Genomic DNA, 72,089 nt, shown 5'->3' with positions numbered 1-72,089 from the left:
TTGCGGTTTCTTCAGATTTACCTGGCATATGGTCCACATTAAATCTATGTTCCCTGTTATTCTTCCATGCCACTATAAATCTATGATAGTCTATTTCTCTCAATCTTTCAAGGACCTCAAGCTCTCCTGCCTTCTTTAGATATTGTTGCAAAATATAAAAGTTTATCGGAGTGAATGCACGGGCAACAACTAACTCTATCTTCCAACAGCCAGTGACTGGTACTGGGTCAATTTGTGAGGCCGTGCAGTCGTGGTGCGCCTAATTTTCACGTAGGGAAACAATGTAGTTCTCATAGTGCATGACCATGTCAACAACGGTCATACCTAAGTTGAGATGAGGACGAAGGCACGAGTTCAGACAAACGCTCCTCTTGTTACTTCGCATACCAAGAAAAAAACCACCAGAAAGATATGATGCAACCCAAAGCCTCTTCTTCATTTACATCCTATGTAGTCATGTTTTGGTTTTCTCAGACTGCCATTTACGCACAAACGCGGCCCATGTCTCCTCAAAGACATAGTAGTGTAGTACAATAATGACATGAACTTCTTCAGTGACTTGTGGTAAAGGTGTTTATGTATATTCTTTTCAATACGACATGCACAAAAGATGATGCTACATGTGAGGAAGAACCTTCTTGATGGCCCTTATCATCATTGAGTCTCCATTAGTAATTATGGACTTGGGCTTCATCTCACAGTGAGTTTTCATGAACGCCTCAAGCAGCCAAACACACGTACCTTTCGTCTCTTCTGACACCATAGCACAGTCGAATACCATAGTGAAATGGTGGTTGCTTAGGCCGACAAAAGGGATGAATGACATTCCATACCTATTCATCTTGTACGTACTATCGAAGACGTTCACATCGCCGTAGTCCAAATAGTCATGATGTGACTGTGAATCACACCAGAACAGGTTTTTGAACCTTCCTTCAGCATCAACAGCTTCCTCAAATAAAAAATTGGGATCCCTGTCCTTCCTGGCAATCATAATTCCAACGGTTGTGTCAGCATCGCCCTCTACAAGCAGTTTGAGCTTCACCCTGTAGCACATATTATACAACTTCCTCCTCCCAACCCTGCCTTAGCATACGACCCATACCTATTGATGAGGTTGTTTACAATCAAGTGTTTTTTGATCCCATCTTCTGCCATAGCTAAGATCTTGGCTCTCTGAAATTTCTTGATATGATTATGAGACTAGAGACACGGGACTTCATCTGTTCTAGCAAGAACGTGGCTGTGATCATTGATGAAACTGCTGACATACCAAACTGCACACTTTTTATCAAGCTTCATTATTAAATGGGCTTCGCAGAAACATCAACTCTACGGTCTAAGCCTGCGGGTTCGGCCTTCCATGGTACAAAACTTGCGTTGTGCTTTTCTAGTCCTGGAATAGAGATACCTCCTTAAGGGGATATTTCATGTAGGACATTTTCCGCGTTTCAACATGTCCCTCCTAATGCTGAACCCATGTACCTTCACGTACTGGTTGTAAAGCATGTACGTCTCCCCTTATGTTGAACATCTTGGCCCTGATCTGCAAATGTCTATCCAAAGACTCTTGCTGATATTCATCATACATAATTAATGTCCAGTTCAAACTCAGCATCCTCATCATTCCCACTAGGACCACCAACATCCCAGTACAAAATAAGACAAAGCACCATGTAAGTCACTCAGTTGTTATATCAATTACTTTCCCTACATAAATTCTGAAACTTACTTGGTTCGCGCTCTTAGCATAAGATGAATCGACGTCGTTCTGCTCACTGTCATCATAGACATTATTCCACTGATTGTCACCATCGACATCTATCTATGCAGATTTAAAATAAGACATGTAAGTGGTATTGACGTTGTTATATCATTTCTTGCCCTACATATTTTTAAACATAACTGATTCACGCTTTTAGCATATGATTCATCTATATCGTGGTCCTCATTGTCATCATTAACATTTATCTGTACAGATTCAAAGTAAGACATGTAAGTGTCAATGCAACTGTTTGTGTTCTATATTTTTGTCAATGTTCACATCACTTATATTACTACTGTACGATTCATCTTGACTCCGATAGTTTTCCTTTGGAGGTCGGTTCACATTCAATGACTAGGATCCATTATCGCTACCGAATCATCAGGCAAAGAATGAATTTTTCCATCCCACTTTAATGTGTAACAAATTGCGATGTAAAAATGCAAAATAACTAGGTCGACGCCGTTGTCTGGTGCCTTCCACGTCGCCAACAGCGTGCGGGAGGGAGCGTCGACGATGAAGTGTTGCTGCCTTCCACCAGAGGTCACGACAGGTTGGTGTGTTGGGGGGAGGAGGGGGGGGGGGGCGACCACGACCCGCTGGTTTCGGGGAGAGCGGCACAACCATGGTGGCGGCGGGTCATGTGCATAACTAGGTTAGGTTTTTGGCTCGGGGGTCGGGGCACGCATGGCGGGTTTTTTTTTTTTTGCCTGATGTACCGGCGCGATGTACAACATACACGGGTCAGCGGGTATACCTACGGAAGTGGGTAAAGATGATACTACCCTTTATGTGTTTAGTTGGGGGGAGGTTGTACCAAAGCGGGACTAGTAATTGTATATTAGCTACCAAACTGATTTCTCACAATTTTTCCTTTGCTGTAAAAACGAGCCCTCCCATCTCGTCATGTACACCTTCCCTTTGTTATATATTGATTTCAGATTTCTTTTGTAAGGTTCCGTTCATTATTGCTTTTGACATGATTTAACATCTGCTTAACTAATTTTCACAACGATCATGTTCGATAGGTCCATCGTTTACCAGTCATGTACTCTTGGAAGGTTTTGGAGAGTCATGTATAAATGATGTTTTAAGCAGGCATACATGCATGATCCAGAGTGATCATGCACGAGTCACTACTTCATCTTTGATGTGATGGATCAACTCATGCATGCATGGAGCGTCTGCCTCAAGTGCCTCAGCATTCTTTTTGCACGCTAAAAGGGTGTTCATTCATATTTTCTATAACAAATTGAATTTTGGCTTTGCTAATTCTCAGTTGAGCAAAGCCCCAAGGCCGAGATGGTGGTGCCGCGGCGAGCGACCACGAAGCGCGGGGACACTGGTGAGGCCAAGTTGGAGCTGGTGACGATGAGCCTCGCCACAACGTCTCAGACGGAGGCTTGACAGGTGCAGGTGGGGGAGCCTTTTTTGCTTTGACCCACGATTGGATTAGACGGAGCTCGAGCCGGAGATAGGGACACCGCGGTGAGGCTTGGACATAAGCATGCCAGAGGAGATGTAGGGCAGAGGTGGGATGCCACGTCTTGAGTGAGTGTTGTAGTTTCTACCCGCTTTCTAAAAATTAACGAAAAATTAACCGGACATCTCTGTTCTATTTTGTTTAATGAATAAATTTCTAAGGCCCGACTTAAGGAAAGGATATATAAATAATAAGCCGACTCTATTTTTTGAATTTTTTTTCCATTCGTTTTATTTTATATTCTGCCTGTAAAGCACAATAGAAAACCTCCACTAGACAGAAATCGGGCAGAAGTAAATCGAAGAACAACATGATATTTTATTTCTCAAACCCAGAAGATTACAGAATCCAAGATACACACAGAGATAGCTGAAGACAGACTCCAGCACGCTGCACGGTACTACAACAAAATAGTAAAAGTAAGTTAAAAAAAAAAGTAAAAGACGCCTAATGTATTCTCGCGGAGACGAAAGTAAAGAGGAGCTCCATTTCCAATGTCCACTAACTGGGCATGCAACCAGCACTGAGCACCGTGAAGCTACATCTGAGAAACAATTAAGCAAAGGTCAGTAGCTTACATTTGCGTTCTGAAATATGAACCAATGGATGAGATAGGGAGGGGCAAAAATGTGCGTTACCTTGGATAGAGAGGCCTGCGGATCTCCTACCTTCTCCAGAGCCGAGACAAGGTTTTTCACTGCGAAAACGATGCTGCAGATCGATCGCAAGCTTAGCTAAAAATTTATAAAACCAAGCAAAACCGCACGGCTCGGTCGAGTGTGTGCTCTGCTTTGTGAGGATGAGTTGGAGAGAGGGAGAGAGAGACTCAGAGACGTACGGCTCGTAGTCGTCGCTGTCGAGATGGAAGTGGCTGTCGCCGACCCCGCCCTCGCCGACGAGGTGCGCCGAGATCGTGATCTTCTCCCCCGAGTCTTCAGCCGGGTACCGCACGGTCATGGTCACCTTCTTCCCGACCTTCTTCCCAACCTTCTTCCCTCCGGACAGATCAGCAGCCACGAGGCCGGTGAGGAGCAGGAAGAAGAAGACGGAGAGAGGGTGAGGTGGCAGAGCCGAGCCATGGCAGACTTCGGGATGAGGAGTGCACGGAACCTACTGCTTGCCACTTCAACTGCATGAACGAAATGTGGCCGGCCAAGCAAAGGAGAGAAGCATATATGGACCGGATAGGTAAGAGCAGAGCTGCGTGAACAGCTGCAGATGTACTGTTGGCCGTTGCCACCATAGTGTCAGGGAGAGGCAATACTAACTGGTGTTCTACCGTGAATTCAAATTGCAATTTTACCTCGCTTATCTAACATGATGATTTTGCCTTCTCAATTGAAGATACCATTTGCCCCTTGCTTGCGCTCCGTTATTTGGCATCGGATTAAACAAATTTTTAGATATGGGAACACAGCATATTCCAGAAAGTAATAAAGACCAAACTACCCCCAATCTTGCTTATCCACAGAAAGTCCCCTCCCCATAATGGCGTAGCCCCCTCCCATACGCTCGAGGCCGCTCTTCGTGGCTATTTGCTCTTGGCGAGAACAGCAGTGGGTGGCAATGCCGCAGTGTCGAGGGTGGTGCGGCATGCCGGAGTCCGGACGGAGGCTAGGTGAGCGCGGGCGTGCGGCCCAGTTGCGACAGGGGGCACGGAAGAGGCACAATATTTTTTTTGTCAAAACTTGAATATGCAAATAATGTGATGTTTTATTGTCAAATATCTTTTGAAATAGGCCAAAGTGTTGTCCAAATACTTGATGAATGAGCGTAAAAACACAAATTTCCAGAGAAAGTCTACACGGGCAAACTTGTACAATACTTGATGGCAAGCCATCGTAGTGCGCGCCACTCAACCGTCAAACAAATACCAGCAGTGCATGTGCCCAAAAAGTAGTAGCAGCGGCAGCTTCATCAGTGCGTTGTGTGCGCCGATCTACTGAGCCGTAGTGTTGCAGGCCGTAGGGTGTGATCATGCATGTAGTACCAGCTGCTACTACTCCCTCCGTCCGGAAATACTTGTCATCAAAATGGATAGAAGGGGATGTATCTAGATGCATTTTAGTTCTAGATACATATCTTTTTATCCATTTTGATGACAACTATTTTCGGACGGAGGGAGTACTTTCTCAACGGTCGCCTCAACTGTCCCAAGACCGGCGCCGAGCTGATAGTTTGACTCACAGAGTGTGATCAATGCATGTGCTTTCTGTTTGCTTGCTCGTCAATGGAGTAGTTGAAAGTCAAAACAGACGTCTTGTACTCTTGCTTCAGAGTAGAAAGCTCTCCTTCGGGGGAAATTGCTGTACGAGGTTATTTGTGCATATTTGTAGTATACAGCTTAATTGGTACCTACCAAAACGATTTTTCATTTGATCTAAACCAGCCCTCTCCTACTTTTTTTTGAAAAGGAGGATATACCCCGGCCTCTGCATCTGAACGATGCATGCAAATATTTTATTAATTATTCACAAAGACCATACAAAGTAATACCTTAGTACGTCTGAAGCCACCATCTAGGCAACACTTGTTGCTACTCCTATCCCCTTGATAAAGGTGTGATGACTGTCCGAGCCTAATACCAAACAGACATCGCACCAAAGCCTAATATCTAAAGCCGGATTCCCCGGTCCCCTCCTACCTGTATTTTACCCTTTTTGTTTTTTCCTATACACATTATTTCCTTCACTAGTAGATCAATAGATCGGAACGGCGGCACTCTTGTGTCGATTCCCCCCTTGGGAGCGTCATTTTTTGGAGGTGTCCACGGGCTAGAGGGACCAGTGGATGACATCTTTGGTGGAGCGGTGCTTCATCCTCCTTTTCTTAAAAAAATAATTATTTCCTTTATTGTGTATGCATTTCATTTTCTTTGTCGGTTTTACTATTGCTTTTGATGTCTATGATGTAATATCTGCTTAACAAAAATTTACAACAATGTTGTTCGATGTTCCTAACCAAAAAATGATTTTATGGGTACATCGTTTACGAGTCACTGCTGCTAGCTACTTCAACTTTTTTAAGACGGTACGATGTAAAAGTTCACATACGCGCAAATGCACTACCCCGTATGAACGCACACACCAACACCCAATCCCCATGAGCACCTTCAAGATGTTGTGATGACTTAACAATTTGAGATTGGCCAAGTCACCATAGACGCCTCATAGTCGATGAGAAGGTCTACTCCCACTGAATGAACATCACCAAAAATTCTGAAATAAATTCAGAAAAATGCAAGCACCGATGCCAAATCTACGACTTGAACCCTGGTGGGTTCCATCACTTGATTCAAATTTTGACCTCTCTTCGTCCTCTTCCATCACTTGATTCAAATCAGTGACATTTATCCCTGGATTCAGTCCCTTTTCCATCCGTTGAGGTAACCTCTCACATCTCTCACGATGTAGTTGGCTGAAATTCATTTATTTGGTGGCACTGGGCATGTGTGCCCAAATTCTAGTTTTGGGGATTTCTCCCAAATCCATTCTTGAAGTGGTGACACAATGGTCAATATATTTTTTGTGATGTGTAGTAAGCACTAGGATTAGTCATATATTTACGATTTGGGACATCATTGAACCGGGGTTAGGGTTAGGGTTTGTGTTAGAGGGGGGATAGATGTAATGGCATGGCATATTGTAGATTGTTTATTCCTTGATGCTATATTCTTGCAATGTGCTTTAAGTATTATGCGGTAGATTTTTCGTTGATGCATTATGTTTCTTGCCATTGCTTTTAGATAGCGACACTCGTTAATGGTCATTACGATGACAAGGCGACTTTTTTGTGTAACAATGCCAACATTTTTTACAACGAGGAGAAAGTCATGGCATTTGTGGCATGTCTTTATTCTTGATGAGGTTGTGGAAACAGTAAAGAGTATTGAATTGGATGGACCCGAGTCTGCAAGTTCTAGTTATGACGAGGTTCAAGCAAATATTTGTAATACTTCCTATTTATTCTTCCGTGGCTGCATGTGAGTGTCAACACATTGACCATGGTGTTGTGTAGTTCAAAAGAAAAACTATGCCTTTTGTTGCATTTTGGAAAAGGGTTAGATTTGGTTAAACATTTCGAACAGGGTCATTTTGTGCTAGACTTTCCCAAAAAGGTCAAATTTCTGATTTTGGCCTGGCATGGTGAACTTCATGCTTAACTATGTTGAGGAATTCTTTCGATTTGAGCATGGTTATTATTCCTTTATATATGTTTGCAGTTTTGGGTAGTGTTCTCCTAGTGCATTGAACTTAACTATTCTTTGGATTGCTTGTTGAAGTCGGGTATTGGATAACTCATACAGAGATTGTAGCGCTGGTGCTAATTAATTGATTTTTTGTTGCATTCTTATTTTTCTTCTCTCTTACAGTCATAGGTGCTATTTAACTGGTTGCTTATGGCATCTTGTGTGATGTTTTTCTAAAGCACAATTAATTTCCACCACTTGACAGAAAATGAGCAGAAAATGCATAAAATAGAAGACACAAGAATACGAATTTCTTTCACGAACGAACTCGGAAGAGATTCACACGATCGCCTCTTATGTTAGGCGACACACACAATCCAAGAGATACTACAGAGATACCTGAAGATCGACATACTCCAGCACCCTGCACGCTACTACCACGCTATTACGGTACTACCTCGCCGGATGGGCACCAGTTGCAGATAGTACAACACAAAATTTGAGCTCCTTCTCCAATCTCCACTGGGCAGTGGGCACTGGGCATACCTACCACGCTACTAGAGCTGAGAAACAACAAGGCAAAGGTCAAGGTCAGCACTTCACATTGCGTTCTTAAATCAGCAACAACACGAAACAGGATGGTGTCAAACTCTATGTTAGTTACCTCGGATCGCGACTCCCGCGCATCTCGTATCTTCCCCTCCAAGGTTGAGACAAGGTACTTCATGCCGAAACATAGGCTGCAGATCAATTGCAATCTTAGCTAGAAATTCATTGTACCATGAAAAATCACACGAATAGACGGAGAGAGAGAAGTACGGCTCGTCGTTGTCACAGTCGAGATCCAAATGGCGGTCGCCGCCCCCGTTCTCTTTGGCGTAGTGCATTGAGATCTTGGTCTTCTCCCCCGGTGGCGAGTCCACAGCCGGGTACTAGACGGTCAGGGACTCAGGGTCACTATCTTCCCGACCTTCTTCCCTCCTGACAGATCAGCAGCCACAAGGCCGGTGAGGAGCAGGAAGGAGAAGACGGAGAGGAGTGTCAGGTGGTAGGGGCGAGCCATCTCTCTTCTCTCTTGGCAGACTAGGGACTGGGGAGTGAGCGAGCCAAGCAAGCGAGAGAAGCATATATATGGGGATAGGTAAGAGCAGGGCTGAGGAGTTGCCACTTGCCAGTATGGTTTTAGGGGCTAAATCACCATTAATGATCTTCAAAGTACAGGCATGAACGCAAAAGCCCCCATCACGGTGCGTACCGTGTGCATCTCTTACAAAATACATGAGCAGCAGCAGTACATCATATCCGTTGGAGTTAACCTTGTTGATTAGCTATTCATCATGTTTAAGTTTTTTGTCTATGCATTTAGTTGGGTCGTCCAAGCTAGTAGGGTGTTAGCTGATTCAAAATAAGTCATGCAGATTAGAGAGTAGTGTGCATGGCGAGATTTGTCATGCCAAGTTGTGAGTGTCGCATGCATGGTTTAAAAGAGGTCCTGCCCTAAGAGTCTTTATTCCAAACACATGACCAAACAATTTAAATAGCTCTATAGTATCGCTATAGCACACTATACTCCCTCCGTTTCATAATGTAGTGCCTACAGATTTTTGCAAAAGTTAAACATTACAAACTTTGACCATATCTATAGAGAAAAGTTGGTACATCTAGAATAGCAATTGCACATCATGGGATACATCATGAGTTATATTTTTAGAATGTACATGTTTGATATTGTAGATGTAGACACTTTTCTCTATACACTTGGTCAAAGTTGGCAAAGTTTAACTTTCACAAAAATCTATAGGCACCACATTGTGGAATGGATGGAGTAGCATTTAGAAGAGGTCCGCCGCTAAAAAAATTAGCGCACTATTTAAAACTTTGGTCGCATGACACCATGCATGTGTAGCAATGGCATTAGTGTGTGTGCGCCGTTGGGTTGATCTAATCAGGATGGATGTGGTAACGGCATGAACCAAACCAGTGATGCGTGAAGTCCAAGCGGCCAAGTCAGAGAGGACATAGACGTAGAGATATAAGCAGGCGCAGTTAGTTGCGGCATGCGCCAAATGACTTGATCTCAACGACTTGGAAGTGACTCAAGTTGTGCATGCTAGTGCGGTTAGTGGAGCAGTATTAGTGGATCAGGCTGTTAGGCTTGGGCGTCCGTGTGTATGAGCTGTGATATAAAGCTCTGTAATCATGTTGTTTATTTTGTCAAGAGAGAACAAGAGAAAAGCACAAGTGCGTGTGCACCAGACTCTGTGTATTCTTCTTCCGTGCGTGTGTTGTGTGCGTGAGTCTTCCTCTACCTTGAGCGTGAGAGCATCTCCAGCCCGCCCCCCACAGCCCCCCCCCCCCGCCCTCCCCCAGGCGACTTTTTCGGCGCCGACGCCAAAAAACGCCCTAGTCGCGTCCCCAGAACGACGGAAAGCGCCGGTTCGGCCCTTTTTCCGCCCGGCGGCCGCAAGCCGAACCTAGCGCTGGAGGCGCTTGGGGCCTCCGGCGCAAGGGAAAAGCGCGGCTGGCCCACGCCGTCAGGTGAAAAGTCAAGATTTTCTTTCCCGACTCGCCTTCCACCCCCCGCGCTCTCGGCCACCGCTAGCTATATCCCGGCGCCGCCCGCCGCCCTTCACCGATAGATAGCCATCCCCCGCCGGAAAAATAGCAGAGGTTCGCCGGGGCAGCCCCTCCGACAGCAGCTGGGTGTTTCCGGCCGGGGAGGGGCAGTTTAGCGGCGGGTGCACGCCCACTAGGCGCAAGGTGTTCGGCGATTTGCCTGCCTCGGCGATGGACTCGGATGACGAGGAAGTGCTCGCCGCGCTGCTGGAGGAGGAAGCCGAGGCCGACATCCAGGAAGAAGAGCATCTCATGGTGCTCGCCGCCCTCGCCCAGCTCCTGGCGAGCAATGAAAAGTCGCGGTGAGGTGGCTCAGCACCGGGGCGGGTGAAAGCAAAGAACCGGCATCGTCTCGAAGGCTACTGCATGCTCTACTCCGACTACTTCGGCGATGCTCCACTTCACTGTGACAGAACATTTCGGCGCCGTTACCGGATGAGCAGAAAGCTTTTCCTCAGGATTGTGAATTCCATCCGGGAGTTCGGCAACTACTTCAAATGCAAGATGGATTGCACCGGCAAACATGGATTCACCTCGATCCAGAAATGCACGACAGCGATGAGGATGCTTGCATATGGAGCTCCCGGTGACTCACAGGACGACTATGGGCGCATGGCCGAGTCCAGCAGCATAGAGTGTTTCTACAAGTTCTGTCGGGCAGTGGTGGCAGTGTCTGGACCGCAATACTTGAGAACACCCAATGTGGAAGACACTGCTCGGATCCTAGCACAGAATGCAGCAAGAGGATTTCCTGGGATGCTTGTAAGCATCGACTGTATGCATCCGTTTCCGGCCGCGGAGGGGTAGTTCAGCGGCGGGTGCACGCCCACTGGCCGCAAGGTGTTCGGCGATTTACCTGCCTCGGCGATGGACTCGGATGACGAGGAAGTGCTCACCGCGCTGCTGGAGGAGGAAGCCATGGCCGACGTCCAGGAAGAAGAGCATCTCATGGTGCTCGCCGCCCTCTGTTGGAAATATGCCCTAGAGGCAATAATAAATATGTTATTATTATATTTCTTTGTTCATGATAATAGTCTTTTATTCATGCTATAACTGTATTATCCGGAAATCGTAATACACGTGTGAATACATAGACAACGCCAAGTCCCTAGTAAGCCTCTAGTTGACTAGCTCGTTGATCAATAGATGGTTACGGTTTCCTGACCATGGACATTGGATGTCATTGATAACGGGATCACATCATTAGGGGAATGATGTGATGGACAAGACCCAATCCTAAGCCTAGCATAGAGATCGTGTAGTTCGCATGCTGAAGCTTTTCTAATGTCAAGTATCTTTTCCTTAGACCATGAGATTGTGCAACTCCCGGATACCGTAGGAATGCTTTGGGTGTACCAAACGTCACAACGTAACTGGGTGGCTATAAAGGTGCATTACAGGTATCTCCGAAAGTGTCTGTTGGGTTGGCACGAATCGAGACTGGGATTTGTCACTCCGTGTAAACGGAGAGGTATCTCTGGGCCCACTCGGTAGGACATCATCATAATGTGCGCAATGTGACCAAGGGGTTGATCACGGGATGATGTGTTACGGAACGAGTAAAGAGACTTGCCGGTAACGAGATTGAACAAGGTATCGGGATACCGACGATCGAATCTCGGGCAAGTATCGTACCGATAGACAAAGGGAATTGTATACGGGATTGATTAAGTCCTTGACATCGTGGTTCATCCGATGAGATCATCGTGGAACATGTGGGATCCAACATGGGTATCCAGATCCCGCTGTTGGTTATTGACCGGAGAACGTCCCGGTCATGTCTGCATGTCTCCCGAACCCGTAGGGTCTACACACTTAAGGTTCGATGACGCTAGGGTTATAAAGGAAGCTTGTATGTGGTTACCGAATGTTGTTCGGAGTCCCGGATGAGATCCCAGACGTCACGAGGAGTTCCGGAATGGTCCGGAGGTAAAGATTTATATATAGGAAGTCCTGTTTCGGCCATCGGGACAAGTTTCGGGGTCATCGGTATTGTACCGGGACCACCGGAAGGGTCCCGGGGGTCCACCGGGTGGGGCCACCTATCCCGGAGGGTCCCATGGGCTGAAGTGGGAAGGGATCCAGCCCAAAGTGGGCTGGGGCGCCACTTCCCTCATGGCCCATGTGCCTAGGGCGAAGGGGGAACCCTAAGGAAGAGTCCTAGGAGGGGAAGGCACCTCCTAGGTGCCTTGGGGGGGAGGGAATCCTCCCTTGGCCGCCGCCCCTTTCCCATCTAGGGCTGCCGCACCCCCTAGGGTGGGAACCCTAGAGGGGGCGCACCCTCCTCCCTCTTCCCTATATATAGTGAGGCCTGGGGCTGCACATAACACGCGATTCGATCTCTCGTTGGTGCAGCCCTGCGTCTCTTCTTCCTCCTCTTCTAGCCACGCTCCTCCACCACCACCACGCCGTTGTGCTGCTGCTGGATGGAGTCTTCCTCAAGCTCTCCCTCTCTCCTTGCTGGATCAAGGCGTGGGAGACGTCACTGGGCTGTACGTGTGTTGAACGCGGAGGTGCCGTCCGTTCGGCACTAGGATCTCCGGTGATTTGAATCACGACGAGTACGACTCCATCAACCCCGTTCACTTGAACGCTTCCGCTTAGCGATCTACAAGGGTATGTAGATGCACTCTCCTTCCTCTCGTTGCTGGTCTCTCCATAGATAGATCTTGGTGACACGTAGGAAAATTTTGAATTTCTGCTACGTTCCCCAACAGTGGCATCATGAGCTAGGTCTATTGCGTAGATTCTTTGCACGAGTAGAACACAAAGTAGTTGTGGGCGTTGATTTTGTTCAATATGCTTACCGTTACTAGTCCAATCTTGTTTCGACGGTATTGTGGGATGAAGCGGCCCGGACCGACCTTACACGTACTCTTACGTGAGACAGGTTCCACCGACTGACATGCACTTGGTGCATAAGGTGGCTAGCGGGTGCCAGTCTCTCCCACTTTAGTCGGAACGGATTCGATGAAAAGGGTCCTTATGAAGGGTAAATAGCAATTGGCATATCACGTTGTGGTTTTTCGTAGGTAAGAAACATTCTTGCTAAAAACCCATAGTAGCCACGTAAAACATGCAAACAACAATTAGAGGACGTCTAACTTGTTTTTGCAGGGTATGCTATGTGATGTGATATGGCCAAAAGGATGTGATGAATGATATATGTGATGTATGAGATTGATCATGTTCTTGTAATAGATGATCATGAAGCCCCAAGATGGAGATCAAAGGAGCTATATGATATTGTCCATATCATGTCCCTATTATTTGATTGCATGTGATGTTTATCATGTTTATGCATCTTATTTGCTTAGAACGACGGTAGTAAATAAGATGATCCCTTACAACAATTTCAAGAAGTGTTCTCCCCTAACTGTGCACCGTTGCTACAGTTCGTCGTTTCGAAGCACCACGTGATGATCGGGTGTGATAGATCCTTACGTTCACATACAATGGGTGTAAGACAGATTTACACATGCAATACACTTAGGGTTAACTTGACGAGCCTAGCATGTACGGACATGGCCTCGGAACACGGAGACCGAAAGGTCGAGCATGAGTCGTATAGAAGATACGATCAACATGAAGATGTTCACCGATGATGACTAGTCCGTCTCATGTGATAATCGGACACGGCCTAGTTTGACTCGGATCATGTGATCACTTAGATGACCAGAGGGATGTCTATCTGAGTGGGAGTTCATAAGATGAACTTAATTATCTTGAACATAGTCAAAAGATCTTTGCAAATTATGTCGTAAGCTCGCGCTTTAGTTCCACTGTTTAGATATGTTCCTAGAGAAAATATAGTTGAAAGTTGATAGTAGCGATAATGCGATCAGTAGAAAGCTTATGTCCTTAATACACCGCTAAGTGTGCTGAGCCCCAAACGTCGTCTGTGGATGTTGCGAACATCGGACATACACATTTTGATAACTACGTGATAGTTCAGTTAAACGGTTTAGAATTGAGGCACCGAAGACGTTTTTGAAACGTCGCGGAACATATGAGATGTTTCGAGGGCTGAAATTGGGATTTCAGGATCGTGCCCACGTCAAGAGGTATGAGACCTCCGACGATTTTCTTAGCCTGCAAACTAAGGGAGAAAAGCTCAATCGTTGAGCTTGTGCTCAGATTGTCTGAGTGCGACAATCACTTGAATCGAGTGGGAGTTGATCTTCCAGATGAGATAGTGATGTTTCTCAAAAGTCATTGCCACCAAGCTGCTAGAGCTTTGTGATGAACTATAACATATCAGGGATAGATATGATGATCCTTGAGGTATTCGCGATGTTTGACACCGCGGAAGTAGAAATCAAGAAGGAGCATCAATTGTTGATGGTTGGTGAAACCACTAGTTTCAAGAAGGGCAAGGGCAAGAAGGGATACTTCATGAAACGGCAAATCAGCTCCTGCTCCAGTGAAGAAACCCAAGGTTGAACCCAAACCCGAGACTAAGTGCTTCTGTGATAAGGGGAATAATCACTAGAGCGGAATTACCCTAGATACTTGTTAGATGAGAAGGCTGGCAAGGTCGATAGAAGTATATTGGATATACATTATGTTAGTGTGTACTTTACTAGTACTCCTAGTAGCACCAGGGTATTAGATACCGGTTCGGTTGCTAAGTGTTAGTAACTCGAAATAAAAGCTACGGAATAAATGGAGACTAGCTAAAGGTGAGCTGACGATATGTGTTGGAAGTGTTTCCAAGTTTGATGTGATCAAACATCGCACACTCCCTCTACCATCAAGATTATTATTAAACCTGAATAACTGTCATTGTGTGTTTGCGTTGAGCATAGACATGATTGGATTATGTCTATCGCAATACGGTTATTCATTTAAAGAGAATAATGGTTACTCTATTTATTTGAATAATACCTTCAACGGTCTTGCACCTAAAGGAATGGTTTATTGAATCTCGATCGTAGTGATACACATTTTCATGCCAAAAGATATAAGATAGTAATGATAGTACCACTTACTTGTGGCACTGCCATGTAAGTCATATTGGTATAAAACGCGTGAAGAAGCTCCATGTTGATGGATCTTTGGACTCACTCATTTTGAAAAGTTTGAGACATGCGAACCATGTCTAGTGGTGCATACGCATGAAGAAACTCCATGCAGATGGATCGTTTAGACTCACTTGATTTTGAATCACTTGAGATATGCAAATCATACCACATGGGCAAGATGACTGAAAAGCCTCGTTTTCAGTAAGATGGAACAAGATAGCAACTTGTTGGAAGTAACACATTTTGATGTGTGCAGTCCAATGAGTGCTGAGGCATGCAGTGAATATCGTTATGTTCTTACTTCACAGATGATTCGAGTAGATGTTGAGTATATTTACTTAATGAAACACAAGTCTGAATTATTGAATGGTTCAAGTAATTTCAGAGTGAAGTTTAAGATCTTCGTGACAAGAGGATAGAATGTCTATGATATGATCATAGAGATGAATATCTGATTTATGAGTTTTGGCACACAATTAAGACATTGTGGAAATTGTTTCACAATTAATACCGCCTGGAACACCATAGTGTGATGGTGTGTCCGAACATCATAGTTGCACCCTATTGGATATGGTGCGTACCATGATGTCTCTTATCGAATTACCACTATTGTTCATGGGTTAGGCATTAGAGACAACCACATTCACTTTAATAGGGTACCACGTAATTCCGATGAGATGACACCGTGTGAACTATGGTTTAGGGAAACCTAAGCAGTCATTTCTTAAAGGTTTGGGGCTGCGACGCTTATGTGAAAAAGTTTCAGGATTGATAAGCTCGAACCCAAAGCGGATAAAATGCATCTTCATAGGACACCCAAAACAGTTGGGTATACCTCCTAATTCAGATCCGAAAGCAATATGAATTGTTTCTTGAATCGGGTCCTTTCTCGAGGAAAAGTTTGTCTCGAAAAATTGAGTGGGAGGATGGTGGAGACTTGATGAGGTTATTGAACCGTCACTTCAACTAGTGTGTAGCAGGGCACAGGAAGTTGTTCCTATGGCACCTACACCAATTGAAGTAGAAGCTTATGATAGTGATCATGAAACTTCGGATCAAGTCACTACCGTACCTCGTAGGGTGACAAGGATGCGTACTACTTCAGAGTGGTACGGTGATCCTGTCTTGAAGGTCATGTTGCTAGACAACAATGAACCTACGAGCTATGGAGAAGCGATGGTGGGCCCAAATTCCGACAAATGGTTAGAAGCCATGAAATCCGAGATAGGATCCATGTATCATAACAAAGCATGGACTTTGGTGGACTTGCCCGATGATCGGCAAGCCATTGAAATAAATGGATCTTTAAGAAGAAGACGGACGTGGACGGTAATGTCACCGTCTATGAAGCTCGACTTGTGGCAAAGAGTTTTTCATAAGTTCAAGGAGTTGACTACGATGAGATTTTCTCATATGTAGTGATGCTTAAGTCCGTCGGAATCATGTTAGCATTAGCTGCATTAATGAAATCTGGCAGATGGATGTCAAAACAAGTTTCCTTACAAGTTTTTTGTAAGGAAAGATTGTATGTGATACAATCAGAAAGGTTTTGTCGATCCTAAGGATGCTAAAAGGTATGCTAGCTCTAGCGATCCTTCCATGGACTGGAGTAAGCATCTCGGAGTTGGAATGTGCACTTTGATGAGATGATCAAAGATTTTGGGTTTGTACAAAGTTTATGAGAAACTTGTATTTCCAAAGAAGTGAGTGGGAGCACTATAGAATTTCTGATGAGTATATGTTGTTGACATATTGATTATCAGAAATGACGTAGAATTTTTGGAAAGCATATAGGGTTATTTGGAAAGTGTTTTTCAATGGAAAGCCTGGATTAAGCTACTTGAGCATTGAGCATCAAGATCTATAAGGATAGATCAAAACGCTTAATGGTACTTTCAAATGAGCACATTCCTTGACATGATCTTGAAGGTGTTCAAGATGGATCAGTCAAAAAAGGAGTTCTTGCCTGAGTTGTAAGGTATGAAGTTAAGACTTAAAGCTTGACTACGGCAGAAGAAAGAGGAAGGACGAAGGTCGTCCCCTATGCTTTTATCATAGGCTCTCTACAGTATGCTATGTTGTGTACCACACCTGAAGTGTGCCTTGCCATGAGTCAGTCAAGGGGTACAAGAGTGATCCAAGAATGGATCACTGTACAGCGGTCAAAGTTATCCTTAGTAACTAGTGGACTAAGGAATTTTCTCGGTTATCGAGGTGATAAAGAGTTCGACGTAAAGAGTTACGACGATGCAAGCTTAACACCTATCCGGATAGCTCTGAGTAGAGATACCGGATACGTATAATGGAGCAACAATTTAGAATAACTCCAAGTAGAACAGTTATTTGAAATGGCTCCAAATAGAGCGTGGTAGCTGCATCTAGGAGATGACATAAAGATTTGTAAAGCACACACGGATCTGAAAGGTTCAGACCCGTTGACTAAAACCTCTCTCACAAGCAACATGATCAAACCCAGGACCTTGAGTGTTAATCACATATCGATGTGAACTGGATTATTGACTCTAGTGCAAGTGGGAGACTGTTGGAAATATGCCCTAGAGGCAATAATAAATATGTTATTATTATATTTCTTTGTTCATGATAATAGTCTTTTATTCATGCTATAACTGTATTATCCGGAAATCGTAATACACGTGTGAATACATAGACAACACCATGTCCCTAGTAAGCCTCTAGTTGACTAGCTCGTTGATCAATAGATGGTTACGGTTTCCTGACCATGGACATTGGATGTCATTGATAACAGGATCACATCATTAGGAGAATGATGTGATGGACAAGACCCAATCCTAAGCCTAGCATAGAGATCGTGTAGTTCGTATGCTGAAGCTTTTCTAATGTCAAGTATCTTTTCCTTAGACCATGAGATTGTGCAACTCCCGGATACCGTAGGAATGCTTTGGGTGTACCAAACGTCACAACGTAACTGGGTGGCTATAAAGGTGCATTACAGGTATCTCCGAAAGTGTCTGTTGGGTTGGCACGAATCGAGACTGGGATTTGTCACTCCGTGTAAACGGAGAGGTATCTCTAGGCCCACTCGGTAGGACATCATCATAATGTGCGCAATGTGACCAAGGGGTTGATCACGGGATGATGTGTTACGGAACGAGTAAAGAGACTTGCCGGTAACGAGATTGAACAAGGTATCGGGATACCGACGATCGAATCTCGGGCAAGTATCGTACCGATAGACAAAGGGAATTGTATACGGGATTGATTAAGTCCTTGAGATCGTGGTTCATCCGATGAGATCATCGTGGAACATGTGAGATCCAACATGGGTATCCAGATCCCGCTGTTGGTTATTGACCGGAGAACGTCCCGGTCATGTCTGCATGTCTCCCGAACCCGTAGGGTCTACACACTTAAGGTTCGATGACACTAGGGTTATAAAGGAAGCTTGTATGTGGTTACCGAATGTTGTTCGGAGTCCCGGATGAGATCCCGGACGTCATGAGGAGTTCCGGAATGGTCCGTAGGTAAAGATTTATATATAGGAAGTCCTGTTTCGGCCATCGGGACAAGTTTCGGGGTCATCGGTATTGTACCGGGACCACCGGAAGGGTCCCGGGGGTCCACCGGGTGGGGCCACCTATCCCGGAGGGTCCCATGGGCTGAAGTGGGAAGGGATCCAGCCCAAAGTGGGCTGGGGCGCCACTTCCCTCATGGCCCATGCGCCTAGGGTGAAGGGGGAACCCTAAGGAAGAGTCCTAGGAGGGGAAGGCACCTCCTAGGTGCCTTGGGGGGAGGGAATCCTCCCTTGGCCGCCGCCCCTTTCCCATCTAGGGCTGCCGCACCCCCTAGGGTGGGAACCCTAGAGGGGGCGCACCCTCCTCCCTCTTCCCTATATATAGTGAGGCCTGGGGCTGCCCATAACACGCGATTCGATCTCTCGTTGGTGCAGCCCTGCGTCTCTTCTTCCTCCTCTTCTAGCCACGCTCCTCCACCACCACCACGCCGTTGTGCTGCTGCTGGATGGAGTCTTCCTCAACCTCTCCCTCTCTCCTTGCTGGATCAAGGCGTGGGAGACGTCACCGGGCTGTACGTGTCTTGAACGCGGAGGTGCCGTCCGTTCGGCACTAGGATCTCTGGTGATTTGAATCACGACGAGTACGACTCCATCAACCCCGTTCACTTGAACGCTTCCGCTTAGCAATCTACAAGGGTATGTAGATGCACTCTCCTTCCCCTCGTTGCTGGTCTCTCCATAGATAGATCTTGGTGACACGTAGGAAAATTTTGAATTTCTGCTACGTTCCCCAACACCCTCACCCAGCTGCTGGCGAGCAATGAAAAGCCGCGGCGAGGTGGCTCGGCACCGGGGCGGGTGAAAGCAAATAACCGGCATCGTCTCGAAGGCTACTGCAGGATCTACTCCGACTACTTCGCCAATGCTCCTCTTCACGGCGACAGAACATTTCGGCGCCGTTATCGGATGAGATGAGCCGAAAGCTTTTCCTCAGGATTGTGAATTCCATCCGGGAGTTCGACAACTACTTCAAATGCAATATGGATTGCACCGGCAAACTTGGATTCACCTTGATCCAGAAATGCACGACAGCGATGAGGATGCTTGCATACGGAACTCCCGGTGACTCACAGGACGACTATGGGCGCATGGCCGAGTCCACCAGCATAGAGTGTTTCTACAAGTTCTATCAGGCAGTGGTGGCAGTGTTTGGACCGCAATACTTGAGAACACCCAATTTGGAAGACACTGCTCGGATCCTAGCACAGAATGCAGCAAGAGGATTTCCTGGGATGCTTGGAAGCATCGACTGTATGCATCCGTTTTCGGCCGCGGAGGGGCAGTTTAGAGGCGGGTGCACGCCCACTGGGCGCAAGGTGTTCGGCAATTTTCCTGCCTCGGTGATGGACTCGGATGACGAGGAAGTGCTTACCGCACTGTTGGAGGAGGAAGCCGAGGCCGACGTCCAGGAAGAAGAGCATCTCATGGTGCTCGCTGCCCTCGCCCAGATGCTGGCGAGCAATGAAAAGCCGCGGCGAGGTGGCTCGGCACCGGGGCGGGTGAAAGCAAAGAACCGGCATCGTCTCGAAGGCTACTGCATGCTCTACTCTGACTACTTCACCGATGCTCCACTTCACGACGACAGAACATTTCGGCGCCGTTATCGGATGAGAAGAAAGCTTTTCCTCAGGATTGTGAATTCCATCCGGGAGTTCGACAACTACTTCAAATGCAAGATGGATTGCACCGGCAAACTTGGATTCACCTCGATCCAGAAATGCACGACAGCGATGAGGATGCTTGCATACGGAGCTCCCGATGACTCACAGGACGACTATGGGCGCATGGACGAGTCCACCAGCATAGAGTGTTTCTACAAGTTCTGTCGGGCAGTGGTGGCAGTGTTTGGACCGCAATACTTGAGAACTCCCAATGTGGAAGACACTGGTCGGATCCTAGCACAGAATGCAGCAAGAGGATTTCCTGGGATGCTTCGAAGCATCGACTATATGCATTGGAAATTACTACTAGGGAAAACCTTATACACAGAAATTTAGCAACAGTGCGGGTCAAAAAAGAGCGTTGGTGCTAAATAGCAGTAGCGATTGGCGGAAAATCGTGCTACAGATACAACTTTAGCAGTAGCGCGTGTAGTGACAAAAGCGCTACTACTAATATTCTCATTGCTAGAATGACAGGGTATGCATAGTAGTAGCGGGCTTGGAGGAAACGCGCTGCCGCTACGTCATAAGTAGCAGCGTGTTTCCTTAGAAGAGCGCTACTACTAACGGAAATAAAATAAGATGAAAAACAAATAGAAAAGTAAATGAAAATGAAAGAAATAGAAAAAGGAGAAAGGAAAAAATTAAATGTAAAGCAAAATAAATGAAAAAACGAAAAAACGGAGGAAGGCATAGCAGCAGCGTGTGTTTGTAAGAGGCGCTATAGCTAATGTAGCTGAAGCGCGTGTCCTAGACCCCTCTATAGAAACAGAAAAGGAAATTAAAAAATGAAAGAAAATTACATAGATATAGCAGCAGCGTGTTTTTCTAAAACCGCTATAGCTATCTTAGCTATAGCGCGTTTTGCCAAACGCGCTACCGCTAAGTTTGACTTAACCAAAAAAAGGTTTCCCCCAGGCCACCATTTCTCCCCCAAATCCCTCAACCCACCCCGCGCGCCGCCGTCTCCCCGATTCGCCGTCGCCCCACTTCGCCGCCATCTCCTCCCGACGTCGACGCCACCAGAGTCGTGCGCCGTCGACGCCACCGGAGCCGCCCCCAACGCCACGGAGCCGCACGGCCTCGTCAACGCCATCGGAGCCGCCGTCGACGCCACCGGATCCTTCCTCGCCACAACTGCCTCCCTCGCCGTCACCGGAGACGCCCCTGCCTCCCTCGCCGTCACCGGAGACGCCCCTGCCTCCCTCGCCACCACTGCCTCCGTCGCCACCATCGGAGCCATCCTCTGTAAGCCCCCACCCCTCCTCTCTCTCTCTAATGCATAGGTTAGCTAGTTTAATTAGGTTAATTATCTAGGTTAGGGCAAAAATTTAGTTAGGGCTTTGACAGAGAAGTAGCTAGGTTAACTAGTTTAATTAGGTTAATTATCTGGGTTAGTGCAAAAATTTAGTTAGGGCTTTGACAGAGAACTAGTCAGGTTAACTAGTTTAATTAGGTTAATTATCTAGGTTAATTAGTGCAAAAATTTATTTTGGGCTTTGCCAGAGAACTAGCTGCGTTAACTAGGTTAATTAGTGCAAAAATTTAAGTGGCCATGTTATATCTTTTCATTGAAGTTGTTCGATTGTGCCCAAGTGGCTTTGTTGTTTCCAGGGAATGATGCTGAGTAACCTATGTTTTGCCGGAATGTTGATTCATTTCTGTTCCGGCAAATTTCAGGTTCTCGATTTGTCCACTTTTTAGCAAAGGTCATGCCGAAATTTTCCGTGAATTTCGGCATGACTTGTGATACAAACTAGGACATATCGAGTGCCCGGGATTTGCCGCACCAAGAAGGAGTCAACATTCCTGCAAAACAATAGTGTTTTTATGTCATTATTCATTTTATTAGGTCTAGAATTAATTGACTAGATTTAATCATAGGAAACATGGCTAGCAACGATGAAGGACAGGGTTCTGGTGATTGCGACGACGTCTACCGGGCGGCAGACGAATTTTTTAGCCTTACCGACGATCAACCGATGTTGTTGCTGGGCCCACCGGTGGCATCGGGGACTGAGACCGACACGCAGACCGGTGCTGAGACTGAGACCGGCGCTGAGATTCAGACCGGCATCGAGACCGGCACTGAGACCGGCGCTGAGACCGGTGCTGCCTCGGGGAGCGGAGCCGGTGTAGAACCGAAAGCAAAGAGGCAACGGGTTCCTAACAAACTCAGGACTACTAGACTGGTGGTCACGGAGGTGGACGACGGCAATTTTGAGCCAAAGGCGCCCGAGGAAGCGCGCGCGTGCTACGGCAATCAAATAGGCTGCATCGTACGGACAACCGCCACCATCAACGATGAGAAACTAAAGAAGATAGAAAATATGAGGAGCTCCCTCCTAAAGAAGTTTCACCAGATATTCTTGTTCCCGGGCCGGAATGAGAAGGATTATGAAGATCCAGACGAGGACCCGGCAATGAAGAAGATAAACAAACACGCCATGACCAAGTTTAGCGACGCGTTGGCCGCCTGGAAAAATCGAGTGAAAGCAAAGATCAACGACGGGGAACCCTACTCCGAGATTGTAAAGGATAATCCGACAATCACGGAAGAGCAGTTTCAAATATTCAAGGAGGCTTGCGAGGCCGAAGCTGCCAAAAAAAGTCTAAGTACATGAAGGGGCTTCAAAAGAGGAACATTGGGAGCCACCACCTCGGAAGCCGTGGTTACGGCGGAAAGAGGTCCAAATGGGCCAAGGAGGACGCGGAAGCCGCGAGTCTGGGCATCCCAGACCCCTTGGCGGATTTCACCGTCCCGCAGGAGCGTGACGTCCTGAGGGCCCGGCACCGTTGGGACCCAGTGAAGAAGGTTTACGAGACAACACCGGTCATTACGGAGTTCATGAGACTGCTGGTAATTTTAGTTTCTGGTCAATTCGACTGCACACGTTAGTCATATTTGTAAACAATCCTTGTGCCTTTTGCAGAAAGAGCAGCACCGGATTGCGGCCGAAAGCGACTCGCCGTCTGAGGCATTGGCGAGGCCCAAGTGGGACACTCCATTCAACCGGGCGTTGAACATATTGAAACAACAACCGTTGGATACTCGACCGTCGAACCGCGTGCACGGTGTCGGAGACGGCGCCACGTGGAAGAAGTACTACCGTGAGACCACAGAGGAGAGAAAGGAAAGATGGAGGTTAACTGAAGAAAACATCGATAAGAAGGTTCAGATTGCGGTTGAGAAGAAATCATCTCAGACAGTCGCAACAGCGGTAGCTGCCGCACAATAGGCGATTGCAGATATATCTACTTCCTTGGTGACGGGTGTTTTCACTTGGACAAGGCAAAATCCAGAAAAAAATGCAGAGGACTTTCCCCTTGCTGACTTCTTGGGAGCACCTGCTCCCGCACCGGCTCCCACACCTGCTCCCGCACCGGCTCCCGCACCGGACGTGCTTGGTGGTGCCTCCTCTTTGGCTGAGCTCGACGCCCTCATGGTATCTGTCGCACTGGCCCCCTTCAGTATAAATGTATAATCTCCGATTTTTGTTGCCTTTCGGATGTCTCACGTCGCAGACTTTTCTTTGCAGGCCGGCGAAACCCCGTGCACCATATTGTACACCATCGGCGAACAGAAGGTGGACGCGGGGAAGGCGACGATAATGGAGCCAAAGGAACCATTGTTCCACAGCCGGCCGATCCTCCCGAACGTCTTCAAGGTTTCCGTGGCCAGTGTCAAACCGGGCCACGAGAATTTGCCTCCTCTAGTACTAGTGGGGGATGACGATGAGTCCCCGCGGCGGCTTGGTGATTGTTGCAATGGGTGGGTCCTATTGTGGCCAAAGAGTCTGCTTCGTCTGGAGGCGGCCGGGAGCACACCCACCACGAGCACGCAACCTTAGCAAGGTATGAACATCAACACCCCACCTACCCAATTAGCGTCGGGTGTCGGGTTGGGTGATAGCGGACGGGGTAAGAAGGTGGCTCCATTAGTCGCTGATGACGTCGCCATGGATGATGATGAGGATGACGATGGCGCTGAATAGTATGTCTATACTGGCGCCTCCTCAGGGTTTGAGCGTCATGAGTCGGTGCCTGAATTACCGTCTCAACGTATTATTGACGACCTTCCGGTAGTAAAGAAGTCTAGGAAGAGAGCGAGGAAAGGCAAAAAAGCTGATTCTATGATCCAGCCGCCTCAATAGCCTCGGCTTCAGGACCGTGTAGATATCCCCGATGCGGATAAATGGCATATCCCCGGTCAACCAATCCTACCTGAAACAGCGCTACGGGCCAGATTCGGCGATCTAAGGAGACTTCATGACGATGTGCTGCGGGTAGAGAAAGGCCTCATCGCCTCGAAAGATCCAGGATACCCACTCTACGTGGTTAACGTTCCGCGGCAAATGTCGTACGTCGACAGCTTCCCCGCGGATAAGTTCTTCCTCCGATTCGATTACATATTCGACATGTTTCACGTGAAGAAGCTGGATTTTACGTTTGTCCGCCTTTATGCCTTGCACATGAACTACATCATTGGGGTTGAGCAGATACGTCATATCTGTGTCGCTGACCCGTACTACATGCACGAGGGCTTCTTGGGAGTCTGTGCAGAGCAGCGTGAATACGCGAGGGATTACATCGTCAGTTTCATGCTCGCCAATAAGGACAAGGAGGCGATTCTCGTGCCTTATCATCCCGTGTAAGTCATCCGCGCTGCTATCCTTCCTTCGATTTCAATAATTCATTTGCACGGTGTAGGCTAATTAATTTGAGGTGTACTTATTTTGCGCAGCGGCGGGCGCGCCGTCCTCATCATCCTCTACCCCCGATTCTCCCACGCTCTTTACTTGGACTCGTCGAAGAACATTCACAAAAAGGATTACACCCACATCAAAGATGTTCTCGACAGTGCTATGTTTTACTACCAAGCAAGGGGTGGAGAGGTTAGGGACAAGAAGAGAAGGGGCGGCAGGGCCGCCTTCAGCCATAAGACCGACTTCTGCTGCATCCAGCAACCGAACGATTCTCTTAATGATGGATTCTATGTCCTACACCACATGCTGGAGTACAGACGGGATCACCAGAACCTTCACATGTCACCTAGATCTGGCGATGCCCATATTCTGCAATGGGCAAAGGACATAGGAGATATCGAGGATCATCGACTTCGAGCTGAGTTCTATAACATCCAGCGTGAACTTGCCCAAATCATCATGAATGAGGTCGTCGGAAAAACAGGGATGTTCTACGCAGAAGGACAAATGTCGCGGGAAGACGTCCGAACATGGATAGCCTCTCAGCGTCTCGACCTGAAGCCTTTCACTAAGCTCGGGGACTATCTCCCTGACCTCGATGGATGGCACGGCATGTTGGAGTGATTGTCGATATATGACAATGTGTCTGTTTAGTCCATACTTTCTGTATGACAAAACTTTGAGTTATGCGCAGTGAAACTTTATTTGTGATGTAATTAAACCGTCCTCCTCCTCGACTAGCGAAGATCACTCTAGTTAGGGCATTTTGGGTACGATGAACTTTGTTATTTATGCTTATGATATGTTGTTTCTATTTTTGTCAAGTCTGTCTCTTTCTGTTGCTAAACTATATATGTTGCATATCATCGACTCATGTGACGATGCAGGTGCATAGATCATAGATGGCGAAGAAGTGCTACGCCAGGAGTATATATACGACAAGTGGCCGGAGTGTCAGGCCCAGGTGTACCGGTTTTCGGTTTCCGAGCGACACGCAGTAGTTAGTTTAGGTTCACGCTAATGCGAGAGAGGGATACGAACTCATGTACTCAAAGTGATAGCTATTCTCGCGTATCATTGTTTAGATGGATGATGATGTATTTGCAAGTAATCGAGACTTGTATCGCTATTTTCGAGATTGATGACGAGAGACCACTTTGTGTTGGATGATGATTATGATGATGACATGATTTGATGAGACTAATTGTATGTATATGCTATGATTACATTTGTATGTGGATGATATGCTAAAGATTATTGTATAAAGCCTATTCAAATACAAAACAAATAAAAAACAAATATGCAGGAAAAAAACTAATAAAACTAGTAGTAGCGAGGGGGGGGGGGAATTTAGCAGTAGCGCCGCCTTACCAGTAGCGCTTCCCTGTAAACAGCGCTGCAGATAATATCAGTAGCGCCCTTTTCTAAAGAGCGCTGCAGATATTCATGTGTAGCAGTAGCGCTGGTCAACAGGCGCTACTGCTATAAGTTAGTTGTAGCGCCTTATTAGTAGCGCCGGTACCCGCGCTACTGAGAGGGCCAAAACCCGCGCTGCTGCTAGGCTTTTCCCTAGTAGTGAATAGAAGAATTGCCCATTTGCTTGGCAGGGGATGTACAAAGGCGCCAAAGGCGGTTGCAGTGTGGTACTTAAGGCGGTGGCCACACAGGACTTCTGGATTTGGCACTCCTTCTTTGGTATGCCAGGAACTCACAATGACATGAACGTGCTGCAGTGCTCTCCTGTCTTTGCCAAGCTTGTTGAAGGTCATTCTCCTTCGGTGAACTTCGAGATCAATGGGCGGCACTACAACAAGGGGTACTATCTAGCTGATGGCATCTATCCGAGATGGTCGACATTTGTGAAGACCATCAAAAACCTGTGCCTGGAGGCAATAACGTCTGGTTTGCGAAGATTCAGGAGGCTTGCAGGAAGGATGTCGAGCGGGCATTTGCTGTGCTCCAATCTCGATTTGCTGTTGTCCGGTACCCCGCTCAGACCTGGTCAAAAGATCAAATGTCGGAGATCATGACCTGCTGTGTCATCTTGCACAACATGGTCATCTAGAGCGAGCAGGAAGAGCCAGTGTTTGACACTGAACCATACCACAGGCAGGGTCCTCTTGCCCAAGTTGATCATCAGCTACCGGCAAACTGGACTGCCTACCTCAGTATGCGGCAGGAGATCCGAGACCCACAGGTGCATCATCAACTGCAGCAAGATCTGATAGAGCACCTATGGAGGCTCAAGGGTGACGCCGGGCGCGACGTGTGATGAAATATGAGTTTTTATTTGTTGAACTACATAATTTGTATTGAACTATTTGTTGTTGTACTATTTTGTTGAAATATTTGATTTTTCTATGATGAAAAATTATTTATGTTGATAATCGAACGCCCAGCCACTGCGAACCACACCGAATATGGCCTATTCTCGCCCATATGGGTCCTTTTCGCCGAAATGGGGCTTCAAAAGTGGGCCAACATCGATGCCTGGGGGCGAGCTGGGGGCGACGACTGGGCGCAAAACCGCCCCCCAACGCCGAACGTATCGTCGGCTCGCCCTCAGGGGGCGATTTTTATGCGTCCTGGGGGGCCAACGGCTGGAGACACTGGTGGAAAAAGGGCCTTTGGTCGCGGTTCGCAACTGCCATTAGTCGCGGTTGCGCAACCGCGACCGAACGGGCGCGACTAAAGGCCCCCCCTTTAGTCGCGGTTGCTTAAGAACCGCGACTAAAGGCCCGTCCACGTGGGCGCCAGGTGGCCGTCGGGGCGGAGGACCTTTAGTCGCGGTTCTTCTGGCCAACCGCGACTAAAGGCCGCCGCAGGTTTAGGGTTTTAGCCCCCCCCCCCCTTAAACCTGTTTTTTGTTTAATTTGTATTGTTTTATTTCTTTTGTGCTTTATTTTAATTTTGAAGGAGTTTCATATATTCTACGGTACTACATACATGCATATGAATGTAGAATTTCAAATAAATTTGAAATTAGAACCAAAAAGAATTCAAGAGGAATATACAATATATATTCAATATCATCGGATGACCATATACAATTTTGAACAAGTTTCCATACATGATTTAATGCATATAAAGTTCTACGTCCTCGTAATAGTGTTCTCCTTTAGGATGGAGGACTTCCCTGCTGAACCATCCAGCTAGTTCCTCTTGAAGTGGTCGGAAGCGAGCTTCTGGACTAAGCATCCACCGGAGGTTATTCCTCTGAGCATTGGTATCACTCGGAACCCGCTCAGAGGTGTATCTCCGGATCATCTCACAGACATAGTATCCACATAGATTGGTCTCCAAACCCTACGAGGCAAAGAAAATTAAATGAACAAGAGAGTTATTAATTAGTTACTTGATATTAGGAAATGAACGAAATAGGCCGATCGATATAGAGCGCAAATGAATGAAAATAATTACTTCTGCAGCATTCTTCTCATGCCGCCCCAAAGCTTTGGATCCATATTCACAGAGTCGTGGACGAGACATTCTGAGGTGTTAACTTTAATTACTAGCAGAATCCAGTGGAACCTGCGGACACGATACATGCACAGTACGTCATGCATAACTCATCGATTAGCCGGCCACATACCATGCATGGAGTAAACAAAAGAGAATGTGCTCAAGACAGAAACACTCACTCAAAATGGTAAGGAAATAGAATATCACTTTTGAGTTCCTGCTTTGTAAGAAACTGCCACAGGTCTGCCTCCACGTCGGCGGGGTAACGCTCCAACACATGTCCATTAACGATGTGTGGGTCAATGAACCCAACATCATGGATGTTCCTTACTCTGCATTCCTTAATCTTCATTCTGCATGTATAATAGCGGACACAACAATATAGTTAGGACATATATATAGTGCAGGCAATATGAATCATAAAATGTTCATGGATACAAAAACATTGTGATTTTGCAAAAAAAAAGGTTTTCAAAAAATGTTGATGATTTTGTGGAAAAAACAGGAATAAAAACATATTGTGTATTCAAAAAATGTTTAGGGATTTCAGAATAGTTCACGTATTTAATTTTTTCATTGATTCATGACATATTCGTGAATTTAAAAATTATTCGTGTATTTCAAAAAATTGATTTTATTAGACACAAAAAAATTCATCAAAACAAAAAAATATTAATGAATTCCAAAATTTATTCGCTGATTAAAACAGTGTTCACAAAGTTTCAATAAATTTCATAATTTTAAAAATTGTACGCGAATTTGTAAAAATGTTCATGGATTTGAAAATATGCATTATTTAAAATGTTCACAATTATTTTAAAAAAAATCACAAAATTCTCTCTCTCTCTCTCTCTGCTCTCTCTCTCTCTCTCTCTGCTCTCTCTCTCTCTGCTCTCTCTCTCTCTCTCTCTCTGCTCTCTCTCTCTGCTCTCTCTCTCTCTCTCTGCTCTCTCTCTCTCTCTGCTCTCTCTCTCTCTCTCTCTCTCTCTCGATCAACGCCGGCGAGGCCGGCCGCCGGCGTTGAGGGCAGCGAGGCGGCGTGGTGGTGGGCGAGGGAGGCCGGCGCGGGCGGCGTACTAGGGCGAAAGGGGGCGGCGGGCGCCGTACGTGGGCGAGAGGGGGCGGCGGGCGGCGTCGAGGGCGCGGGCGACGGCGGGCGGCGTCGAGGGCGAGGTCGACGGCGGGCGGCGTCGAGGGCGAGGACGGCAGGCCTTCGGCGCGGCAGAGGCAGAGCGGAGAAATGGAGGCGACGGGTCGGGCGCATGTATTTATAGCCCCCCCCCCCCCCTTTAGTCGCGGTTGGGGAGGCGACCCGCGACTAAAGAGCCTTTAGTCGCGGTTGGGGAGGCGACCCGCGACTAAAGGAGAACCTTTAGTCGCGGTAGGGGAGGCGACCCGCGACTAAAGGGTAACCTTTAGTCGCGGTTGGGGAGGCGACCCGCGACTAAAGGACTTTTTTGGCGGGTTTTTCGTTCCCGCGCGCAACCACCTTTAGTCGCGGTTGGGTAGGCCAACCGCGACTAAAAGTATTTTCCAAATACTTTTTCTTTTTCAAAATCTTAAAAATACAAATAATATATCAAAAAATTCAGAAAAAAAACTAATTCAATTCAAAATGTTAAAAATACAAATAATATATCAAAAAATTCAGAAAAATAAAACTAATTCAATTCAAAATTCTAAAAATACAAATAATATATCAAAAAATTCAGAAAAAAAAACTAATTCAATTCAAAATGTTAAAAATACAAATAATATATCAAAAAATTCAGAAAAATAAAACTAATTCAATTCAAAATTCATAAGTGTTGGCTGCTGGATGGGTATATATAGGGGAGGGGCTTTAGTTGCGGTTGGCCTGGCAAACCATGACTAAAGGTGCCCGAAGGCCTTTAGTCGCGGTTGTCCTGGCCAACCGCGACTAAAGACCCTCACGTGCACCAGCTAGCCACCGAGCGCCCTGGGCCCAGGCCTTTGGTCGCGGTTCACCTCCAGAACCGCAACTAAAGGTCCCATTAGTCGCGGTTCCTACAGCTTCGCGACTTATGGGGCTGGACGGAAGCCTGTTTTTCCACCAGTGAGATACTCTAAGCCTACTTCTTTCTCCCTGGGCATAGCCAACAATATCAGTGCCAAGCAGGGTCTCTTGCTCCATCGATCCATGCATGTGTTGACTCCCGGTCAGATGAAAGGCGAGGATACCCAAAGTACTCCACTGATCGAGCTGGGTGCACTACGCGTGACTTTGTATGGCCAGCCACGCATTGTTCGCTACTCAACCATCAAACAAATACCAGCGGTGTGAGTATGCCTGTGCTCATCTTGATGCAAGAATAGCTGACCTAATTAAAACAATAACTACACAATTATATTTCATTTGAATTACAATGCTTCAGTAGAGGTGTGAGATGTTCGAAGTTCTATATTTTTTCAGAGTCAATGAGATTCAAACACATATTTTCACACTTCAAACACGAACATAGGCACCATATCCATTTCACTTTCCTTCTCAATCTATCTCGATCGGATGTTTTCAAAAAAATGTCAACCCATCGATGTAAGCATTGCTCACATGGTTCTTGGTGTACATCCTAACTCGACCCATTTTTACAACAGAACAGAAGTACCCATTTATACCCTACTATTACAGCAAATTATGTGTACATCATAATTAAATAATTAATACAATATCTCCTTTTTTTATTTACTCTGCATGTTAACTTTGCAATAAGTAAATATTTGTAAAATTTAACCAACTTTATAGAAAATTTTATTAACATCCCAAATACCAAAACAGTACCATTAAATTCATCATTGATTCACCTAAACAACTAATGGAGAGTAAATAAGAACATAGGTAGTACATACGTTCCATTCACCTACAAAGAGGGTAGCAACAACCCTCACGCAAAAATTGCTGCCCAGCGACAACCCACCTTTGAAATGGCCCAGCAATAACCCTTCCCCTCTAAACGTTTCAAGTGACAACCCACTACCTCAAAATGGTGACCAACGTAGCACTTTCCCCTCATATTGGTACCCAACGAATGGACACTTTCGCAGCAAACTCAGGGTATGCTAAATTGGTTATATATTGCTACCAAAGTATTGGAGGCCATTTAAATGCGGAAGGCGATGGGATGCGACCTCCGCTGGGGGACACACTACCTCGCACCGCACGCTTGACTATTCCAGACTCGATTATGTCGGGTACATTGCTTCTCCATGCAAGGACCAAGCCGCCAAACTGGGCATGGCGCATTCAGGCCTTATGTTCATGATGACATCACTCAACGATTCATGATGTGTCATGGTTTCACTGAAACCGGCTCTCCGGAAGTAAGCCATCTTGGACAACAAACCCATATTAGGAGGTCGGACGCATCGTATGGCTAGCTTCGGCTTCCCCCTCAAGCTTCCAAGCACTAAAGATCGTGTCATTCTCTTACCTTGTAGGAGAGACGACACTCAATTTTTGCCTTTTAGGAATCCTCAGGAGCCCTTCAAGACCTCGCCAAGCAGTCCCAAGATGGCGCATGATGTTTCACATCACCATGGATGCAGGCAGTTCTTGACAAACTATGGGGTACATACGGTACCACATACTAGGGGTATATCGCAAGACAAGGAGTCAGCCCACCAGGCTTCACCGGGACCCACCATGCCATAACTTGGACCAGATCTCTTACCTTGCTAGTAGCCCTCCTCTCGAAAACCCCACCAACTTGGTATGAAAGATGATCCCGAAGATCACGGCGGCCTCCCAAGTCGGTCCTAAAGGACTAGGACTCCCGACAACCCAAGGCCTTGTTCCCCCTTTATGATGCGAGGCTAGGGCTAGCTCATACCATCCAATATGTAGTCTCGATACACCTATGATATACCATTATAACCGCCTCATACGAGGCATTACCAAGAATTAACAAAGCAGGAATAGGGTATTAACTCCACTGTGTGAGGGACTAAACCTAGGTGAAAGCTTCATGTGGCTTCCTGTCTGTACTTTCGGCTGTGCGTGATACCCTATCGAGATTACTGCAAGTATGATGCACCAACATAGTTTAACTCAAAATCATACAATACAAAAAAATAATATACATGTCAATTCCTAACTCTACAATGCAAATAATAATCTTACACAACTCAACTCAAAATAAGGGAACATTAAAAGACTATTAGACAATTGCATCATCATCATGATGATCATCGTGAATGTAAGGCTCTGTCGATGGTACTTCACCACCCTTGTTTGTTGATATTGACACCGTAGACACAATATTGTCAACTCAATTATAATTGTCCTCTTCGACTTTTCCTTCCATACCAAAGATACTTCCTTTTAAAGGCACTGCTTTTATTTCTCGTATGCCTCGTTGTAGAAGACTTGATGAACAAATTGAGCAAATACAAATGGCTCATTCTTGCAGGCAACCTTGTCGATATTGACAGTGGTATGACCATTGTCTTTACAATTAACTTAATATTTGATAACCCGTTGACATCAAAAGGATGGAATTCTAGAGTCCACATAGTCCAGCTCCCATATCTTATCTATGAAAATATTATATAGATGTTTGTTTTTCTTATTACCTAGCAGAGCTTGTAGGGTAATGCCTGTATTCTAAGTCTATGACCTACCGTCATTTTCTTTCGTAGCAATCGTGTAACCATTGATTACATACCACTCATATCATCTAACTTCCCATGTTGGGCCTCTGGCTAGATCAACATGATCTGGATCAACTCGTTGAGCCAAACATAAGCATTCTCTGGACCTACTACATAACTTGGTAGCCTGCAATTACTCCACAGAATGTTGTGTTATACTTCGCACACGGAATTTGCAGGTATTCTTCTTTATAAATGTCTGCCTTTTTATGTGTTTCCACAAACTATAACGGGTATGCTGATATTCTGTCCAATCTTGTGTGACTTGACCTTTCCCGTCATTCTAAAACCACCTTTCTAGTTGTCTTATTGATGCCCAACGAACAGACACTTTCCTAGTGAACTTGGGGTCTTTATAACCAGGGGAATTTGATTATTTTCCACCCTTTACTTTGGACTTTAACAATTTGCCACTAGTTAGATGGTAAGTGACCTGGTGACACTTTTTATCTAGGTGTTTGATATTTTGCCCTCTCTCAGGTGGGTCCCACAAAAAAAGGACGAATCTACCCTTCCTCTTGATTGACCAGGAATAGAGGAGTTGCGGTTGTTCTCATCCCCTCCCTCCGTCTCTCGCACGCAGGGTCAAAGGCAACAATGGCGGTTGCTGGACGGCGGCGGCGGCCCTGGTGAGTCTCTCTTTCTCTCCCGCTCCCTCCCTCTTTCCCGCTCCCTCCCTCTCTTCTCTCTTGCACATCTCCTCGGCGGTGCCCTAGGGTTAGGGTGACCATCAAGGGGAGCACGCAGCGCCCCGCGGAGCCCCCAGCTCCCCACGCGTCGGTGAGCACTGCTGCACCTGGAATTCGCCATGTGATGTTGTTGTGTGAGCGGGGGCTGAAATTCTCATGTTTGTGCTTCTATTGCGGCCTCTATGTGCTCATGCTGTTTGTTGTAGCTACCGCCTCCACTATGTGCTGATGTTGTGTGTTGCTTCTGTCGCCACTACTGCTTACTTGCTGGTGTACATCTCATGATTTTTGCTTGATTTCTTGTTGTTACAGACTACATAACTCAGATGAGCTAGGTGTTGAAGATGGCTGAACCGGAGAGAGGTGATCACATCCTAGTAGACGGCTTCAACTTTCCTCCTTGTTTGTTCCCGAGGCGAGGTGAGAAAGCAAAGTAGCTTTTTCGGTGCTCATTTTCTAGTACTTTAGCAAATACACGCTAACTCCATATATGTTGCTCCTTATTGGTCATTGTCGAGTAGGCCGCCTCCGCTGCCGCTGGTATTCACATTAACTATTAGAGTAGCTCATTACATCTACAAGCTTGATGATGGCAGAGAGCAAGTTGTTGACAAACATGACGTTGTGTTTGATTTTAACATTTCCGGTATGTCATGGGTTAGCTTCAACGAAGCTGTGACACATCATATCAAAATGGGGATAGGCCAAGAGGTGCGACTGTTTAGATTAGACACCACTCAAAACACAGATGATCTTGTACTTAATGGTCACCAACTATCAGCGCACGTTGTTGGCAATCATTGGGACTTTGGGGCCAAAAAATAATTTTTGCTAGTTGAGGTTGTTACATTGGAAACACCTAGTGCAAAGAAAGTAGGAAAGAAGGGGGCTCCCAAACAACCGACAGCTACGAAACAGTCGCGTGCTTCAAAACAGCCAGCTGCTCCTAAACAGACGCGTGCTTTGAAAAAGCCAGCTGCTCCCAAACAACCAGCTACTCCGAAAAATTCATGTGCTCCCAAAAAGACAACTAACCAATCTGTAGAATGCAGATGTCACAAACAATGGGTAGTAAATATAGAATTTTTCCTGATGATGTGGAGTTTACGTCGGATGATGTTGACCATCCGGCCATAATGCAATATCAAAATGTTTGTGATGTGGCTGATAGTAGTGAGAGATGTGAGTCCTTCGTGCTTAATCAAGAAGAACCACTCATAGACTGGAGCTTGATTGAGACAGATCCTCCCATAACTGAAGAAGACAATATCTGTGATCTTCTTGGTATCAACGATGTCGATATTCACATAACTGAAGAGAATATGTGTGATCTTCTTGGTATCAATGATGAGGAAATCCCTGAGGCGCCACCTTCTCCACCTAGTGATGAAGTTTACATGACCGATGAGGAGGACCATGAGCTTTTCATTGAGGCTGCCATTCCTGTTGATGGTAGTGTGCCACCAGATGAGGAGATTGCATATGACAAAGAAAACCCACAGATGTATCTTGGTGCTTTGTTTCCTTCAGTTGTATATTTTAGGATGGCTATCAGACAATATGGAATTAGAAGGGAGATTGATATTTGGGGATATAAGACTATTAAGAAAAGATATCTTGGCAAATATAGAGCCAAGAGTTGTCCATGGAGGATTACATTCAGAGTGAGGGCTGATGGACAAAGCATAAGGGTACTACCTTTTTATTTAAGCATTGTTATTGTTGCTGTTTTTTTTATGTTTATCCTATGTAGTGATGGGATTTTAAGCATTGTCATTATTGTTGTTTTTTCTATGTTTAACCTATGTTGATATGGGCTTCATATTGTATTGCAGGTTACCAAGATTTCCGTGAAGCACAAGTGCTCCTCTACCGGTAAGATAAAAAGCAGCATGACATCTCAAGGATGGGTAGCATAGAGGACCATACCCATGATACAAAGTGACCCTACAATTGGATGCAAAGAGTTGTTGGAGAATTTGCAAGATACATATGACACTACAATTGAGTATCATACAGTGTGGAAAGGCAAAGATATAGCACATAAAGAGATTTATGGCAGCATGAGGCAATGTTTTCAATATTTGTTTAACTTCAAAGCAGAAGTTGAGAAGCGAACCCCAGGCGGCATGGTAGAGGTGGATATGAAGATGGTTGATGGTATAGTTCGCTTTAGCCGATTCTTTATGGATCTTAAACCTTGCAATGATGGCTTTAAAGCTAGTTGTAGACCATATCTTAGTATAAATTGAACTGCACTCACTGGTAAATGGAGAGGTCACTTAGCCGCTTATACATCATTAGATGGGCATAATTGGATGTATCTTGTAGCATTTGCATTCATTGATGGTGAAACCGACGAAAATTGAACATGGTTCATGCCACAACTCAACCGGCATTAGGTCATGTTTCCGCTCAGGCTATATGCACAGATGCATGTAAAGGTTTAGAGAATGCAGTCAAAAAAATATTCCCTCATGCAGATCAAAGGGAGTGTTTTAGGCATCTCATGGCTAACTTCTCTAAAAAGTTCCAGGGAGATGTGTTTGGCAGAATGTGGCCAGCTGCTAGGGCATATAGGCCACAAGTATTTAACTACCACATGAATAAAATCCTAGCAGAAGCACCTAATGTGCATGAATATCTTTCAAGGTACCATAGCTTAAAATGGATGAGATGCATGTTTGACCCCACCATTAAATGTGATTACATCAACAATAACCTTGCCGAGTCTTTCAATGGTTGGATTAAAGATTACAAAGAGTTTCCTCCTGATGAGCTAGCTGACACTCTTAGAGAGCTAGTCATGAAACTCGTGAGAAAAGGAGAAAGATTGGAATGAAACTAAAAGGAAAATTATTCCAGCCATCATCCAACAGACTCATAATAGGACAAGGGGACTTAAACATTTGAAAGTTGGGAAATCTGGAGTTGCAAGTTGTGAGGTGAGGGACACAAGTAAATACAACTTGCGACATGTTTTGAAAACTGACCAAAGCGAGTGCACGTGCTTGGAGTGGCAACACACAGGGAAGCCTTGTGAGCATGCACTTGCTTTCTTGCTGGATAGAAGGAACCCCAGATGGGAGGATTATGTGCATGACTATTTCTCTCTAGAGAAATTTAGGGCAGCATATGCTGGAGAGGTTGAGCCATTGACAGATAGGTATCAATGGCCACATGTACTATTTCCATTTGACATGGAGCCTCCATTAGACAAGAAAAGAGGTGTTGGAAGGCCTAGAAAGAACAGGTACAAGAGCTTCCTTGAAGGTGGAGATGGTGGTCCTAAAAAGAAGAAAGAGCCAAAACGGCTAGGCAGCAGGAATAGATGCAGAAGATGCCACATTTTAGGCCACAGTCAGTCCACCTATCCGTTGAATGGACCAAGGCCAAGGTACTTGTAAATGGTCAATATTTATTTCATCACTTGTTTTACTATGTGCTAAGTTGTTCATGTGCAGGAAAAAAAGGAAGAGAGCACCAAGATATCCAGTTGATGATGATGCCTCGGCACTGGAACTTGAAGTGACAGCCCAAGAACCTGAAGTTGTCACTCCCAATAGGCACATGATCACTATGCCACAAAGTCTTCAAGGCAGTCCTGATCCAGTGACAAGAAGGTAACACATCCACATACTATAGCAATGTTGGTTTATTACATTTCTATTTTAACTTGCACTTATTACATTTCTCTATACATGTAGCATGCTGATTTCGGCGTTGGCTGATGAGGCAACACATGCAGCACCACAACTTGATGTGGCTGTAACTCCAACAAGGCACATGATCACTATGCCACAGAGTCTCCAAGGAAGTCCCAATCCGATGATAAGAAGGATGTTGGCCATGGCATTGGCTGATGAGGCGTCGCAGAAACCTACCCCTACCATGGAGGACATCATGGTAGCATACAGCATGGCCTCAAGCTCAAAAGCTAGAAAGTTGACCCCAAAGAGAAGGAAGTACTAGTGTTGTGCTTGATCTTCTCTATACTTTTGGTTGTAATATGACAGACTTAGCATCCTTTACTTTGGATGTAACATGGCAGCATAGCAGCAACTATTTCTTTGTGCTTTTGGTTGTAACATGGCAACTACTATGACCTTGTGCTTGTAAAACATGGCAGCAAGAATAGATTACGGTAGATGGTGTTTGACCATGTTAAATGCTTTATTTCGCTATATTGTCTTGATATTGTGTCATGGTGTATGAATATGTCCATCTGGAAATATATGTTTGAATTTTTCTATTTTGTGCATACAAATCTTCAAAAGTGAATTAACAGGCAAAATGCTGTCTAAATTGAGCCAAAATGCTGGCGAAAATTTGAACATTTTTTTTGAACCACCCAGAAAATTTTCTAAGAATTACAGAAATTCAATCATATATGTACAGCTAATTTGGAAAAGTTTCATGCAATTTCGATCATTGGTTCAATGGCAAAATGCATTTCAACTTTGAACTTAACTAGTTTGACCACATTTTGACCGAAATTTAAAAGTTGTCAGAATTTTTTTAAGAAATTACAGTAAATCAGTCATATATGTGTGACTAATCTAAGAAGCTTTCATGCAATTTGGATCATTAGTTCAACGACGTTATGCTTTTCAACTTTGAGCTTATGAAGATATATAATGAAGCTCATGGAGTTTGAACGGGGGAAGGAGGGGGCGCAGGGAGCAGTGGGGCAGCGCGAGGCAGCAGGAGGAGCATGAGAGGGCGAAGGCCACCGAGCAGCAAAGGGGAGCAGCAGGTACAGCGGCGGTAGGGGAGCAGTGTGTACAGCAGCGGCGGCTGTGATTTTGGACGGGATGTGCTCTGTTTGGGTCCAAGGGTAGAATGGTCCTCTATTTTGTCTACTTAGTTTGTCTATTACTAGCAAATATGCCCGTGCGTTGCAACGGGAGAAAAGCTATTAGATTATGCACGTGCGATAGATAGAAAAAAATTATGAACCAAATGCCAGGATGAGATAAGGACTTTTAGAATGTAATTTCATAAAGTATGTCTGGGTGATGTCATGACGAGATAAGAGACTTTTAAAAAGTCATTTTAAAAATAAAAAATGTGATGGTCTCATCACGACTTGATTTTCTAACGCGTCATAATGAAAAAAATGTCGGTGATAAAACTGCATTGATGGACACTGCATGAGCTAGACCGATGAGTGAGTGCCTTGCCTTGACCTAGCATAGCGGTGTTTATAATAATTAGTAATGTGGTATAAAAAATATAGCTGTGTATGAAGGCAAAATAGAAATTTAGTCATTTTTATATAGCTTACAAAAATTAACCCTTAGAAAGTTGTGTCAATTTTTGAGGGTTCAACGGTGTACAAGACATGGAAAACTTTCTTTTATCCAAATCGAGGGACTGAATACAATCATGAAGCGACCCCTACAGATCTCCTGCGACGGTTCATTATGTTCATTATTTATGGATCTGTTTTAATTTTTGTGAACATATTCCAAACTTTAATGGACATTTTTTAAATTCCCTAATATGTTTTGAATACTGGATATTTTTAAAAAATCATGAATATTTTTTATTTCCTAAAAATTTATTTGAAACCGTGATAGTTTTTTATAATATGTGAACAATTTTTTGAAATCATGATCATTTTATGATTTTCCGAATGTTTTTTTTAATTCACAAACAGTTTATAATTTTTCAAGACTTTTTTTGAAATATTTTTTTCCTGGAAATCACGAATAAATTTAAAGAAGAAAAAACTAAAACAGAAATAAGAACGTGAAAGGGAAAAAATGAAATAAAAGCAGGGGCGTTGCAACCTGCACATGGGCCGGCCTATGTGTGCGGGAGGAGTAGGCGCGCTTGCGAGACGAAAAAGAAGAGATAAAAGGTGGGCAGGCGGGGATCGAACCCTGGTCTCTGTGGTGGAAGCGTGCAGCGCTGGCCACTGCGCTGAGCCATCTTCGTGTCATATTAGGGGATCTCGGCTTATATAAACCCGAACTAACAGTGCGATGCGTGAACCGTTTTTTGCCACTTACGGGTGGCATTGGTGGGTAAATTTTGCCAACTTCGAGGGTATTTTTTATGACGGACGACCAGAAACACTATTTGCTTTATTAGTAGGGAAAGATTTTCATAGATTGTTTTTGTGTTGAAAAGTGGCAAAAGATCAAAGTACAAAGTAATAAGTGTCACCAGATCAATTATCATCTAACTAGTGGTAAATTGTCAAAGTCCAAAGTAAAGGGTGGAAAATAATCAAATTCCCCTTATAACCGCCTGTAATACAAAATTATTAGTGGTGATTTCAGTACTAAAGGAAGTTTCTTCCCGAGAACGGCCTCCGATGTCCAACATTATTGTGGCCATGGGGCGTGTCTAATGCCCGTTTCTGTGGTAGTGGTTGCGTCACGTCCGGTGGCATCGTGTATTGTGTGGCAACCATGATGGCAGGGGCGCGGCCTGTCGGAAGCCGCCACAAGGAACTGCCCCCCGCTCCTCTCTCGCGCGACCGCGTCCGTCCCCGCGGGCGGCCGTCCGCGCCATCCATCCCTTTTCTCCAGCGCTCCCCTCCACCCTCCCTCTCCCCGCCGTCGCCAGCGTGCGTCGCTGGGCTCGTCTCGGGGAGGCACCGCCGGCAGCGGCCCGCGGCTTTTTGCCTCCCGCGGAGATTCCTGCGCGGGGCGCCGCTGCTTCAGGGGGTGCTTCCAGGCGGCAATGGTGCGGCGTGGCGGCGGGCTGCCTCGCCGTCTGGCGTCGGTGGTTGGAGGCATGGGGCACCGTCGTTGGCGGCGGAGCTCTGCGACGGCGCGGCTGGCGGCGCCGGCTCGGCCTAGATCTGGGCCCAAAGGGGCCCCATCTGGGCCGGGGCGGGGCGACGGCTCTGGTCTGTGGCGTAGCTTCCTGGAGGCGGCGACGGGGCGTCGGGATCTTGGGTGGTGGCGGTGCCGTTGTCAGCTTGCTGCAGCGTGGCAGCGGAGTCAGCGTTGCAGCGTGCCGGCTACCGCGATGGCGCTGGAGGAACTGGCCTCTGGTGCGACGGCGGTGGAGGTTGTCCCCTCCCGCTCAGCCGCGGTGCTGCCGCCCCCGGCTCCATGCGTTCTCATTTTCTGTCCTCTAGGCTCGCGGTGGTGGCCTTGGTGAGACGGCGTGGGTGGCTTCAAGACCGTGGAGGCGCAGGCAGGCGGGTGGCGTGCTGGGTGGAAGACTCCAGAGGGATTGGGTAGTGGTGTTCGGAGGGTGGGAGAAATCCATGTCGGCTCGTCCGACTCTGATGCGGTGACGCCTGCGGGTACCGCCACCTCTCCTTGGAGGACGTCGGGTGACCCCTTTCACCTTCTTCCTCCGCGTGCCGGGGAAATCCCTAGGACAAGTCCGGGCAACAACGTCGTTGTCGTCGCTCTCCTTCCTGAAGGTGTTGCTTGGTACGCGGCGGCGGCGCTCCGGAGTGTTGGGTGCGTGGTGGGATGACTTCGGAGGGCGCAACGGTGGCGGATCATTCACGTGTCGTCAAGATGCCGTTGTTGGCATTTGTTTCTCTCTTGTTCTTCTTGTTTTATCTTTAGGCTTGATGTGTTGTTCGCCCCAGCAATGCGGTGATGATTGCTTTGTACTACAAAGCGGGAGGAAACCCTATTTCAAAAGGGTCGCGGCATGTCCTTCGTCAACGAATGTTCGGCATGTCCCTGAGCATGAAGTCGAAACCGTAGCATTGTGAGGTGACCCGGCGACAACGATGCCAAGTGATGGGTAGTTTGGGGCAGGTTGGTGCCAGGCGTGCTCTTTCTCCTGTGATACTTGTTGTCCGAGTCAGAACGGCCTAGTCCTTGACGTATTTGGTTGATTGTTCAGGTCGCTAGCCTTCTCGTGTATTGTTTGTTCTGAGGGCTTTTTGTCGGTCGTTTGTGGTGGAGTTGGAGTCGTTCGCTCAGGGAGAAACGATGACAGTGACACTGCTTGACGGTGTTTCACTTTTTGGTGATGACGGGTCTTGTTGGTAGCCAAGTCGGCTACGATGCCATAGCTTGCGGGTGTATTGTAACGATCCTTACCCATGAGTGTGGTCTTTTTTTATATATTAATCAGTTTGTACAACACAATAAACATCCTAAAATTGAATAGAAGAACACGTTTCCCGCAAAGAAAAAGAAGAACAAGAACATATTTTCTTTCTCGAACACGGTAGATATGTTAAGCTACAGAATCCAAATAATACAGAGATAACTGAAGGCAGATGTACTCCAGCACCCTGCACAGTGCAGGCTACCACATCACTACAACCTAAATAACGACCCCTGATAACTGATACGCTCCCGGAATGGGCACTCAACAGACTGAACGCGGAAGATTTCTTCAGCCTGGGTCTAGTAGTACGAGGTGGATAGAGCTGCCAACACCGAGTGATTGTTGGCACGAGCGAAGGAGCTCCTTGCAGACATAATACTACGATAATAAAGTAAATCGCGCCTGATTTTCCCTGAGACCAAATGAAAGAGGACCTGCATCCACTGACTGGGCATGTCGTAGGCCTGCAGCTCAGAAACAATGAGGCAAATGTCAGCAGTTTGCATTGCGTTCTGAGATATGAATCGACGGATAGATAGGAGGCCAAAATGTACGTTACCTCGGATAGAGACGCCTCCTCATCTCGTATCTTCTCCAGGCTCCTGACAAGGTGTTTTACGGCGGAACCAAGCTGGCTGCAGATCAACCGCAAGATTAGCTAGAAATCAAATCAAGCTAAAAATCACACGGCTCGTCGGAGTCGGAGTCGGTTAGAGAGAGAGAGAGGGAGAGAGAGAGAGAGAGAGAGAGAGAGAGAGAGAGAGAGAGGAGGGAGGGAGAGAGAGGCATACGGCTCATGGTCGTCGCAGTCGAGATGGACGTGGCTGTCGCCCACCCCGTCCTCGTCGATGTAGTGCGTTGAGATCGTGATCTTCTCCCCCGGCGGCGAGTCGGCAGGCGGGAACTGGACGGTCATGGTCACCTTCTTCTCTCTGGAGGGATCGGCAGCCTCGAGGCCGGTGAGGGTCAGGAGGAAGAAGACGGAGAGGAGGGTCAGGTGGTAGAGCCGAGCCATGGCAGACTTGGGGCTGAGGAGTGCACAGAACCTACTGGTTGCCTGGTTGCCCTGGTTGCTACTTCAACTGCGTGAGCGAAATGTGGCCGGCCAAGCATGCATATATGGAGGATAGGTAAGAGCAGATTTGTGTGAACCAGGACCCGGGTGTGAACTACTGCTGATGTACGTACAGTTGCCAGTATATATGGTTTTAGAGACATTGATGTTCTTACCCCTACAGACTACAGTGGATCCCAACTACGAGTTTACCTTCGAAAATTAAAAAAGAAAAATGGATTAGGTTTCTAATGTACAAGAGCTAGCTCGGTGCAGAGCTGAGTTCTTGTTTCCACTCACGCAGTGTGCGCCACTCAACTGTCTGTGCTACTTTGCTGTAGGGTGATCATGTAGTACAAGCTGCTACCAGTACTTGCTACTGCTAGTTCAACGTGGGTGTCATCAGCAGCTTATGGTCATAGAGCCGTTCGCCTCAACTGCCCCAAGACCGGCGCCTAGCTGACAGTTTGACGCTGCATGCAGTGCAGGCGGATTCTCTCTCTGACAAAGTAAGTGTGTGTTGAATCAATGCATGTGCTTTCTGTTTGACAATTGAAAGTGGAAACAGACTTTCTTTGCTGCATGCAGTTCGTAGATATTTGCTGCAGCCTTGTGCATATGCCTAAAAATAATAATTTCTCTCAATTATTTCTTTGCTGCAGTTCGTAGATATTTGCTACAGCTTTGTGCATATGACTAAAAAATGATTTCTCGCAATTATTTCTTTGCTGCAGTTCGTAGATATTTGCTGCAGCTTTGTGCATATGCCTAAATCAACACCCCCCCCCCCCCTCACCTTTCTTTTTTGATTTCATGTTTCTTTTGGGGGTTCCGTTCATTGTTGCTTTTGACGTGATTTAATATCCACTTAGTGAAATTTTCACAACAATGATGATATGTCTAACATAAAATGCAACTAGTGATATGCACACCATTTACGATTCATGCCCTTTTGGAAGATTTTCGAGTGTCATGTATAATTGATGCTTAAGCAGACATACATAATTCAAAACCCCATGCATACACCTTGTGCAGACTGATCATGCACGAGTCACCGGTGCTACTCAACTTTGGTGTGATCGATCAACTCATGCATGGAGCGTCTGCCTCAACCGCCTCATGAGAAGTATCGATCACCACCTGATCGAAGTGTGTGTTGAATACATGTGACTTCTGTTTGCTCGTCGGTACAGAGTTGAAACAAATTATTTGTTTCACGCTAAAAGGTTTGTTCATTCATATTTTCTATAACCGAACGAATTTTGCTTTTGCTAATTCTCAGTTGACTAAAATTACAAATTGTGTGAGTCGATCTTAGATGGGAGAGGAGCGAAGCCTCAAGGACGAGATGGGGGCACCGCGGCAAGCGACAGCGAGCCACGGGGACACTAGTAAGACCAAGCCAAAGCTGGTGCAATGCGTCTCGCCGTAGCGTCCTAAGCGGAAGCGAGTTCGAGGCTTGACAGGTGTAGGTGGGGGACCCATTTTTGCTTCGACCCCAATTGGATTAGACAGACCCCGAGACGGGTGAGGCTTTGACAGGAGCTTGCCGAAGGGGAGGCAGGGCGGGTGGAGGCCGGATGTCACATCTTGTGAGTGTGTTATTATAACTTCTACCCGCTTTTCCACGAATTAATCGGACATCTCTCTTTTATTTTTTAATGTAATGAATTGATTCCTAAGATCCAAAATAAGATATATGTAAATAATAAGCCGACTCTGTCATCGTAGCATTATTTTCTGGCGTACGTGGCATTATTAGCTAATGTATCCCTCTGTTTTCTATCTCAATCGCATTTTTATGTCCTTCCCATCTGTTCTTTTTTTACATTTGTGCAGTTATGCTATATTTAATCTGTTTTTTGAGGGAAAAGCCATCATGACGGTTTATATTTCATGTGGAAAAAGAGCTACATCGTTGGTGCCATACAATAGTTCGCGAGGGCTCCGACTTAGTAGCCAAAAGATCAGCCGCCATATTGGCTTCCCTAGGGCAATGACTGAAACTAACAGAAATAAAATTACGGCACAAGAAAGTACATTCCTCATAGATTGCCGCAGCCGGTCCTAAGGAGTTACCGCCTCCTTGCATTATCTGGATAACCTCCATACAGTCCGCCCTGATCTCGACTTTGTTGCAGCCGATGGTGTTTGCAAGCACCAGCCCGTCCTTAAGGCCCCGAGCCTCGGCCGTCGCTGCATCTTGGACAAACGGGATACTGCTCGTGGATGCCGCTACGAAGGAGCCTGTTGAGTCCCGTATGATGGCCCCTGTCCCGCCGGTGCCACTATCAGCATCAAAAGAGGCGTCAATATTGAGGCTAACAAATCCCTCTGAAGGTCTCGTCCATCCATGTCTCTGTATCCTGCCCGCGCCATGCTTCCTTGCCCTCAAGAAGTTTTTGGTTAGAGTCACAATGGCTTGGGCCGATCTTCCAGGTTCCTGAATGGGCTCACCATGGGTGAATCTCCGTCGTTCCCACCATATATACCAAACCGCCACAGCAACCAACTCCTTCATGGGCACGCCCAGGAGCGATGGGACAGCAGCGTTTGGCATTAGCATCAGGTCAGCAAGGACCGAAGATCCCTCCAACTCAGATTCAGACAGCTCATTTATGATGTGTAGCAAGCCTAGCTTTGCCCAAATCTCTTGCACTCTGTTGCATCGAAAGAAAGAATGACGAATACTCTCGCAGTCCGTGGCACATATCGGGCAGTCGGAGATTGTTATCATATGTCGATTGGCCAGTACTCCCCGGCAAGGGATTGCACCATACAAAGCTCTCCAAACATGCACCTTGATCTTTGCCGGTATTTGAAGCTTCCAAAGAGTGCGCCAAACTGGACTAGTACTTGAAGACAATGTGGTATTTGTTTGTCTCAACTTTCGTCCATGTTGGTGATCCCACTCCATATGGTATGCCGTCTTAACTGAGAAAATCCCTGTTTTGTTATAGTGCCATGACACAAAATCGTCCATCATACCTGTAGCGAGAGGAATATTCAATATCCTATTGGCATCAACAGGCTAGAATACCTGTCGGATTAGTTCTTCATCCCAGCATCTGTTCTCCATATCAATAAATTCAGAAACTTTCGTGAGAACAATATTACCTCTTCGGGTCATCACCATTCTGCTTGGGCTGCTAGGGACCCAAGGATCATCCCAAATATTTATTTGCGTACCATCTCCAACTCTCCAAATGTGGCCCTTTTTGAATGTCTGAATCCCACTCCACAGACTCTGCCAAGTGAAAGAACTTCTTTTCTTAAGCGTGCAGTTAAGTAGATCACCATCTGGAAAAGCTCACTAGAGGTCCTTCACCGGACGGAAATTGAGCAGCAAAAAACAGAAGAACAACAAGATATTTTCTTGCCCGAACACGGAAGATTACAAAATCCAAGATATACAGAGACAACTTCTTTTAGGGGTAAATCAAAATTATTGCTCAATAGTAACATTCATAGGATACAAAAATAGGGTCATGAGAAATAGAAAGCCACAAATGACGACCCTTGGACACTTCCACGTTACTACAGCCTAAATAATAGGCCCACTGGACACGCTCGCCGAATGGGCACTGCTGCACGCAGAAGGAACTGCAGCAAAATAGTAAAAGGCGCCTAATGTATTCTCGCTAAGACGAATGTAAAGAGGAGCTACATCTCCAATGCCCACTGAGCACCGTGAAGCTACATCTGAGAAACAATTAGGCAAAGGTCAGTAGCTTACATTTGCGTTCTGAAATCTCAACCAATGGATGAGATAGGGAGGGGCAAAATGTGCGTTACCTTGGATAGGCAGGCCTGCGGATCTCCTACCTTCTCCAGGGCCGAGACAAGGTTTTTCACGGAAAAACTGTTAAATTATGATCTAAATTCTAGTACCGTGTTGGACTAGACGTAGTACAAACGGTGTGGGCCTTTGCGTTGACGTCGACGCGTACGAGTACAACTCGTTTACTTGTCCTCCAAGGACTCTCATGTATTGCCCTCTTATATACCCCATGTAGTCGCACCTCAGACGGTCTGACGTCTCGTGATTGTAATACTCCTTCATCATAGTGATTGCGCCTTCGTGCGTCCGTGGTTTTCTCCCGCAAGGGTTTCCACGTAAAAATCTGTGTCTCTCTGTCTCATTTATTTATCATTATTATCTAACAAGTGGTATACAGAGCCAAGTTACAGATTTTTGAGACGAGAGATTAGGGTTGCGTGCGAGCCGTCGCCCGCGCGTGACCAGGCGATCCGAAGCCGGATCGATTTCCGCTGCTGCCGCCGCAAGTCGCCAAGTTCCAGCTGCCGCTCCTGACCGGAAATTGATTCCACTACAAGCTGACGTTGCTACAGCCGCGTGTCGCCGAGACCACGTCTTCCCATCCACAACACCAAGTCCCGACGCACAGTACCAGTACTAATCCTATTCACGTCAAATCATCAGATCGATTCCTAGTAGTACTACTCCACTTCACGTCAGTTCCTGACGTGAAGTCAAATCAGTTTTTTGGGTTTGCAAATTGCTACGCGTCTACCCGTGAGCCACCAGGTGCTACTATTTCTAATTCCGTTTGATCTGTATATTAAATTCTATCAAGAATTTTTCTATCTGCTTGTACTACTTTGTGTACACAGTTTTATCGGTTCATGGCATCCATGAAGTACGATCTTCCGCTGCTGGACCGTGACACAAGGTTTACCCTATGGCAAGTCAAGATGCGGGCGTTGTTGGCACAGTCCGACTATGATGAAGCACTGGATAGTTTTGAAAAGAACAGAATTCAGGACTGGACTGATGAGAAGAAAAGAATTGACCGTAAGGCTTTGTCAAAAATTCAACTCCATTTGCATAATAATATTTTGCAGGAAGTTTTGAGCGAGAAAACTGCCGCCGCTCCATGGTTAAAGCTGGAAGGGATTTGCATGACTAAGGATCTCACCAGCAAGATGCATCTGAAGCAAAAATTATTCCTGCACAGGTTACCCGAGGGAGGTAATGTTTTGAATCATATTTCAGAATTTAAAGAGATCATATCTGATCTAGCTGCAATGGAGGTTAAGTATGAAGAGGAAGATACTGCTTTAATGTTACTTTGTTCACTGTCGAGTTCTTATACCAATTTTCGAGACACCATATTATACAGTCGTGATACTCTCACACTTAATGAAGTTTATGAAGCTTTGAACTCTAAGGAGAAGATGAAACTAATGGTGCCTCATGATGGTTCAAGTTCATCCCAAGCAGAGGGATTATCTGTTCGTGGCAGGACAAAGGAGAAGAACTCCAATAATGGAAACAGAGGCAAAAGTAAGAACGGCCACAGGGGCCGGTCGCAATCCAGAGACAAGAAGTACTGCAGATATTGCAAGAGAGACGGGCATGACATCTCAGAGTGTTTCGAGTTGCAGAATAAGGAAAAGAGGAAAGGTAACAAACAAGGTGAACATTCTGCTAACGTTGCTCGTGATGATAGTTCCGATGATGCTCTTGTCGTTATTGCTGGATGTGCTGAGACCAATGATGAGTGGGTACTTGACACTGCATGCACTTTTCATATGTGTCCATATAGAGATTGGTTTAATGCTTTTGATTCCACTACTTCTGCTGGTTCCGTTTTGGGTTTTGATAATTCACCATGCAAGATTGAAGGCATAGGTTCTATTCGAATCAAGATGTTCGATGGCATAATCAGAACTTTGACAGATGTTCGGTATATTCCGAAGATGAAGAGAAATCTTATTTCTATGAGTGTCCTTGATGCAAAGGGGTACAAATATTCAGGTGGAGATAGTGTTTTGAAGGTCACCAAAGGTTCCCTTGTTGTGATGAAAGGTGACTTAAATTCGACCAATGGTCTTTATTACCTTCGAGGTTCTACTGTTTCAGGTAACGCTACTCCAGTTGTTTCAAAGAATTCTAATTGTGATGCTGCTAACCTTTGGCATATGCATCTTGGACATATGAGTGAACTTGGTTTAGCAGAGTTAAACAAGAGAGGTCTCCTTGATGGATATAAACCTGGTAATTGAAATTTTGTGAGCACTGTATCTTCGGCAAGCACAAGAGGGTGAAGTTCAATACTTCAAACCATACAACTGAAGGTATTCTTGATTATGTGCATTCTGATTTATGGGGACCATCTCGCAAGAAGTCACTAGGTGGTGCAAGTTACATGCTGACTATTATTGATGATTATTCGAGAAAAGTTTGGCCTTATTTCTTGAAGCATAAATATGAAACATTCTCAGCATTTAAGGAGTGGAAGATTATGATTGAGAGACAAACTGAAAAGAAGGTAAAGATACTTCGCACTGATAATGGTATGGAATGTTGGGGAACGTAGCAAAAATTCAAAATTTTCCTACGTGTCACCAAGATCTATCTATGGAGAGACCAGCAACGAGTAGAAAGAGAGTGCATCTACATACCCTTGTAGATCGCTAAGCGGAAGCGTTCAAGTGAACGGGGTTGATGGAGTCGTACTCGTCGTGATTCAAATCACCGATGATCCTAGTGCCGAACGGACGGCACCTCCGCGTTCAACACACGTACAGCCCGGTGACGTCTCCCACGCCTTGATCCAGCAAGGAGAGAGGGAGAGGTTGAGGAAGACTCCATCCAACAGCAGCACAACGGCGTGGTGGTGGTGGAGGAGCGTGGCAATCCAGCAGGGCTTCGCCAAGCACCATGGGAGAGGAGGAGTAGGGAGAGAGGTAGGGCTGTGCCAGAACTTCGTCTAAAGCTCCCATGCGTCTCCCCACTATATATAGGCGTGGAGGGGCTGGTTTCTTGCCCTCCAAGTCCATTGGGGCGTTGGCCAAGGTGGGAGGAAAGAAATCCCATCATTTCCTTCCCCACCGATTGTTATCCCCCTTTTTAGGGATCTTGATCTTATCCCTTCGGGATATGATCTTATTCCTTCTAAGGGGGGATCTTGGTGCGCCTTGACCAGGGGTGTGGGGCCTTGCCCCCACTACCCACGTTCATATGGGTCCCCCCATGCAGGTGGGCCCCACTCCGGAACCTTCTAGAACCTTCCCGGTACAATACCGAAAAATCCCGAACATTTTCCGGTGGCCAAAATAGGACTTCCCATATATAAATCTTTACCTCCGGACCATTTCGGAACTCCTCGTGACGTCCGGGATCTCATCCGGGACTCCGAACAACATTCGGTAACCACATACAAACTTCCTTTATAACCCTAGCGTCATCGAACCTTAAGTGTGTAGACCCTACGGGTTCGGGAGACATGCAGACATGACCGAGACGTTCTCCGGTCAATAACCAACAGCGGGATCTGGATACCCATGATGGCTCCCACATGTTCCACGATGATCTCATCGGATGAACCACGATGTCAAGGACTTAATCAATCCCGTATTCAATTCCCTTTGTCTATCGGTATGTTACTTGCCCGAGATTCGATCGTCGGTATCCAATACCTTGTTCAATCTCGTTACCGGCAAGTCACTTTACTCGTTCCGTAACACATCATCCCGTGATCAACTCCTTGGTCACATTGCGCATATGATGATGTCCTACCGAGTGGGCCCAGAGATACCTCTCCGTTTACACGGAGTGACAAATCCCAGTCTCGATCCGCATAAAACAATAGATACTTTCGGAGATACCTGTAGTGCACCTTTATAGTCACCCAGTTACGTTGTGACGTTTGATACACCCAAAGCACTCCTACGGTATCCAGGAGTTACACGCTCTCATGGTCAAAGGAAGAGATACTTGACATTGGCAAAGCTCTAGCAAACGAACTACACGATCTTTGTGCTAGGCTTAGGATTGGGTCTTGTCCATCACATCATTCTCCTAATGATGTGATCCCGTTATCAACGACATCCAATGTCCATAGCCAGGAAACCATGACTATCTGTTGATCACAACGAGCTAGTCAACTAGAGGCTCACTAGGGACATATTGTGGTCTATGTATTCACACGTGTATTACGATTTCCGGATAATACAGTTATAGCATGAATAAAAGACAATTATCATGAACAAGGAAATATAATAATAACACTTTTATTATTGCCTCTAGGGCATATTTCCAACAGTCTCCCACTTGCACTAGAGTCAATAATCTAGTTCACATCGCCATGTGATTAACACTCACAGGTCACATCGCCATGTGACTAATACCCAAGAGTTTTAGGTTTGATCATGTTGCTTGTGAGAGAGGTTTTAGTCAACGGGTCCGAACCTTTCAGATACGTGTGTGCTTTACAAATCTCTATGTCATCTCCTAGATGTAGCTACCACGCTCTATTTGGAGCTATTCCAAATAACTATTCTACTTGGAGCTATTCTAAATTGTTGCCCCATAATACGTATCCGGTATCTCTTCTTAGAGCTATCCGGATAGGTGTTAAGCTTGCATCGACGTAACCTTTACGACGAACTCTTTTACCACCTCCATAATCGAGAAAATTCCTTAGTCCACTAGTTACCAAGGATAACTTTGACCGCTGTCTGTGATCCATTCATGGATCACTCTTGTACCCCTTGACTGACTCATGGCAAGGCACATTTCAGGTGCGGTACTCAGCATGGCATACTGTAGAGCCTATGTCATAAGCATAGGGGACTACCTTTGTCCTTTCTCTCTATTCTGCCGAGGTCGAGCTTTAAGTCTTAACTTCGTACCTTACAACTTAGGCAAGAACTCCTTCTTTGACTGGTCCATCTTGAACACCTTCAAGATCATGTCAAGGTATGTGCTCATTTGAAAGTATTATTAAGCATTTTGATCTATCCTTATAGATCTTGATGCTCAATGTTCAAGTAGCTTAATCCAGGCTTTCATTGAAAAACACTTTCAAAATAACCCTATATGCTTTCCAGAAATTCTACGTCATTTCTGATCAACAATATGTCAACAACATATACTCATCAGAAATTCTATAGTGCTCCCACTCACTTCTTTGGAAATACAAGTTTCTCATAAACTTTGTACAAACCCAAAATCTTTGATCATCATCAAAGCATACATTCCAACTCCGAGATGCTCACTCCAGTCCTTAGAAGGATTGCTGGAGCTTTGCATACTTATTAGCATCTTTCGGGATTGACAAAACCTTCCGGTTGTATCACATACAACCTTTCCTCAAGAAAATCGTCGAGGAAACAATGTTTTGACATCCTATCTGCAAGATTTCATAAATAATGCAGTAATCACTAATATAATTCCAACAGACTCTTAGCATCGCTACGAGTGAGAAAATCTCATCGTAGTCAACTCCTTGAACTTGTCGGAAAACATCTTAACGACAAGTCGAGCTTTCTTAATGGTAATTCTTACCATCATTGTCTGTCTTCCTTTTAAAATCCATCCGTACTCATTTGCCTTACGACCATCGAGCCGTTCTGCCAAAGTCTTCACTTTGTTTTCATACATGGATCCTCTCTCGGATTTTATGGCCTCAAGCCATTTATCGGAATCCGGGCCCACCATCGCTTCTCCATAGCTCGTAGGCTCATTGTTGTCTAGCAACATGACTTCCAAGATAGGATTACGTACCACTCTGAAGTAGTACGTATCCATGTCACCCTACAAGGTACGGTAGTGACTTGATCCGAAACTTCATGATCACTATCATAAGCTTCTACTTCAATTGGTGTAGGTGCCACAGGAACAACTTCCTGTGCCCTGCTACACACTTGTTGAAGTGATGGTTCAATAACCTCATCAAGTCTCCACCATCCTCCCACTCAATTCTTTCGAGAGAAACTTTTCCTCGAGAAAGTACCTGATTCTAGAAACAATTCCTTATTGCTTTCGGATCTGAGACAGGAGGTATACCCAACTGTTTTGGGTGTCCTATGAAGATGCATTTCATCCGCTTTGGGTTCGAGCTTATCAATCCTGAAACTTTTTCACATAAGCGTTGCAGCCCCAAACCTTTAAGAAACGACAACTTAGGTTTCTCTAAACCATAATTCATACGGTGTCATCTCAATGGAATTACGTGGTGCCCTATTTAAAGTGAATGTGGTTGTCTCTAATGCCTAACCCATGGACAATAGTGGTAATTCGATAAGAGACATCATGGTACGCACCATATCCAATAGGGTGCAACTATGATGTTCGGACACACCATCACACTATGGTGTTCCAGGCGGTATTAATTGCGAAACAATTTCCACAATGTCTTAATTGTGTGCCAAAACTCGTAACTTAGATATTCACATCATAGACATTTTATCCTCTTGTCACAATGATCTTCTACTTCACTCTGAAATTACTTGAACCATTCAATAATTCAGACTTGTATTTCATCAAGTAAATATTCTCAACATCTACTCGAATCATCTGTGAAGTAAGATCATAACGATATTCACTGCATGCCTCAACACTCATTGGATTGGATACATCAAAATGTGTTACTTCCAACAAGTTGCTATCTTGTTCCATCTTACTGAAAACGAGGCTTTTCAGTCATCTTGCCCATGTGGTATGATTTGCATATCTCAAGTGATTCAAAATCAAGTGAGTCCAAACGATCCATTTGCATGGAGTTTCTTCATGCATATACACCAATAGACATGGTTCGCATGTCTCAAACTTTTCAAAAACGAGTGAGTCCAAAGATCCATCAACATGGAGCTTCTTCATGCGTTTTATACCATTATGACTTACATGGCAGTGCCACAAGTAAGTGGTACTATCATTACTATCTTATATCTTTTGGCATGAAAATGTGTATCACTACGATCGAGATTCAATAAACCATTCATTTTAGGTGCAAGACCATTGAAGGTATTATTCAAATAAATAGAGTAACCATTATTCTCTTTAAATGAATAACCGTATTGCGATAGACATAATCCAATCATGTCTATGCTCAACGCAAACACCAAACCTCGATGGTAGAGGGAGCGTGCGATGCTTGATCATATCAACATTGGAAACACTTCCAACACATATCGTCAGCTCACCTTTAGCTAGTCTCCGTTTATGCCGTAGCTTTTATTTCGAGTTACTAACACTTAGCAACCGAACCGGTATCTTATACCCTGGTGCTACTAGGAGTACTAGTAAAGTACACATTAACATAATGTATATCCAATATACTTCTATCGACCTTGCCAGCCTTCTCATCTACCAAGTATCTAGGGTAATTCTGCTCTAGTGACTGTTCCCCTTATTACAGAAGCACTTAGTCTCGGGTTTGGGTTCAACCTTGGGTTTCTTCACTGGAGCAGCAGCTGATTTGCCGTTTCATGAAGTATCCCTTCTTGCCCTTGCCCTTCTTGAAACTAGTGGTTTCACCAACCATCAACAATTGATGCTCCTTCTTGATTTCTACTTTCGCGGTGTCAAACATCGTGAATACCTCAAGGATCATCTTATTTATCCCTGATATGTTATAGTTCATCACGAAGCTCTAGCAGCTCGGTGGCAATGACTTTGGAGAAACATCACTATCTCATTTGGAAGATCAACTCCCACTCAATTCAAGTGATTGTTGCACTCAGACAATCTGAGCACAAGCTCAACGATTGAGATTTTCTCCCTTAGTTTGCAGGCTAAGAGAATCGTCGGAGGTCTTATACCTCTTGACGTGAGCACGAGCCTGAAATCCCAATTTCAGCCCTCGAAACATCTCATATGTTCCGTGATGTTTCGAAAACGTCTTTGGTGCCTCTACTTAAACCATTTAACTGAACTATCACGTAGTTATCAAAACGTGTATGTTCGATGTTCGAAACATCCACAAACGACGTTTGGGGTTCAGCACACTGAGCAGTGCATTAAGGACATAAGCTTTCTACTGTCCGCATAATCGCTGCTGTCAACTTTCGACTATATTTTCTCTAGGAACATATCTAAATAGTGGAACTAAAGCGCGAGCTACGACATAATTTGCAAAAGGTCTTTTGACTATGTTCAGGATAATTAAGTTCATCTTATGAACTCCCACTCAGATAGACATCCCTCTGGTCATCTAAGTGATTACATGATCCGAGTCAACTAGGCCGTGTCCGATCATCACGTGAGACGGACTAGTCATCATCGGTGAACATCTTCATGTTGATCGTATCTACTATACGACTCATGCTCGACCTTTCGGTCTCCGTGTTCCGAGGCCATGTCTGTACATGCTAGGCTCGTCAAGTTAACCCTAAGTGTTTTCGCTGTGTAAAACTGTCTTACACCCGTTGTATGTGAACGTAAGAATCCATCACACCCGATCATCACGTGGTGCTTAGAAGCGACGAACTGTAGCAACGGTGCACAGTTAGGGGAGAACACTTCTTGAAATTTTGTAAGGGATCATCTTATTTACTACCGTCGTCCTAAGTAAACAAGATGCATAATCATAATAAACATCACATGCAATTATATAGTTGTGACATGATATGGCCAATATCATATAGCTCCATTGATCTTCATCTTCGGGGCTCCATGATCATCTTTTCACCGGCTTGACACCATGATCTCCATCATCATGATCTCCATCATCGTGTCTTCATGAAGTTGTCACGCCAACGACTACTTCTACTTCTATGGCTAACGTGTTTAGCAATAAAGTAAAGTAAGTTACATGGCGTTGTTCAATGACACGCAGGTCATACAATAAATTAAGACAACTCCTATGGCTCCTGCCGGTTGTCATACTCATCTACATGCAAGTCGTGAATCCTATTACAAGAACATGATCAATCTCATATATCACATATCATTCATCACATTCTACTTGGCCATATCACATCACATAGCATACCCTGCAAAAACAAGTTAGACGTCCTCTAATTGTTGTTGCATGTTTTACGTGGCTGCTATGGGTTTCTAGCAAGAACGTTTCTTACCTACGCAAGACCACAACGTGATATGCCAATTGCTATTTACCCTTCATAAGGACCCTTTTCATCGAATCCGTTCCGACTAAAGTGGGAGAGACTGGCACCCGCTAGCCACCTTATGCACCAAGTGCATGTCAATCGGTGGAACCTGTCTCACGTAAGAGTACGTGTAAGGTCGGTCTGGGCCGCTTCATCCTACAATACCGTCGAAACAAGATTGGACTAGTAACGGTAAGCATATTGTACAACATCAACGCCCACAACTACTTTGTGTTCTACTCGTGCAAAGAATCTACGCAATAGACCTAGCTCATGATGCCACTGTTGGGGAACGTAGCAGAAATTCAAAATTTTCCTACGTGTCCCCAAGATCTATCTATGGAGAGACCAGCAACGAGTAGAAAGAGAGTGCATCTACATACCCTTGTAGATCTCTAAGCGGAAGCGTTCAAGTGAACGGGGTTGATGGAGTCGTACTCGTCGTGATTCAAATCACCGATGATCCTAGTGCCGAACGGACGGCACCTCCGCGTTCAACACACGTACAGCCCAGTGACGTCTCCCACGCCTTGATCCAGCAAGGAGAGAGGGAGAGGTTGAGGAAGACTCCATCCAACAGCAGCACAACGGCGTGGTGGTGGTGGAGGAGCGTGGCAATCCAGCAGGGCTTCGCCAAGCACCATGGGAGAGGAGGAGTAGGGAGAGAGGTAGGGCTGTGCCAGAACTTCGTCTAAAGCTCCCATGCGTCTCCCCACTATATATAGGCGTGGAGGGGCTGGTTTCTTGCCCTCCAAGTCCATTGGGGCGTTGGCCAAGGTGGGAGGAAAGAAATCCCATCATTTCCTTCCCCACCGATTGTTATCCCCCCTTTTTAGGGATCTTGATCTTATCCCTTCGGGATATGATCTTATTCCTTCTAAGGGGGGATCTTGGTGCGCCTTGACCAGGGGTGTGGGGCCTTGCCCCCACTACCCACGTTCATGTGGGTCCCCCCATGCAGGTGGGCCCCACTCCGGAACCTTCTAGAACCTTCCCGGTACAATACCGAAAAATCCCGAACATTTTCCTGTGGCCAAAATAGGACTTCACATATATAAATCTTTACCTCCGGACCATTCCGGAACTCCTCGTGACGTCCGGGATCTCATCCGGGACTCAGAACAACATTCGGTAACCACATACAAACTTCCTTTATAACCCTAGCGTCATCAAACCTTAAGTGTGTAGACCCTACGGGTTCGGGAGACATGCAGACATGACCGAGACGTTCTCCGGTCAATAACCAACAGCGGGATCTGGATACCCATGATGGCTCCCACATGTTCCACGATGATCTCATCGGATGAACCACGATGTCAAGGACTTAATCAATCCCGTATTTAATTCCCTTTGTCTATCGGTATGTTACTTGCCCGAGATTCGATCGTCGGTATCCAATACCTTGTTCAATCTCGTTACCGGCAAGTCACTTTACTCGTTCCGTAACACATCATCCCGTGATCAACTCCTTGGTCACATTGCGCATATGATGATGTCCTACCGAGTGGGCCCAGAGATACCTCTCCGTTTACACGAAGTGGCAAATCCCAGTCTCGATCCGCATAAAACAATAGATACTTTCGGAGATACCTGTAGTGCACCTTTATAGTCACCCAGTTACGTTGTGACGTTTGATACACCCAAAGCACTCCTACGGTATCCAGGAGTTACACGCTCTCATGGTCAAAGGAAGAGATACTTGACATTGGCAAAGCTCTAGCAAACGAACTACACGATCTTTGTGCTAGGCTTAGGATTGGGTCTTGTCCATCACATCATTCTCCTAATGATGTGATCCCGTTATCAACGACATCCAATGTCCATAGCCAGGAAACCGTGACTATCTGTTGATCACAACGAGCTAGTCAACTAGAGTCTCACTAGGGACATATTGTGGTCTATGTATTCACACGTGTATTACGATTTCCGGATAATACAGTTATAGCATGAATAAAAGACAATTATCATGAACAAGGAAATATAATAATAACACTTTTATTATTGCCTCTAGGGCATATTTCCAACATGGAATTCTGTTCTAAGCAATTTAAGAATTATTGCAAGTCTGAAGGCATTGTCAGACATTACACCGTTCCTTATACTCCTCAACAAAACGGTGTTGCTGAGCGTATGAACAGGACCATTATTTCCAGAGCCCGTTGCATGTTGTCCAATGCACGTTTGCATAGGCGTTTTTGGGCTGAGGCCGCTTCCACTGCTTGTTATCTCATTAATCGTTCACCATCTATTGCTCTTAATAAGAAAACTCCAATTGAGGTATGGTCTGGTTCACCTGCTGATTATTCACAGTTGAGAGTTTTTGGTTGCACTGCTTATGCTCATGTTGATAATGGAAAGTTGGAGCCTAGGGCTGTTAAGTGCATCTTTCTTGGTTAAAGTCTGGTGTTAAAGGTTTTAAATTGTGGAATCCTGAAACCCAGAAGGTTGTTATTAGCAGAAATGTTATCTTTAATGAATCTGCTATGTTACATGATGTTTCATCTACTAATGTTCCCGTTGAGAGTGAACAGCAGCCTACTATTCAGCAGCCTACTGTTCAGGTGGAGCATGTTATTGAAACAGGTGATACATCTGGTAATGAAATTGTTGATGCACATGATGAACCCGTCGTTGATGATGAACATGTCACTCCCACTCCAAATCAGCCTATTGTTCCACCCAGTTGGAATCTTGCACGTGACAGAGTTAGACGGGGTATTAATAAACCTGACAGGTTAATTGAAGAGTGCTATATTGTTTCTTTTGCTTTATCTGTTGCAGAGGAAATTGAAGGTAATGCTGAGCCTTCTTCATATTCCGAGGCTATTATTTCTGGTGACAGTAATAAGTGGATGACTGCTATGCATGATGAGATGGAATCACTTGAAAAGAATGGCAGTTGGGATTTAGTAAAATTACCTAGAGAGAAGAAACATATTCGTTGCAAGTGGGTTTTCAAGAGGAAAGAAGGTGTTTCTCCTAATGATGAGACAAGATATAAAGCAAGGTTAGTTGCTAAAGATTATAGCCAGATTCCAGGTATTGACTATAACGAAGTCTTTTCTCCTGTTGTGAAGCATAGCTCTATTCGCACTTTACTTAGTATTGTTGCCATGCATGATCTTGAGCTTGAACAATTGGATGTTAAAACTGCATTCTTACATGGAGAATTAGAAGAGGATATTTATATGGAACAACCTGAAGGTTTTATTATTCCTGGAAAAGAAAAACTTGTTTGTAAGTTAAAGAAATCTCTTTATGGATTGAAGCAATCCCCGAGACAGTGGTACAAGAGATTTGACACCTTTATGCTCTCTCAAGGTTTCAAAAGGTCTAATTATGATAGTTGTGTTTATTTGAAAACTGTCAATGGTTCAACTATTTATTTGCTCCTTTATGTTGATGATATGCTTATTGCTGCAAAGAGTATGTCAGATATTGATGAACTAAAGAAGCAATTGAGTAATGAATTTGAGACGAAGGATTTGGGTGCAGCAAAGAAAATACTTGGCATGGAAATATCCAGAGATAGACCATCTGGAAAAGTGTATCTCAGTCAGAAGGGATATATTGATAAAGTTCTTCGTCGTTTTAATATACATAATGCCAAGCCGGTGAGTACACCGTTAGCTGCACACTTCAAATTGTCATCAGCTTTATGTCCTAAGTTAGATGCAGATATTGAGTACATGTCTAGAGTTCCCTATTCGAGTGCAATTGGTTCACTTATGTATGCCATGGTTTGTTCTCGTCCGGATTTATCATATGCATTGAGTGTTGTCAGTAGATACATGGCTAATCCTGGAAAAGAGCATTGGAAAGCAGTTTAGTGGATTTTCAGATACCTGCGTGGTACTTCTAATGCTTACTTAAAGTTTGGGAAAACTGGAGATGGACTTGTTGGTTTTGTTGATTCTGATTTTGCTGGTGATTTGGATAAGAGAAGATCGCTCACAGGTTATGTTTTCACCATTGGTGGTTGTGCTGTGAGTTGGAGAGCAACTTTGCAGTCTATTGTGGCTTGTTCCACTACTGATGCCGAGTATATGGCTATTTCTGAGGCATGCAAAGAAGCTATCTAGTTGAGAGGTTTGTACATTGAGCTTTGTGGAGATTCATCTTGCCCTACCATATTTTCTGACAGTCAAAGTGCCATATATCTTACAAAGAATCCAATGTATCATGAGAGGACAAAGCACATTGATGTTAGATTTCACTATATTCGAGATGTTGTTGCTGAAGGTGATTTGAAGATATGCAAGATAAGTACTCATGATAATCCTGCTGATATGATGACAAAGCCAGTTCCGACCAATAAGTTTGAGCTTTGCTCAGGCTTAGTTGGTATTTCTCATTAGTCCTATGGACTTTGACGCACAAGGTGTTTATGCTCATTTGGATGGAGTTATTCACTTTCTTCGACTACTGGAGGGAATTTGGATCAAGGTGGAGATTGTTAAATTATGATCTAAATTCTAGTACCGTGTTGGACTAGACGTAATACAAACGGTGTGGGCCTTTGCGTTGACGTCGACGCGTAAGAGTACAACTCGTTTACTTGTCCTCCAGGGACTCTCATGTATTGCCCTCTTATATACCCCATGTAGTCGCACCTCAGACGGTCTGTCGTCTCGTGCTTGTAATACTCCTCCATCATAGTGATTGCGCCTTCGTGCGTCCGTGGTTTTCTCCCGCAAGGGTTTCCACGTAAAAATCCGTGTCTCTCTGTCTCATTTATTTATCGTTATTATCTAACAAAAACGATGCTGCAGATCGACAGCAGGCTTAGCTAAAAATTTATTAAACCAAGCAAAACCACAAGACTCATGGAGTGTGTGCTTTGTGAGGATGAGTTGGAGACAGAGACAAAGAGACAGAGAGACATACGGCTCGTAGTCGTCGCTGTCGAGATGGAAGTGGCTGTCGCCGACCCCGCCCTCGCCGACGAGGTGCGACGAGATCGTGATCTTTTTTTTTTTGCGACGAGATCGTGATCTTCTCCCCCGAGTCTTCAGCCGGGTACCGCACGGTCATCGTCACCTTCTTCCCAACCTTCTTGCCGACCTTCTTCCCTCCGGACAGATCAGCAGCCACGAGGCTGGTGAGGAGCAGGAAGAAGAAGACGGAGAGGAGGGTGAGGTGGTAGAGCTGAGCCATGCCAGACTTTGGGATGAGGAGTGCACAGAACCTACTGCTTGCCACTTCAACTGCGTGAATGAAATGTGGCTGGCCAAGCAAACGAGAGAAGCATATATGGACCGGATATAGGTTAGAGCAGAGCTGCGTGAGCCGCGTGTGAACAGCTGCCGATGTACTGTTGGCCGTTGCCAGGGAGGCAATTCATACTAACTGGTGTTCTACCGTGAATTCCAATTGCAATTTTACCTCGCTTATCTAACATGATGATTTTGCCTTCTCAATTGAAGATACCATTTGCCCCTTGCTTACACTCCGTTATTCGGCATCGGATTAAACAACTTTTTAGATATGGGAGCATATTCCAGAAAATAATAATGACCAAACTGCCCCCAAGCTTGCTTATCCACAGAAAATGCGGCAGTGTCAAGGGTGGTGCGGCATGCCGACGGAGGCTAGGTGATCGCGGGCGTGCGGCCTAGTTGCGACACGGGAACATGGGAGAGGCACATTTTTTTGTCAAAACTTGAATATGCGAATAATGTCAAGTTTTATTATCAAATATGTTTGGAAATACGCCAAAGTGTTATCCAAATACTCGTATAAAAATTACAATAAAAACACAAAGTTCAAGAGAAAGTCCCCATGGGCAAACTAGCCTTTTTACAATGAAGCTGACACCGTGCGTTAGTTGCTCTCAACAGAATAGGGGCAGAGCAATTCATAGATTTGAAAAAGCAGGTGCAAAAATACGAAGCTGTATAAAGGGGGGCATGGAAGAGGCACAATTTTTTTGGTCAAAACATGAATAAGCCAATAGTGTCAACTTTTGTTGTCAAATATCTTTTGAAATACGCCAAAGTGTTGGCCAAATAGTTGATGACAAAATGAGCGTAAAAACTCAAATTTCCAGAGGAAGTCTACACGGGCAAACTTTTACAAATACTTGATGGCAAGCCACGCAGTGCGCGCCACTCAACCGTCAAACAAATATCAGCAGTGCATGTGCCCCAAAAGTAGTAGCAGCGGCAGCTGCATCAGTGCATTGTGTGCGCCGATCTACTGAGCCGTAGTGTTGCAGGCCGTAGGGTGTGATCATGCATGTAGTACCAGCTGCTACAAATGTCCCAAGACCGGCGCCGATCTGACAGTTTGATTCAGAGTGTGTGTTGAATCAATGCATGTGCTTTCTGTTTGCTTGCTCGTCAATGGAGTAGTTTGAAGTCAAAACAGACGTCTTGTACTCTTGCTTCCGAGTAGAAAGCTCTGCTTTGGGGGAAATTGCTGTAAGAGATTGTTCATGCATATTTGTAGCATGCAGCTTAATTTGTACCTACCAAAATGATTTTTTCATTTGGTTTAGCCCTCTTTACCTTTATTTTATCCTTTTTGTTTTTTCCTATACACACTATTTCCTTTATTGTGTATGCATTTCATATTTCTTTTGTGGTTTTCACTATTGCTTTTGATGTCTGTAATTTAATATCTGTTTAACTAAAATTTCACAACAATGATGTTCGATGTTTCTTACCAAAGAATGATTTGTGGGAACATCGTTTACGAGTCACTGATGCTACTTCATTTTTTAACATGGTGCAACGTAGAAGTTCACATATGTGCACATGCACTCCCCCTATGAACGCACGCACGCACACACTACCCCTATGAGCATCTCCGAGATACTTTTTCGGCTTGAGAATTGGAGATTGACGAAGTCACCACAGACACCTCATAGTCCATGGGAAGTTGTACTCCCACTGAATGAACATCGCCGAAAAGTATGAAATAAATTCAGGAAAATGCGAGCACCAATGCAAAGTCTACTACTTGAACCTTGGTGGGTTGGTTCCACCACTTGATTCAAAATTTGACCTTTCTTCCTCCTCTTTCACACCCGAATTGCAGCCTCCTCCCCATCTCTTTCCCCCGCTCAAACCCCTCTCTAAAGCATTCATATCGGTGACATTTATCCATGGATTCGGTCATTTCCCATCCGGTGAGGTAACCTCTCACATCTCCCACGATTTGGTTGGCTGAAATTCATTTGTTTGGTGGCATTGGTCAAGTGTGCCCAAATTCTAGTTTTGGGAATTTCTCCCAAATCCACTCTTGAAGTGGTCACAGAGACGTCAATATAATTTTTGTGATGTGTAGTAAGCACTAGGCTTAGTCATATATTTACGATCTGTGACATCAATGAACCAGGGTTAGGGTTAGGGTATGTGTTAGAGGGGGAATAGATGTAATGGCATGGCCTATTATAGATATTTATTCCTTGATGCTATATTCTTGCGAGGTGCTTTAAATATTATGCGGTAGATTTTTCGTTGATGCGGTATGTTTCTTGCCATTGTTTTTAGATAGCCACACTCATTAATGTTCATTACATGGACAAGGCGACTTTTTTGAGTAACAATGCCAAGATTGTTGACAATGATGAGAAAGTGATGGCATGTGTGACAACTCTTCAGTCTTGATGAGTTGTGGAAAGAGTAAAGAGTTTTGAATTGGATGGACCTGTCTGCAAGTTCTAGTTATGATGAAGTTCAAGCAAAAATTTGTAATATTTCCTATTTGTTCATATGTGACTGCATTTGAGTGTCAACACATTGACCATGGTGTTGCGTAGTTCAAACAAAACGATGCCTTTTGTTGCATTTCGGAAAAAGGGTCAGATTTGGTTAAACATTTCGAACAGGTTCAATTTGTGCTACAGTTTCCCCAAAAGGTCAAATTTCTGATTTTGGCCTGGCGTGGCGAACTTCATATTGTGATTGAGCATGGTTATTATCCCGTTATGCATGCGGTTTTGGGTAGTGTTCTCCTAGTGCATTCAACTTAACTATGTTGAGGTATGCTTTGAATTGTTGGTTGGAGTAGGCTATTGGATAACTCACAGAGAGATGGTAGCCCTGGTGCTAATTAATTGAATTGTTGGTTGGAGTAGGCTATTGGATAACTCACAGAGAGATGGTAGCCCTGGTGCTAATTAATTGAATTTTGGTTGCATTCTTAATTTTCTTCTCTCTTACGGTCATAGGTGCTATTTAACTAGTTGCTTATGGCATCTTGTGTTTGAATTTATGTTATATTTAGTTAATGTTTTTCTAAAGCACAATTAATTTCCTCCGGTTGACAGAGATTTAGCAGAAAATGCATAAAATAGAAGACACAAGAATACAATTTTCTTTCTCGAACGAACTGAAAAGAGTTTCACATGATCGTCTCTTATGCTAAGCGACACACACAATCCATGAGAGATACTTGAAGATCGACATAAGCAAGCACCCTGCTGATAGTCTGATACTACAGAGATACTTGTATTATACCTCACTACTGCTACCTCTCCGACTGGCACTGGTTACTGATAGAGAGTACAACAATATGGAAGTACAACCAGAAATTCTCCCTTACCGATAGTCTCATACTACAGCACAAAGTAAAAGGCGCCTAATATATTTTGCCTGAGACGAAAAGAGGAGCTCCTTCTCCAATCTCCACTGAGCACTGGACATGCAACCATCCACCACGCTGAGCACCGTACGTGAAGGTCCACCTACTACTAGAGCTGAGAAGTAACGAGGCAAAGGTCAAGGTCAGCACTTCACATTGCGTTCTGAAATCAGCAAGAACACGGAACAGGGTGGGGCAAACTCAACGTTAGTTACCTCGGATCGAGACTCCCGCGCATCTCGTATCCCCTCCAGGGTCGTGATAAGGTACTTCATGGCGAAACCGAGGCTGGAATTCAATCGCAAGCAGCAACCTTAGCTAGAATTTTTTTTTAAAACAAAGCGAAATCACACGGGTAGAGAGAGAGAGAGAGAGAGAGAGAGAGAGACGTACGGTTCGTCATCGTCACAGTCGAGGTTGAAGCGGCGGTCGCCGCCCCCGTGCTCGTCAACGTAGTGCGCTGAGATCGTGGTCTTCTCCCCCGGCGGCGAGCCCGCGGCCGGGTATTGGACGGTCATGGTCACAATCTTCCCGACTTTATTCCCTCCGGACAGATCAGCAGCCACAAGGCCCGTGAGGAGCAGCATGGAGAAGACGGAGAGGAGGGTCAGGTGGTGGGGGCGAGCCATCTCTCTTGTCTCTTGGCAGACTGGCTAGGGACTGAGGAGGAGCGAGCGAGCTTGCACAGAAGAACCTACTGCTTGCTACTTGGCCAGCCAAGCAAGCGAGAGAAGCATGTATATATGGACAGGTATAGAGCAGGACTGAGTACTGCTGTTGCCAGTATGGTTTTAGGGGCTATCTCACCATTGATGAACTTCATATTCAAACTAGGGGCATGAACGCAAAAGCCCTCTCACGTGGTGCACGCCATGCATCTGTTACCCCTCGGTGCACAGCTGAGCAGATAAAAGACGATGGTACCCCTCGGTGCAGAGGTGAGGTCTTGTTACTGCGCGTGACTTTGTATGGCCAGCCACGCATTGTGCGCGACTCAACCATCAAACAAATACCAGCGGTGTGAGTGTGTGCTCAAAAAGAAGCAGCAAGAGCAGAGTGTGTACGGGTGCTCGATCGTCTTGAGTCAAGAATAGCTGAAACAATTAAAAATAATAACAGGACAATTATGTAAGATTTGAATTACAGTGCTTCAGTATAGGTGGGAGATGTTCGAAGTTCTAGATTTGTTCAGCCACTGAGATTCAAACACAAATTTTCACACACTTCAAACACAAACATAGGCAACATATCCCTTTCACTTTCCTTCTCAATCTATCTCCATAGGATGTTTACACAAAACATGTCAACCCATCGATCTACGCATTGTTGAAACGGTTCTCGCCGTACATCTAACATCGACCCATTTTTGCAACACGGCAGAAGTACAGTTTATATACTACTATTACAAAAAATTATCTGTCCATCATAATTAAATATTTAACACAATATCATCTTTGTTTTCATTTGCTCTACATATTTTTTGCGCGGGGGGGGGGGGGGGGGGGGGGGGGGGGGGGGGAGAATGTATTACTCAAGAGCAAATCAGTTCTTTCCTGCACATACTAGGGATATTGTTGGGCCCGGATTGGATCCAAACAACAGTACATCCTCCATCCTACCAAAGTTTGCTAAGGAATGACTGACATTATTCTGCTCTCGACTAATATGAGTAATAACACACTCCCTTTCACCCTTAAGTCTCTTCACTTCTTGCACTACCATAGCGTATTGAGAGTGATCCTGCTCCTTAGAATTCACCATCTGCATGGCCAGAAAACTGTCACATTCAACAATGATCGGGAGGCTAGTCCATTGCCGAGGCAGAGCTAGTCCTTCCGTGCAACCAGCCAGCTCCGCATGTAGAATGTCCGGGCATGACCAGAGGGATCTCCAAGCGAAAAAATAATCGATCCGTCGTGTCCGTGGAGAATCAGGAACCATCCATGTTGAGCTTAGCCCAATTCTAAGGAGGTGGTAGCCGATCCTGGGTGCTGCTGGATGCCGATCAGAGAGGTCACGTAACTCTGCAAAGATCCTCCCTCCAATCGATGCCCAGCAACAACCCACCACCTCAAAACTGTGACCAACGCAGCACTTCCCACTTATATTGTTACCCAACGAATGGATACTTGACTCCGTGTCTACAAAATTGGTTATATGCTACTACCAAAGTATTGATGTTAGTTTAGAAGTGGCAGGCACTAGGACGCAACCTTCACTAGGATCCACGCTGCCTCGCACAACATGCTTGACCGTTCTAAACTCAATTCGGGTTGGTACATTACTCTCCATGTGTGGACCAAATCGGACTGGGTTTGCACATCCAGGCCTAACGTTTACAATGACATCACTCAAAGATTCAAGATGGTTCGTGGTTTCACTGAAACCGGCTCTCCGAAAGTGGCTGATCTTCAGCGATAAACGTAGATCAGGAGGTTGGATGCCTCGCATTGCTGGCTTTGTCTTCCCTCTCAAGCTTCCAAGCACTATAGATCATGTCATTCTCCTGCCTCGCCGTAGAGCGGCACTCAATGTTTTCCTTCCACAGATCCTCGGGTGCCCTTCAGGACCTGGTCAAGCAGACCAAGATGGTGTGCAAGGTTTTAGTTCAACCCGGACGCAATCGAGCTCTTGACAAGCTCAAGTGCTACTGACGCTACCACGTACCGGGTGTACATTGCCAGGCGGGAAGTCGGCCCATCAGGTTGGCGTCGGGACCCAACATGTCGTAACTTGGCCCAGGTCATATACGTACCCTCTTGTAGGCCTGCTTTAGAAGCATTCGCCAACTTGATATGCAATATTATCCCGAATATCATGGCGGCCTCCCAAGTTAATCGTAACCGACTAGGACTCACGTAAACCCTAAGTGTCGTCGTCCCCCCCCCCCTATAAGGTGAAGCCAGGGCTAGCTCATAGCATCCAATTTGTAGTCTCGATAAACTTATGATATGCCATTATAACCCCCTCGTACGCGGCATTTATATCAACAATCAATCAAACAGGAGTATCATATTACCTTCGTTGTGAGGGCCTGGACCTGGGTAAAAGCTTCGTGTGGCTTCCCGTCAGCACTTTAGGCTACACGCGACACCCTATCGAGACTACTGCCAGTATCATGCATCTACGTAGTTCAACTCAAAATCATACACAGCTCAATTCAAAATCATATACTGCAAAAAATGTTTATACACATCTTAATTCAAAACCATAGAATGCAAATATTAATCTTACACAATTCAACTCAAAATCCGGAAACACTACAAGACGTGCATATTAGAAAATTACATCATCATGATCATGATCCCGAAGGTAAGACATCGACTGTACTTCACCACCCTCTTTTATTGATCTGGCCATGATAGGCACAATATCGTGAACTCAATTATAATTGTCCTCATCGACTATACCTTCTATGGTAATTCTTTTTAGTGCATTACCACGTGTCAACTTTCAATTTCGTGTGGTTGATATACAAAACTTGATGAACAAATTGAGCAAATATATCTTATCTAAGTACCCATGATATATATATATATATATATATATATATATATATATATATATATATATATATATATATATATATATATATATTCTAGTAGAGCTTGTAGGGTAACGCCTGAATTTTGATCTTTGACCTATCATCATTTCTTTCATAGCAAGGTTGTAACAATTGATTACCTAGCCTTCATGTCGTCCAACTTGTCATTTTGGGCCTCTGGATAGATCATTAAGATCTGGATCAATTCCTCCAACATCGCAGAAGCATTCACTGAACCAACTATAGAACTTGGTAGCCTGCAATTTCTCCACATAGCATCGGGTTGGATTCTAGCACATTGAATTTTCTTGTGATCTCCTATTTAAATCCCCACCTTCTTCATGTGTTTCAACGCACTATAATAGGTCTGTTGAAATTATTTCCAATATTGTGTGATATTGACCTTTCCAGTCATTTTGAAGCCACCCTCCCGGTCGTCATATTGGTGCCCAGTGACCATACACTTTGCGAATAAACCCAGGGTTACCTCATGTAATACAAAATTAGTATAGGGATTTTCATATCGCAGGCAGTTGCTTCCATTGAACCGCCTCTAATGTTCAACATTTCATGCAACTTAGTTACTTTGGGTCAAAAATGTCTCTAATGGATGCATCTAATGTCCGGTGGCTCTGCGGCTTGTGTGGAAACAATGATGGTTGCAAGATAAACCGGGTCGTGGCATGTATTTCATCATTGACCGCTTGACATGTCCCTAAGCATAAAGTTCGAGATGGGGCAACCTGGCAAGAACGATGCCTTGCGCAATGGGTAGTTTGGCCTATGTTGGTGCAAGGCGTGCTTCTTTCTCATGCGGGGAGCGTTGTTGAAGTTGGAGTTGCCTAGTCCTCAACGTGTTGGCTGATTGTTTGGCATAGATCTACAACGTTCTTGTGTGTTGTTTGTTCGGAGTGCTTTTGGTTGGTCATCTGTGGTGGACTTGAAGTCACTTGTTCGGTAAGAAGTGACCACAATGACACTTTGCAAGCAACCTCGACTCGGCGTTCCACTATTCGGCGATGAGTGTGCGTCTTCTGCTGGGTAGCGAGATCGACCGTGATGCTACTTCTTACGGGTGAGTTGTAACGGTTTTTATCCGATTTCAAATTAACCGGACATCTTTCTCCTATGTTTTTAATGAATCTATTCCTGAGGTCTGACTTAAGAAAAATTACACGTAAATAAAAAGCCAACACTTTCGTTCATGGTGTTATTTGCTGCGTACACAGGTTCCTTGCTTGTTTCCCTCTCTACTTTTTTTACTTCTTTTTTATACCTGTGCAGTTACCCTTTGTTAATCAGTTTGTACAACACAATAAAGATCCTCCACTTCACAAAATTGATCAGAAATACATAAATAAATAGAAGAACAAGACGATGTTCTCTTTCTCCAACACGGAAGATATGTTAAGCTACAGAATCCAAGCTACTCGAGATAACTGAAGGCAGATGTACTCCAACACCCTGCATAGTGCACGCTACCACATCACTACAGCCTAAATAATGATTCATAGGATACGCTTCCCGAATGGGCACTCCACAGACTGAATGCAGAGGATTTCTTCACCCAATGTCAGTAGACCGAGTGATTGTTCGCACGAGCGAAGGAGCTCCTTGCAGAGACAATGCTATGATAATAAAGTAAATCGCGCCTAATTTTCCCTGAGACCAATTCAAAGAGGACGTCCATCCACTGACTGGGCATGTTCATGTAGGCCTACAAGCCAGAAACAAGGTGGCAAATGTGAGCAGTTTGCGTTGCGTTCCGACTTCTGAGAAATGAACCGATCGATAGATAGGGAGGGGCAAAATGTGTGTTACCTTGGATAGAGACGCCTCCTCATCTTGTATCTTCTCGAGGCTCCTGACAAGGTATTTTGCGGCGGAACCGAGCTGGCTGGAGATCAACCGCAAGATTAGCTAGAAATTAAATCACACGGCTCGTCGGAGTCGGGGAAGAGAGAGAGAGAGAGAGAGAGAGAGAGAGAGAGAGAGAGAGAGAGAGAGAGAGAGGCATACGGTTCGTGGTCGTGGCAGTCGAGATGGATGTGGCTGTCGTGCACCCCGTCCTCGCGAACATAGTGCATTGAGATCGTGATCATCTCCCCCGGTGGCGAGTCGGCAGGCGGGAACTGGACGGTCATGGTCACCTTCTTGCCGATCTTCCCTCCGGACGGATCGGCAGCCACGAGGCCGGGGAAGATGAGCAGAAAGAAGAAGACGGAGAGGAGGGTGAGCCGAGCCATGGCAGACTTCGGGCTGAGGAGCTCACAGAACCTAGCTGCTGCTTGCTACTTCAACTGCGTGAACGAAATGTGGCCGGTCAAGCACGCATATATGGTGGACAGGTAAGAGCAGAGCTGTGTGAACTGCTGCGAGTTACGTACTGTTGCCAGTATGGTTTTAGAGACATTGGCGTTCTTTTTTTTTCGAAAAGGGGATAGCCCAGACCTCTGTCTTAACCCTGGAAAATGAAAAAGAGAAATGGATTAGATTTCTAATGTACAAGGGCTGAGTTCTTGTTTCCGCGTGTAACTTTTTGTGGACACTCACGCAGTGTGTGCCACTCAACTGCCAATCTGATCTACTCGGCCGTAGTGTCAGTGCAGGCTGTAGGATGATCATGTGCGTTCAACGTGGGTGTCATCAGCTTATGGTCATAGAGCCGCTTGCCTCAACTTCCCGAGCAGAGGCAAAATCACCATTGAACATCAAAGTAGACGTGTGACCGTGAACGCAGAAGGTCCATCATGGTTCTGTGCCCTTCCCACGCGGTGCGTGCCGTGCATCTGTTATAAATACATAAACGCGTGAACGCAGAAGAACAGAGTTTCTTGTTTCTGCGTGTACTAACTTTGCGTGGTGCTACTTCATTCATATCGAACATAAAATGCTAGTGATCTGAACATCGTTTATGATTCATGTCCTTTCGAAAGGTTTTGGAGTGTCATTTATAAATGATGTTTAGGCAGACATACATGATCCAAAACCCCATACACCTTGTAAAGACCAATCATGCACGAGTTAGTGCTACTTCATCTTTGGTGTGATCGATCAACTCATGCGTGCATGGAGCGTCTGCCTCAACCGCCTCCTCAGGACAAGTAGTACCGTCTGGGTCTACCAGACGGTTGCTGGTGGCCGAGTTTGTTAAACTAGAATATTGGGGCAACTGCTCGACACCCTTGGGTTCCCGTCTTTCGCTGCACCCCTTGCTGCCGCCTCCGCCTCCGCCGATCGCTGCCGCCGCCTAGCCCGATGGCCTCCGCGCACTTCGCCGCCGCCTCGGCTTCCTCTCCTGCTGGCGCGCCCGTCGCTCCCTCGTCGCCCTTCCTCGCATCCCCCCCGCTCGCCACGGCTTGGCGGCAGCAGTCGCTGCCCGCCGAAAGCCATCTACAGGGCGGGCAGGGCGGGCAGGAGCAGGGCGGGCTGAGCCTGCCCCAGCCGCCGATCGCCACAGGTGGCGCCTCGCCCTCGACCTTCGCCTTCGCGCCGCCACCCTCTCGCGGCGCTGCACCGTCCGCCTACGGGGCGGCTCCCCAACCCTACGGAGCCCCTCCACCCTACTATGGCGCTACCCCGACCTACGCTCCGTGGTACGGCACCCCTGCACCAACCTACGGCGCCGCGCCACCGATGCCTCCGCCGTCACAGATAGCGTCGTCACCCTATGGCGCGGCCTACGGCGCCGCGCCCGCCGTGTCTTCGGTGGCCACGCCTGGTCCGGTCGATGCCCCTTCAGGTCCTGGCTACGAGGCGTCCTTGGCCCTCGCTCCCCATGATTGGCAGAACATGGGTCACCATGCGGGTTATGCTCCGGCGCCATCGCCGTTCTACTTCTCGCATCTTCTTCCGGTGAAGCTTACACCGGACAACTACCTATCCTGGCGGGCGCAGGTGCTACCTCTCCTACGGAGTCGCTACTTGGAGGGTTATGTTGATGGTTCTATCTCGTGTCCGCCGCCGTATCACCCGGCTCTGATACCATGTTAAACTAGAATATTGGGGCAACTGCTCGACACCCTTGGGGGGGTGCGGCTATCTCATTATATATAAGTACCAAAGGGTACAAGTACAAGTACAACACGTATACACAAGTCTACGTATCCATATACAGTCTAACAGAGTTCTCGTTTCTCGGTCAAAGTGTGTGTTGAACGCATGTGGCTTCTGTTTGCGCAT

The 72,089-nt window shown here is 45.5% G+C and overlaps 3 protein-coding genes and 1 pseudogene across 3 annotated transcripts; all 4 read right to left on the bottom strand.

Annotated features, from left to right (window-relative positions):
• Window positions 1-41,964: 41,964 nt before the first annotated feature.
• LOC123107630 (uncharacterized) lies at window positions 41,965-43,026 on the bottom strand. Its single transcript, XM_044529598.1, has 3 exons — window positions 42,651-43,026; window positions 42,419-42,494; window positions 41,965-42,323 (listed from the first exon to the last, which is right to left on the bottom strand). The coding sequence occupies exons 1-3, from the start codon at window positions 42,872-42,874 to the stop codon at window positions 42,159-42,161; spliced, it is 465 nt and encodes a 154-aa protein (XP_044385533.1). The 5' UTR covers window positions 42,875-43,026; the 3' UTR covers window positions 41,965-42,158.
• Window positions 43,027-46,261: 3,235 nt separating this feature from the next.
• On the bottom strand, window positions 46,262-60,931 carry LOC123107619 (uncharacterized; annotated as a pseudogene).
• A 3,583-nt stretch (window positions 60,932-64,514) lies between these two features.
• On the bottom strand, window positions 64,515-64,992 carry LOC123077272 (uncharacterized). Its single transcript, XM_044499520.1, has 3 exons — window positions 64,757-64,992; window positions 64,579-64,651; window positions 64,515-64,526 (listed from the first exon to the last, which is right to left on the bottom strand). Exons 1-3 carry the CDS (start codon window positions 64,990-64,992, stop codon window positions 64,515-64,517), a joined length of 321 nt encoding a protein of 106 aa, XP_044355455.1.
• A 4,488-nt stretch (window positions 64,993-69,480) lies between these two features.
• LOC123077264 (uncharacterized) lies at window positions 69,481-70,321 on the bottom strand. Its single transcript, XM_044499508.1, has 3 exons — window positions 69,927-70,321; window positions 69,729-69,804; window positions 69,481-69,624 (listed from the first exon to the last, which is right to left on the bottom strand). Exons 1-3 carry the CDS (start codon window positions 70,151-70,153, stop codon window positions 69,481-69,483), a joined length of 447 nt encoding a protein of 148 aa, XP_044355443.1. The 5' UTR covers window positions 70,154-70,321.
• Window positions 70,322-72,089: the final 1,768 nt, after the last annotated feature.

This window comes from Triticum aestivum, chromosome 1B, assembly GCF_018294505.1.
Source record: "Triticum aestivum cultivar Chinese Spring chromosome 1B, IWGSC CS RefSeq v2.1, whole genome shotgun sequence".
Lineage (NCBI taxonomy): Eukaryota > Viridiplantae > Streptophyta > Magnoliopsida > Poales > Poaceae > Triticum > Triticum aestivum.
This window is presented reverse-complemented; position numbering and strand designations above follow the sequence as displayed.

Coding starts and splice junctions, on each gene's coding strand:
- LOC123107630 (XM_044529598.1), bottom strand. CDS start 42,874: ATGGCTCGGCTCTACCACCTGACCCTCCTCTCCGTCTTCTTCCTCCTG. Junction 42,495..42,650: donor GACTGCGACGACCATGAGCC/GTATGCCTCTCT, acceptor GTTGATCTGCAG/CCAGCTTGGTTCCGCCGTAA. Junction 42,324..42,418: donor AGGAGGCGTCTCTATCCGAG/GTAACGTACATT, acceptor TCTGAGCTGCAG/GCCTACGACATGCCCAGTCA.
- LOC123077272 (XM_044499520.1), bottom strand. CDS start 64,992: ATGGCTCGCCCCCACCACCTGACCCTCCTCTCCGTCTTCTCCATGCTG. Junction 64,652..64,756: donor GACTGTGACGATGACGAACC/GTACGTCTCTCT, acceptor ATTGAATTCCAG/CCTCGGTTTCGCCATGAAGT.
- LOC123077264 (XM_044499508.1), bottom strand. CDS start 70,153: ATGGCTCGGCTCACCCTCCTCTCCGTCTTCTTCTTTCTGCTCATCTTC. Junction 69,805..69,926: donor GACTGCCACGACCACGAACC/GTATGCCTCTCT, acceptor GTTGATCTCCAG/CCAGCTCGGTTCCGCCGCAA. Junction 69,625..69,728: donor AGGAGGCGTCTCTATCCAAG/GTAACACACATT, acceptor TCTGGCTTGTAG/GCCTACATGAACATGCCCAG.